The sequence below is a fragment of the Oratosquilla oratoria genome, chromosome 3 (genome assembly GCF_046742065.1).
Source record: "Oratosquilla oratoria isolate Oo_2021 chromosome 3, ASM4674206v1, whole genome shotgun sequence".
NCBI classification, from domain to species: Eukaryota; Metazoa; Arthropoda; class Malacostraca; order Stomatopoda; family Squillidae; genus Oratosquilla; species Oratosquilla oratoria.
In genome coordinates this window covers 39,850,044-39,919,675 of record NC_134779.1, presented here as the reverse complement: position 1 = coordinate 39,919,675, position 69,632 = coordinate 39,850,044, and the positions used below count along the sequence as shown (strand labels likewise).

General features: G+C 38.9%; 3 protein-coding genes across 27 annotated transcripts in view; 1 reads left to right on the top strand and 2 right to left on the bottom strand.

Annotated features, from left to right (window-relative positions):
* The first annotated feature begins 9,788 nt into the window (after positions 1-9,788).
* Positions 9,789-37,913, top strand: LOC143021959 (uncharacterized). Of its 12 annotated transcripts, XR_012966021.1 has the most exons (9): positions 9,806-9,964; positions 10,183-10,382; positions 18,892-19,040; positions 19,814-19,897; positions 23,490-23,595; positions 27,170-27,379; positions 27,491-27,579; positions 32,479-32,644; positions 35,419-35,554. XR_012966021.1 is itself a non-coding variant. In XM_076179885.1 (8 exons), the coding sequence occupies exons 3-8, from the start codon at positions 18,894-18,896 to the stop codon at positions 35,644-35,646; spliced, it is 864 nt and encodes a 287-aa protein (XP_076036000.1). In that variant the 5' UTR covers positions 9,789-9,964; positions 10,250-10,382; positions 18,892-18,893; the 3' UTR covers positions 35,647-37,913. The 12 variants fall into 12 exon arrangements, 11 of the variants coding, with proteins under 11 accessions (XP_076036000.1, XP_076036039.1, XP_076036044.1 ...); XM_076179885.1 differs by lacking the exon at positions 32,479-32,644 and having other exon boundaries at positions 9,789-9,964; positions 10,250-10,382; positions 35,419-37,913; XM_076179924.1 differs by lacking the exon at positions 32,479-32,644 and having other exon boundaries at positions 27,299-27,379; positions 35,419-37,913.
* A 661-nt stretch (positions 37,914-38,574) lies between these two features.
* On the bottom strand, positions 38,575-57,862 carry LOC143021927 (zinc transporter ZIP1-like). Of its 10 annotated transcripts, none has more exons than XM_076179801.1 (8): positions 57,822-57,862; positions 48,869-49,018; positions 48,119-48,349; positions 47,270-47,383; positions 43,718-43,868; positions 42,921-43,061; positions 42,083-42,241; positions 38,575-40,658 (listed from the first exon to the last, which is right to left on the bottom strand). In XM_076179801.1, the coding sequence occupies exons 1-8, from the start codon at positions 57,845-57,847 to the stop codon at positions 40,506-40,508; spliced, it is 1,125 nt and encodes a 374-aa protein (XP_076035916.1). In that variant the 5' UTR covers positions 57,848-57,862; the 3' UTR covers positions 38,575-40,505. The 10 variants fall into 10 exon arrangements, with proteins under 10 accessions (XP_076035916.1, XP_076035934.1, XP_076035958.1 ...); XM_076179819.1 differs by lacking the exon at positions 57,822-57,862 and adding an exon at positions 56,564-56,820; XM_076179843.1 differs by lacking the exon at positions 57,822-57,862 and adding an exon at positions 51,874-52,024.
* Positions 57,863-62,852: 4,990 nt separating this feature from the next.
* Tim10 (translocase of inner membrane 10) overlaps positions 62,853-69,632 on the bottom strand; it is a 12,411-nt gene continuing 5,631 nt past the window's right edge. For 3 of the 5 annotated variants that reach the window (XM_076179760.1, XM_076179770.1, XM_076179749.1), the window contains exons 2-3: positions 67,541-67,901; positions 62,853-63,062 (exon numbers count right to left, since the gene is read on the bottom strand). In XM_076179760.1, coding sequence (XP_076035875.1) covers positions 62,945-63,062; positions 67,541-67,713 — 291 coding nt within the window. In that variant the 5' untranslated portion in view covers positions 67,714-67,901 and the 3' untranslated portion in view covers positions 62,853-62,944. Of the gene's footprint in view, positions 63,063-63,709; positions 63,729-66,151; positions 66,297-67,540; positions 67,902-69,632 lie in introns of those variants that run through there. The other 2 variants (XM_076179780.1, XM_076179787.1) reach the window with 2 other exon arrangements.

The following is a 69,632-nucleotide window of genomic DNA, read 5'->3' as shown; positions in this document are numbered from 1 at the left end:
CTTCAAGGTATGAAATAAAATAGACTAAAACTTCTTACATATTACAGGATGAAATTGCATAGGAAGAAAGTATGTCAGATGCGAAAATTTGCAAAGAAAATTAGTTTTCTATTATAGATAAATGTACAGATGTATTACAAGTTCAGTGATGCTACGGTTTTATGATGAACAAAAGTGTAAAATTGCTAAAGCACTTTTAAATGCTGTAGAAGTTGATGATGTGAGTGCTGAAGGATTGTTTAAATCAGTAAAGGAGTTACAGAAAAGTATGGGTATACCCCTATAAAACATAATAGGGTTTGCTAGTGACAACTACTCCACAATGTTAGGAACACTTTAAGGATTTCAGGCTTACCTTAAACATGAAATTGCATCCGTTTTTATTTATAGAATGTGTGTGTCATTCATTTACCTTGTGTGCTAGTCAAGCCAGCAATACCCTGCGTTCATGGCTTGAATCTTTTCTGAAAGATGCTTGCGGTTATTTTGCTCGTAACAGAAAACGTCAACACCCTTTTCAGATGATCCAAGATATTGCCCAGACTCCTAAGCATAAAATGTTAAAGTTGTCAGACTCGATGGCTGTCTAGAGGTTCCGTTGTCTTTAGAATATTAGAACAATGGGATGCCCTGCAACTGTGGGTTTTTTTTCAGGAAGAATCCAGCATAGATGGAGCAGCCTAGATACACAAAACGATGAAAACTCCATGTTGCTTTTCCTCAACTAAATTCTTCGGAAAGTACACAAAATGAACACTAAATTCCAGCCACAGTACTTTCGACTTTTAACTCTGCATTCTACAATATTTGATTAATATAGAAACATTTTAGCAATATTCAGTCACAAGGGCTCAGCAGCATTGACCCCCGTGACCATGCAATACATAAGAAAGTTGATGATATTGAACTTGGTGGCGGATGCGAGTCCATGCTAATTAATGGACCTCTAGACTACTATTTAACAATATTTCAATATCGACATATTGCATTTTTCCTCTGGGTGAGGAGAACAACTATGGAACCGACCTGTATTGAGGGGAGTGTCTTAGAATGGCTACCGCCTCTTCGACCGGCTCAATCCCGGCCAAACTGCCGTTTTATTACTCGCCCTGATTACGACTTCGCCCATCTAATCCCTCGTACGTCATCAGCTATTCCAGTCGAGTTACATCGGCCGTTCCCAACCTTCTCCACATTCCCCGCGTTACGGAACTATCCCGTTTCTCCCAGTTACTCACTCAAACATGCAAAATTGTTGTCAATAAACAATGTATTGTTCCGTCTTCACGGATTCGAACTATCCATCCCCCAGCTTGAGTATGTACCTTCTCTCGCTAAATTGGGAGGGCGCAGTCATCTTGGGCGTAGTAGGGTTGGTATGTCTACTTAGATTCATTATGTGTTCTTAACCCTATGAATATACTTATTCAATTAATAAAAGCCGGATTTCTGGCATCACACACACACACACACACACACACACACTTCAACGAATGGACGGCTTAGAAGACGTTCTGAAGAAAATTGAAGTTTTGTGGATCCCAACGCAAAGAGAAGTGCCTATTGTATTTACAGGGTGGGGGGAAATTGCTCGTGGGGTAGTAGGAAAGTAGGGAAAGAGGAAAAGGGGAGGGATTACTGAGGGAAATGGAAGGAAATGAGGAAGTAGACTTGGCCCAGGTAGACAGGCGAAAGGTAAACAAACGACCCCCCGACGACGATGAAATGTCTAATAAAAATGTAAAGATTAGAAGTATAGATAAGAGCAATACAGTAGAAAGTGATGAGAATATTTTCCAGGGATTTAAAGAGGGTGGGGGGACACAACCCCCCCCCCCCGACTGACAAGACTAGAAGAGAAGGTCGATAAGATGATCGAGGACTTGGAGCGTAGGTTCGGTCATGTTAACAATATTATACGGAGAGTTGAAAAATTGGAAGAACTAGAGAAGGCGAACAAAAACTTAACTAAGGAAATTGAAGAATTAAAAAAACAGTTAAAAGAAGTAAAAGATGAGAATAAAGTCTTAAAGGAGAATAATAAGGAGAACAAGGAGGGTTGGAAAAAAAATCAAGAAAATAGCAAAGTTGCATTCACTGACATAATCAAACAGCAAATGAATGAACAAACTGAAAACTCAGTTATTAAAGTGATGAGACAGAAGGAGAATATAGTAAGAGACTTAGCAGACAAAAAGAAATGTATAATTATATTAGGAATGGAAGAGAAACATAACCCAGATAGAACCACAAGAATCAAAGAGGAAAATGAAAAAGTAAGAAATTTACTAGAATTAGTTCAGGATGAACCAGAAATAATGAAACAAATCGAAGAGAAATTCAGGCTAGGGAAATATAGTACAGACAAGACCAGACCAATTAAGATTAAATTCAGGTCACAAACTACGGCTGAGAATATCTTATCCAAAACAGGGAAACTAGCAGCAAGTGAACAATATAAAAAGGTATGGATAAAAAGGGAAATGAATAAAGAGGAAAGAGAGGAAGAAAAACAGAAAAGACTTGAAGCAAAGGAAAAAAAACGAGATAAGAACGGAGTCAGAAAAAGAGAGATTCTATTGGAGAGTAGTGAATATGAAACTAAAGAAAGTCGACATACAAGAGAAAAACAAAAGGGAAACAGAGAACACAATGGAAGTGGCAGAAAACTAAGAGTGTCTTACACAAATATAGATGGATTAATAACAGGATTGAATGAGCTGAATGATTATTTGAAAGAAAAAGAACCAGACATAATGGGAATTGTAGAAACAAAATTAAAAGGCCCACTACCACCCAACAGTGTAGGACATGATGCATATAATTATTGGATTAGAAACAGAGTGAAAAAGGAAGGGGGTGGAGTTATGTTCCTGACTAAGAAGGATATAAACGTGAAGTGTGTCACATATGGAAAGAATACAGTAGAGATGATAATGATGGAAGTAGAAGACAGAGATAAGAAGAACAGAAAGTTTGTGATAAATTATGTGCCGCCGAAAACAGCCTCATGGGAAGAGAGTGAACATAAAAGTATGTTAGAGGACACAAAGATAACATTAAACAAGATAATGGAAGAGGGAGGAAGAATAGTTATGATGGGCGACTTTAATTGCAAAGAAATCTGCTGGGAAGAAATGACAGTAAAGGGTGGTGATGACTCATGGGGAAACGCTCTACTTGAGATGGTTACTGACCATACAATGACACAATGGATACAGGAGAACACCAGGTATAGAAATGAAGAAGAGCCATCGAGACTAGACCTAGTAATTACATCCGAACCTAGAATAGTGGACAAAATTGAATATAAAACACCAATAAGTAAAAGTGACCACATATTGATTGAACTGGAACTTAATGAAGAAAAATATATGAAAAGAAATGAACAATATAGAAAAGGAAGAATGATGTATGAAAAAACAAACTTTGATAAAATAAGAGAATTCTTTCAAAAGGAAAAATGGGAAGAAATATACAAAGAAGAAACAACAGTAGAAGAGAAATGGAATATTTTGACAAAAATTTACAAAAAAGGAGTGGAAAAGTATGTCCCAAGACAAAAACAAGAAAAAGAATATGTAAAATGCTGGTACAACAAAAGCTGTAGGGAGTTAAAAGACAAAAGAGACAAAGCCTGGACCAGATGGAAAAAAGACAGAAGACCTGAAAAATGGAAAATATATACCTGTTATAGAAATGAATATGTACAAATGTGCAGAGAGGAAAAGAGAAAATATGAAAAAGATATCATAGAAAAGTGTAAAGAGCAACCAAAACTATTCTACAGATTTGTAAACAATAAACTGAAAAACAAACAAGACTTGGAGAAATTAAGACAGGAGGGAGTTGAATACACTGAGGAAATGGAAATGGCGGAAATTATGAACAAACATTTTAAATCAGTGTTTACAAGGGAGAACATACAACCTGAAGAGAACGAATGGAAAGAGAAAGTCCCCCCTATGGAAGAAATAGAAGTAACAAAAAATGAAATATTAACACACTTGAGTAATCTTGATGTCAGAAAATCGCATGGACCAGATGAAATAGCAAACTGGATACTGAAAGAATGCAGGAATGAACTGGCAGACAAAATACATAGCATACTAAATAGTTCCTTGAAAGAAGGAAAAGTTCCAGAAGATTGGAAAAAAGCAAATATAGTACCTATATATAAAGGAGGAAATAAAGAAGAACCTACCAACTATAGACCAGTCTCTCTAACAAGTACAATAGCAAAAAAAAATTAAAGAATTATCAAAAGTAGATGGGTAAAATATTTAGGAAAAAACAAAGTGTTAAATCCAAGGCAATTTGGATTCAGACAAGGACGATCATACGTCACCAATTTAATATGTTTCTATTCAAGGCTAATAGATATAATACAAGAAAGAGATGGATGGGCGGACTGTGCATTTTTAGATCTAAAGAAAGCTTTTGACAAAGTACCACACAAGAAGTTGCTTAAGAAATTAGAAACTGAAGGAGGAATACAGGGCAAACTACTAAATTGGATGGAGGACTTTTTGTAAGAAAGAAAAATGAGAGTAGTGATAAGAAACCAGCACTCAAATTGGGATGAAGTAATAAGCGGTGTTCCGCAGGGAACAGTTCCGGCCCCAATAATGTTTGCTATATATATTAATGATATGGATGAAGGAATAGAAAGCTATATGAGCTTCTTTGCAGATGATGCAAAACTACTGAAAAGAGTGAAAACTGAAGAAGATTGTGAATCACTACAGAGAGATCTAAATAAAGTACAGGAATGGAGTAGGAAGTGGGAGATGGAGTTCAATACAAAAAAGTGTAGTATAATGGAATTTGGAAAAAGCAAAAACAGAATAACAATATATAAATTGGGAGAAGAAGGAATAAAAAAAGTAGAAAATGAGAAGGACCTGGGAGTCATTGTTATGAATAATATGTCACCTGAGAAACATATAAATAAGATTTTTGGAGAAACTTGTAATCTAATAAGAACAATCAAAGTTGCATTTACATACCTGGATGAAGAAATGGTGAAGAAATCCTAATCACCCTGATAAGACCAAGATTGGAATATGCAGCATCGATATGGTCACCACGTACAAAAAATGTATAAAAAAACTTGAAAGAATACAAAGAGCAATTACAAAATTGGCACCAACACTCTCAAAACTATCATATGAAGAGAGACTAGAAAAAATTGAACTACAGACACTAGAGCAAAGAAGAGAGAGAGGAGATTTTATAGCTATTTACAGAATCATGAAAGGCATAGAAATTACTGACAGAGAGAATCTGATAAAATGGGATGACAGAAATACTAGAGGACACGGAAAGAAAATAAAAAAAGACAGCTATAGAAGAGATTTGAAAAAGAACAGCTTTCCTCACAGAGTAATAGACAGTTGGAACAAGTTAGATGAGAAAGTGGTGTGTGCAAAAACAATACATGAATTTAAAAATAGTTTAGATAAAATGAGATATGAAGACGGTACCCCACGAGCATAGCTCCCCTTCCCGTAAAATACAACTAGGTACAACTAGGTAAATACACACACACATTGTCACGCCCTTAACGTGAGTCGTGCTGTGTCATTCCATTGTGTGAATAAAGGCTCCTGTCTGTAATTTTAAGGCACGCCTTGCGTGAAAATATGTTATAATTTTGTATTATGTTCCCCAATGTATATACATATATTTCTTAAAATGTTTAAGCATTGCGCAATACAAGTGTGTTGGAGCGCGCCCATTACGTATTATCACATGTAACGCCAAGCGAGAAACTCTCCCATTGGCTGAAGATCTTCAATCTTCCGCTTTACGGACGTTTTGCCATGTTTTGAAACGTCGGCTCCCATTCACGGAGTATATAAAGGGCGATGCAGAGAATAACCGAGACATAGAGTTAATAAAGAAGACAAGCAGAGACTACTGATAGACAGCTCCAGAGCATAGCAGAAAGAGAAGACTAGAAAAAAAGCTGAACCCCAGGGCCTATCTAAATCCACGCTAAACAAGTCCTTTGGTCCATCTTCAGATGAAGGGTCAAGCCTTCGTTTTCCGAATTGTATCGGACACTCTCCAGATTGCTGCTTGACTACGAGCGATGCGACTCTCTCTGTTATTTTCTCTATTTAAGAAAGCATCATCAATTGTCTACTTGTTTCTGACTACCAGAAGCTTCTCATGCCAGAAAAGACTACCAGAAGTTGCCCCTGCCAGAAGTTATCGTTCACCTCCAACCACCACTACCAGAAGCTGCCCCTACCAGAAGTTACCGTTCAACTCAAACCACCTATTTGTTCCCTGAGATTGCTGGTGCGAGATCAACAACCGGTATCTAGACTTGTCCACACCATAAGGGTTGATTCACACTATCGGTCCGGTCGCGCTCCGCTCTCGGTTCTGAGGTATTCACACTATCGGTCCGCTCTCGTTCCCGTCATCCCCCCTCCCTCGACACCAGTAGAAGTCTTACCATCAGTTACGAAGGATGTGTGACTTTTCTGACGCCGAGCTGGCAATAATCGCTATTGCACTTGATGAAGAAGAAGGAAAAAAAATAGAAAAAGAAAAAGATTGTGGGTTCATCCTATGTTGCAAGATAGGAAGACTGAAGGAGAATTTCATACTCTGTATCCTCGTCTTATTGATGATGAGAGTAAATTCCACAGCTATTTCAGAATGAACAAAGGAACATTTGAGAAAATACTATCCAAAATTGAGGATGACTTGAAATGTACAAGAAGATGCTGCACTTCCTGGCACTGATGTGCTTGCACCATACGTTATAGTGGGAGATGAGGCTTTCCCGCTGAAGAGAAATTTGATGAGGCCCTACCCAGGTTCACAGACTGAACATAAGGTAGAGAAGAGGATTTTTAATTATAGATTATCTAGAGCCAGGAGGATAGTTGAGTGCACATTTGGTATTCTAGTGCAAACCTTCAGAATATATTTAAGGAAACTTAAAGCTATGCCTTCTAACGCTAATGCAATCATTACAACAACATGCATACTTCACATTCTGATACACCCAAATGCTGTTGCATTACCTGATACTGTTGTCATGCCTCCATCAAACACAGTACGTCCAATGAGAGGAAGAGGGGGAGGAGGCTTTTGGCGCGAGAAAAACACTGAAAGATTATTTCAGCTCCCCAGCTGGTTCAATGCCTTGGCAAAATGATAAAATATAAGTAGACAAACAAACTTGTGTAGGAATATTTGTTGAGTGAGCTAAGGAGATGCATTTCCGCAGTGGATAATAGGTTGTTATTATACATATGGAATTTCTTTCTTCGGTTAATAATGTGTATTTTTTTCTCTCAGTACCTTGGCAATATGATAAGTATGCAAACATTATCACTGTAGTGCAGCGAAGTCAGGTCATACAGCTCTGGTTTACCTTTTGACTAATTCTATTAGCATTTCATCTAAATCCACAAAATTAAAATAAGTTTTGTATGTTATATTTTATTCAGTTGGTGCTTATGAATATCCTCGCTGTACGCATTGTCATTGTATCAGTGATAAATAAAAAGAAAATGTATTTTTATCATTTTTCTAACTTTCTCATGATCCCATTGTGGTGTTTCCTTTGGATTATCCATGGTTTGGTAGGACAGAAGGTAACACTACTTGCTTATATGAAGGCTGAATCTCGACTGGAGTGGAGCAGGAGGAGCAGGACCGTGGCAACTGAGTTCACACTGGCGCTCACGGTCCAGTCACACTCCGGTCTCGCTCCAGTAAAAATATCTTTTGACGGAACCGTGACCGGAGCGAAACCGATGCGAGACTGGAGCGAGAGCGCCAGTGTGAATGCTTCCATTGAAATTAATGAGACAATATTGGACCGGACCGAGAGCGGAGCGGGAGTGGAGCGCGACCGGACCGATAGTGTGAATCAACCCTAAAACTTCGTTTCGCCCATCTGGCCATACAACACGTATGGCCAGATGGGCGAAACGAAGTTTTAGGGTTGATTCACAAACAAAAGCACCCTCAACAATTACTTTGTAAATAATCCGAATCCTTTTCCTGTCACATGCTTTGTTATATTATCATTATGCTATTTAAACTTATGTTTACGTGTTATTTTTGTTAGTGTAATAATATTTAATTTTAACTATGTCATTCGTCCGAACTGCGCACAGCCTTACTCTTTTTTCGCGTCGAAACCAGCCGGACCCATAAGTGAGTCTGGTGCTTACACTTTTCCGACACACACACACACACACACACGCTTCGAGTCGTTACTTCAACTCTCGTGAGCGGGGAGTTGGGTGTGTGTGTGCGTGTAAGATCAGAGCATTACCCATAGATCGGTCATACGAGCTCTAAGCACTCTTCCGGGAGGGGGGGGGGAATAGCTGTCGTTCACGAGTCCAGCACGTGATCCAAAGACCAATGTGAATACACACACACACGTACCTCTCAACACCCATAGATCGGTCATACGAGCTCTGAGCTCTCTTCCGGGAGGGAAATAGCTGTCGATCACGAGTCCAACACGTGATCCAAATACCAAGGTGAATACACATGCACGCACACACACACACACACACATGCACGCACACACACACACAAGGGAGGTAGCCAAAAAAATGAAGGCACGAAATCCACTCCCACCCATTTCATCCCCAACATACTCCACTCCCGTTCACCCCCACCCTCTCTCTTGTCTTGGGTCATCCCTGCATCTCGCCCACTGCCCTGGTTAAGAAACAGTGTCGCAAGACACAGCACATCCACAGAAACGCCGCTTCATTAAATCGGCGACCCCCTCTTCGTTCCCTCATGTAGAAAAAAAGAAGACGAGGAGAAATCCCTTCGGGCTGCGTCAATTTATTTTTCACACATACTCCCTCAGCCCCATCCCCCACGCACTCCCTTTCATGCACCACAGCATCATCCATACGCAACCCTTCTCCATTCACCCCTATCTTCTGTCTTCTCCCGTCCCTCCCCAATAGACATTCCCCTCTTTCCAAATGCCCATTTTACCCCATCCATCCATCTCACCCTTGGTCGCCCCCTCATGTTCATACCTTTCACCTCAGCCTTCTACATCCCTTTTACTATTTTTTCTTCACTCATTATTTCCATGTGTCCAAACTATCGCAATATTCTTTCATCAACACTATCTCTCAACTCCCTTTCCACCCCCGTTCTCCTCCTTACCTCCTCGTTTCTCACTATATCCAGCCTAGTAACCCCTATCATACTTCTCAGGCATCTCATCCCAAACACGTTTAAACTCCTCCTCTCTTATGTTCCATGTTTCTGTCCCATACAATGCTGTCGGCACAATCCTTCATATAATCTCCTCTTAGCACTTATTCCCAAATGTCTATTTCTCATCGCACTTTTTAATCCCCCAAGGCATTTACTTGCTTCTGTCAGTCTAAATTCTCCCTCCACCTCCATTTCTCCCTTTTCCACCACATTCGCACCCAAGTATCCAAAAATTACCCACTTCCTCCAGTCTCTCTTCCTTATATTCACCTTCAGTCTGGAGTGGGGAAAATGTTGTTTGACTTTTCTTTGTCTTGTATTTTATTTTCCATTGTTATTATTACTGGTTGATCTATTTTTTTGTTTATTTTCTTTTTTTAATGTCTAAATGTGCGCTTATCATCTTATGTGAAGTCTTGGTTACTTCATATTGTGTTCCATCATAAAAAGTAAAAACGAAAAAAATATTGTACGGGTTTAATTGTGTCTTGTTTGCTATTAATGACTGGTAAGTAAAAAGTAACAAAAAAGAGGAACATCTGTGACAAGTAAATATATTTTACTAGTTGATTGTCTATAACTCATCGTAGGAAAACGAATCACCGTCTCAATTAAAACTCAAAACAATACTAAAGTTGGAGAAAGACTGGAGAACTGCCCTACTTTAGTCACATACAAGACAGGAAATAACCATGTATTAATATTGCTTTGCCCGTACTTGTCACATGTTTAGGTGAGACTGTCAGATTTGTTCAAATTAAAGTAGCGTGCATGTAAATATATTAGAAAGTTCAAATTTCAGTGATGTATCACATATTCGATGCGTTCTCATAACCAAATTAATTACGAGAAACAACCCGTAAGTCTATAGGCTACATTAGATATTTTGATGAAGTAACGTGTCATTTTTCTGTTGATTATCGTATTTGTTTCAACCCTTCACCATTCCAGATGTGTTACTATTGCCCTGGTTGTTCAACAGAGACATTCAAGCATCAGTTATATGTATTTCTGGCAGAATTAGGTGATCATGATATCCTTAGAAGACCAGATGGGCAGAACGCTCTGGTAATTTACAGTGGATTCGTGGCTGGAGACATTACGTGTTGGCCCTGTGGAGTGAGGCACTAAATCCACCCAAGGAAACCCAAGTAAGTTTAAGAGTAGTAGAATAATAAAAATTAGAGCCATAGCTTATGTCCATGGCTCTACAAGACTACAGGAATACCTATGGCATAGGTAGCTAGGTCAACATGAAAATGGAATTCCTGATATTTGAGCTGAAGTAGTTCTCATGGGATGCAAAACGTTGCTATGAGTACAATGCAATTTGAATTATCCATCTAGCTGTCCTAGTTCTCGAGATCATATTGCATTTTGAATGGAATTAAATCTGAAATATTTTGTCCTAGGAAATCGGGCTGAAACGTGCGGTCTGACTAATCGCCGATCAAATGTAAACAATGATGGTTTTTACTGACAGGCACAATTTTATATAAAAATTTAGCATATGGTTGCATTATTTTACCTATTCTCTTTTAAGATGTGTGATTTCCATGTAATTTGATCAAAGAATTACGTTTTTATCCTCTGCAAAATTACCCAACACGGCTACGAATACAGTCAAATTACATGAAAATCACACATTTTAAAGAAAATAGTTTGAATAATTCAACTATATGCAATCTATTACACTAATAACACAATAGTAACAAACTTAATAGTGTAGTTTGATCTATAATATTAGAGGATAAAAACGTAACTTCTCTTTGATCAAATTACATGAAAATCACACATTTTAAAGAAAATAGTTCAAATAATTCAACTTTTAGTTTATTACACTGATAACATAATAGTAAGAAACTTAATAGAGTGAAGTTTGATCCATACCACCAGTGATAAATAAGATGGCGGGATGGACATTGATGTTGTTATCCGATAATCCGACCCGATAGCAAAAAAAATAGTACCACCGTTTTCTCAGCTCTACCGTAACATGCTGCCTTTATTTTGGTATTAGAATAATCCGCGAGACTAGTAGTTTCCATTCATTTTGGTCAGTTCCCAATACACTGAATTTATTTAGCACATTTTTTACGCTGAAACATAAACCAATTTTCGATTTACTGCTGAATGCAAGCCGCCATGTTTATCTTATGTTTTTATGTACTGACATGTAGCTGATGATGTAATTGTTTGAAATTTACTACGATCGCAGTAAATACTCTCGCATAACATTTGTATGAATGAAATTTCCCGCGGTATGTAAATTTGGCCGTTTGCATGGCGTGCGCATAAAATGACGCACTATTGTGCTCGTCATCGACAGTGGGGCCTTTGGTGGTGTTTGACCTACCTAGCATAGGTATTCTTATACACACATGACCTTCAGAAACTGGAAAATATAATTGTCGGGTGAAAATCAGCATGCCTTTTCTCGGTAAATGTTGGGTGAAAATCAGCATGTCTTTTCTCGGTAAATGTTGGGTGAAAATGAGCATGTCTTTTCTAGGTACTTTTCTAAAAGTGCACACCTATGTGGTATAGCATTGGAAAATTAAATATTAATTTTTTAATTATAATACATCAATCTAATGAATATTTTTCGGACAGTTTATAGTTTCACCCAACCATAGAATTTGACATTTGAGTTGTGTGTTTCTGGTGAGAAATGTGATATGAACGATGGTGTACATCATTTCCGTCGTAAATGCGTACTTTTGAAGTAATTAAGTATTGAAGTTATGCACTTGTGCCTACATCTCCCAAACGATCTGGGGGGAGGTGTGGGAAATCAGGTTTTTGGGTGGGGAAGACTAATGAATGGAGTAATGTGCATTGCAAAATAGGTATTAAATAAACAAAAACACTTATGAAAAAAAAATTAAAAATCATATTTAGGGGCAGAGTCCAGCCGTAGCCATTTTTGTTTTTACCAATAATTTGAAAAATGTTTTTCTAGATCTGTTACATTTAGCGAAGTCCACTCCATCCTCGCAAGACTTCCTAACCGTAAAGTAATGTCACCTCCATTAGGTTAGGTTAGTTTAGTTTAGTTTACGGTTACAAAGTCTTGCATGAGCGGCTGCCCTAAATCTAGCACTTCTACTCACAAATACTTACAATCGTTAGTAAACAAACATGGTGCCGTGTGTAGTACCCGCCTATAAGGGATATTTTTGTTTATTATGGGTTTCTTTAGTCTTCTTCATTTTGCACCTGTTTGGCAATGCGCAGTACTCCATTTATTAGTCTCCCCCACCCAAAAACCCCGATTTCCCACATGTCCCCCTAGATCATTCAGGAGATGTAGGCATAAGTGCATAACTTCAATACTTAATTACTTCAAAAGTACGCACTTACGACAGAAATGATGTGCACCATCATTCATATCACAACATTTCTCACCAGAAACACATAAGCCACATATCAAATTCTATGGTTGAGTGAAACTATAAATTGACCTATTTTTCTTGGTGGAAACCAATATCAGTAAACTTTGCTAAAAGCTATGCAGAAACGAATAAAGTTGCGTCGGCTCCTTTAGATGCCATCTTTGTTATGATAGATTTGGTGGTTGGAGATGAAGTACCTCTAGAATTACAGGTACTGCTTTACTAAATGCAAATTATATTTAAGTAAGTAGTTAGGTTAGGTTAGGGTAAAACAGACAGATTTATCATATTTTAATTTCTTTGACCTCCACCTCTACCAAAATAAAGATAGCATCTCAAGTAGTCAAAGCATCAAGGTATGTTTGTTTATAGCTTTTAGCAACCTTTTCTATTATTGATTTCTGCCAAGAATAACAAATGTTACATTGATGTATTATAATTTAACAAATTAGTATTTAATTTTATGTTGCTATATTGTGTAGGTGTACATACATATATCAAAGGATTTTTCCCCTTACACGGGGGGATAGTCAAAAAGAAAAAGGCATAGGAACTACTCCCACCCATTCCATCCCCTACATTCTCCACTCCCCTCCTCCCTCCCTCTCATCTTGGCACCTCCTGGATGACTGGTCATCCCTGCATCCTGTCCACTGTCCTGGGTCAGAAGCAGTGTCACAAGACACAGCACATCCACAGCCAGGGCGCTTCATTAATTCGGTGACCCCCCCTCTCTTTCCCCTCATGCAGAAAAGAAGATGGGGAGAAATCCCTTCGGGCTGCATCAAATTATTTCTCATACATACTTCCTCACCCCCTTATGCATCACATCATCATCCATACACAACCTTTCTCCATTTGCCCCTATCTTCTGTCCTTCCCACATCCTTCCTCAACAGACATTCCTCTCTTTTGTAAACCCCTTTTACACCATCCATCCATCTCATCCTAGGACTCCCCCTCATATTCACTCCTTCCACCTCTGCCTTCCACACCTCTTTTACTAATTTTTCTTCACTCATCCTTTCCATATGTCCAAACCATCCTAATACTCTTTCATCAACCCTATCTCCCAACTCACTTTCCACCCCTGTTCTCTTCATCACCTCTTCATTTCTCATTATATCGAGCCTAGTAACCCATATCATACTTCTCAGGCATTTCATCTCAAATACATTCAAACTCCTTCACTCTTTCTACCTTATGTTCCATGTTTCTGCCCCGTACAGTGCTGTTAGCACCATGAGCATATCTCCCTTTCCCGCAAAATACAACTAGGTAAATATAACCTCCTCTTAGCATCCATTCCCAGATGTCTATTTCTCATTACACTTTTTAATTTATTTGCATAGGTGTGCAATTCTAAAAATTTACCCTTTTCTCTGTTTTTTTTTTTGTTTTGTTTTTTTAACATATATTTTTTCGCAAAGAAATTATTTGGAATGATAATTGGCAAAATTAATTTTGATAAGGTTAATCCATTTCAAACTACAGTGAAAGCCCTCATATCCTGCATTCAGGTATCCGGCAACTTCAAGTATCTGGCATATTTTTCCGATTATTAAAATGTATAAAAATCTATATGAAATCAATACAAATCAATAAAATTTCCAGCACGAGGCTTTGATTGTTCCCGCCGTCACCAGAGCACACCACTGCCTGGGTCAGTTTCGTGCCACCCACCACAGCCCACTGCCCACGCTGTTCAGTCTCACATGTGCCACATTTGTGTTGTCTCTGCTCAGTTCAGCTTCATTCTTCTTCAAGTGTTCCCCTGTAAACTTTCATCATGCCCAAAGTTGATAAACGGAAACGTGTTGTGTTTACACTTAGGCAGAATGTGGACATTTGCAAACATTTAGAGAAAGGGCAAAACAGAAAAATACCCGAGTTTATGAAGGGGATATAGTGTTTATGTAACCCTTCACTTATTTTAGTAACCCCTTCAGAAAAGTACAGAGGTCAGTGTTTAGTGATGAACTGTATGTTGGCGAGGGAGGTGGTGACTCCGCAATCATGTGATGCTTTGTTTATGTTAGAGTATGTGATACTATATGTTAACTGACATTAATAGTGAGTAAAGGGGGTGATTGCAGACATAGCTCTGTACCCCTTTACTTACTTTAGCAACCTCTTCAAGTATCCGGAATTTTCGAGTATCCGGCATGCCTTTGGTCCCAGTGATGCTGGATAAGAGAGCTTTTACTGTAATGAAATTGAGTGCTCAGGTCAACACAGATCATTATTTTCTTAATGAAATTTGTTTTTTCAAATTTGTTAGGAAGTAGTTGGGGAGTAAAGTGAAGAGCCTGTGTTAAGAGAGACGTAGTTGCAGCTGAAGCCAGCACTGCCCTGTGTATTTGGACTGTTGGGGCAGGTTAAGAATCACTACTGGGAGTAGGAAAGGAGTGTAGGATTCAAACTCACAATTGTTTAGATATGAGAGCAGCATGCATCTGATTATGCCAGCAGCGGAGGGGGTATGTCTAAAAATGTTTTAATGGAGAAAGAATTTTTTTTTTTTTTTTTTTTGCAATATATTGCACAGGAGGGGTGAGGAAGGAATTGTGTTTGTATACAGGACCTCCAAGATTCCTATGTCCATAATCTGGCGTAGGTCCTCTTACCTCAACAAAATCCTCAACCACATTTCTCACCACCTGTACAGCAGAACACAAATACATGAATTTGAGTCTAGGTATGTTAGAAAATTAGAGAATAGGAGAGAGGACCCAACAATTGTTGCTCCTTTCCAGTAAACTACAATTAGGTAAATACATAATTGAAGGTCTTGTAGGTAAGTTCCAATGTCAACACCATGGTCTGTCTGAGGACACACCACTCCTACATCTCTTCCCAAGCCTCACATATTGGAGTTGATCTGCAATCAAGTTTGTTGCTGCTCCTTGTGAAGTTGGACCATGTGGAATTGGAGGCTCATCTGGGATATTGGCCAGGAATTGTCTAGCCTCCTCTTGAAAGCCTCTGTGCTGACACCCATTAGGTTCCTTATCTCTCTTGGGAGATGGTTGAGGAGTCTTGGGCCAGCACAGTTGGAGGTTTCCACTTGGATTGTCTTCAGTTGCTGGGAGCAGCTGCTTATGAACCTTCTTTCACAGGTCCTACCAAACCTGGCGTGGTGTTTCCCTTTGACACCACCTTCTTTTTGTGATGGGTTTGGCACTGTGCCCTCCAGGACTTTCCAGATGTAAATCACCATATAGTGCTCTCTGCATCTCTGCAGTGAAAAGAGCTTGAGGAGATTTAGCCTCTCCCAGTAATTCAGGGAGTCCTTGACCAACCTCCCCGGGCATACCCTTTTGGACCTGCTCGAGTTCTTGCATCTCCTGGACTTTGTGTGGAAACCATAGCTGGCATACATACTCTGGCTGTGACGCTACTAGGGTCTTCCACATAGGTAGATAGTGCTTAGGATTCCTTGTCTTATAGGTCCAGCGAATCCACCCACTCAGTTTATGAGCAGCACTAGAGTTGTGGGTTATATGTACTTTGGAGCCACAGTCATCACTCATCCACACTCTCAGGTTTCTCAGTGTTTACTTTGTATTTCCTCTGCACCCGCTGTGTACTGGTGCTCTTTCAGATTTTCATTTGTCCCATATCTTATCAGTTCAGATTTCTTGTTGAACACCATGTTATCACTTCATCACTCCCTCCAGATCTTTTTGTAGTTTTTCGGAATCCTGGTATCCCCTATGAATGAGGACACTTTGGATGATGTAACCCCCTTGTTTATGTCACTTATCATGATTAGGAAGAGTAGTGGCACTTCATTGATTACCTTTGAGCTTTTTGACTGGACTCCATTAACTATTACTTTCTGCATCTTATCACTTAGGAATTCATGGAGCTATATTCCCAGTTTTCCAGTGACATCCATGTTTTTCATTTTGTGTGGTATCACTCCATTGTCCTACCTTATCAAATGCTTTGGCAAAGTCCAGATAGACCACATCAACATTTATTCCTCTGCTCATATTGTTTATAATATTGTGATTGTGTAGGAGTTGGTATAGGCATGACCATCCTTTCCAAAACCCATCTTGTCCTGGATTAAACTGCACTGTCCTCTCTATAAAGTTCACTAGATTGTTCCTAATTACTCTCTCAAATGCCTTTGTGAGGTGTGAGGTGAGACAAGTAGTTAGAAGGACTCATTATCCACCTTTGTAGCTGGGGTGATTAATCCTTCTTTCAGTATTGTTGGTATGACTCCCTTATCCAGTAATTTTCTTCAAAGTAGGTAGATTGGAGTAGCTAATGCATGTTTACACTTAAAAGAAAACCTGCTGGCATGTCATCTGGTCCGTGCCTCTTTATTGATAACACCCTCATACAACACACTCGCCCAAGATTTTTGGGTGAGTCATATGATGCATCCATGTCATTCAAACAACACATTACAAACATAAAGACTGTGTGTTGAGTCATTTGCATGTACAACATTTGGACACAACAAAAGCTACTGTTACAGTAAACAAAAAATATATATGCTCAGTGTTGAATTATGCGATCACCACATGGGCCTCTAACCTCACTGAGACACACCATAACACTGTAGACTATACAGAACAAAGCCCTAAAGATAATTACAGGTTGCAGAAATACAACACCTATAGACCATCTACAACATGAAATGAAAGTCCTCAAATTCATTGATCACTTTGACATGAGAGACACATAAACACTTGCTGCAGCCTCCAGAAACACAGCCCACCACTACACCACATGGCAGAACACCTATACACACAGAGAAACATCAAAACAACACCCAAATACCTATATGACAAGTAGTCTCTTCTTTTTCTCCACAATCATTGGATACCTGCCTCCAGAAGCATATCCATAATCATATTACTTACTGCTCCATCAACAGACTGAAAGACAACACACTATCACAGGTCAGACCCCCTGACATTCATCCCTGGGATTCTTCTCTCACTCAAGAGGACAGAGTCCACCTGGCCAGACTGTGGAGTAGCCACCATCCAACCCTTCTAAATTACCAGAGGCAGATGAATGAAAGCATTGCAAACATCCGTCCAGGATATAACGCTTCACCCTAAACTATTCATCGCATTATGAAAGACTGCATTGTACACAATTATGCATGTCAATAACACAACATATATTCTATAAGGGATTTATAGGAAAACCCAGTTCTAGCCATGGCATTCCTTAGGGAGACAGGATTGCTCTGGCAGACAGTCTATGGAATGTCATCATCATCCTTATAAAGAAGGTAGCCAGCCAAGGCATGCATCCACCCCCACCCATTCCACTTTCATCCATCACCCATTTGTTTCCCTCTCCTCTTTGCTACTCATAGATGAAGTGACAGCCATAGCCGGGCAAGCCACTTCATTTACATAGGAACCCACCCTCCCTCATCCCCTTGTACAAACAAATACCTAAAATTAATAATTATATGACTGAGGGTGTGTGCCATTGTTGTCCTCCTTTGTGAGATTAAAGATTATAATTAAGCTATCAATCTAACCTAACCTAGGACATACCTAACTGTTTGGATGGATAATTGATGTCATCTCTGGATATCCATTTCCATGAGGGATCGATACTAATGAGAGCACTTGTGGAGTATAAAAGTTCTGTCCAGTAATGCAACTTGCTTCCCTCACCCTTCTAATGCTGAACATGACAAAATAAGTTACAAAAAAAAAAAAAACTGGTTATTGTCCTTAATCCTATAAATGTCCCAAAAAACTGACTTTTCCATCAAATAGACAGCACAATTTTAGTTACTGAATATTCATTTGGTGTTTAAACAGATTGGGCAATATATACAATATGAGGTAGTAAGGGAAAACACACATGATGGTGTTTGTTTTACTAAAATGTGGGCAGGTGGCAAAGATGTTTATATAATACAGTGGTACCTTGTAATTCAACCCCCTCCCCCTCCTCCTCTTTTTTTTTTTACAGAAGTGAAACTTTCCTTAGAACTTGAACATGTACTACACAGCCTTATCATATGGTACTGCATTCTGTACATGTGCTTTGATTAAGAAAAAAAAATAGCACCCAAGAATAATTTTAACTGTTTTCTTAGAATTGAAATTTAAAAAGTATACACGCGTGGATGTCTCTGTCCAGAAAACCAGAAAATTTGAAATCTGGGTCACCTCCAGTTAGGATTGGAGGTGTCAGGGACCTGTAGTTATAAAAAAGAGGAATAGATTGTATATTTATTTATGATTTAATGCTTTAACTTGAATGATTTCAGCAATGTCCAAAAAAGTAAGTGACAGTGAGCTTCAGACACTGACACTTTCACCCACCAACACAAATGAAGATGAAACCGTTATTTTTATGCCACCTGTCAACAGGGAAACTTCATTTCCCAATTCTTCTACACCTGGAAAGCAAGCACAGGTATGATTTTTTTTTCATATATATTTATACTTTAGTGTCATATATATATATATATATTTATATATATATATATATATATATATATATATATATATATATATATATATTAAGAAATTAAGTAGTATTAGGCTGATCAATTAATTTCTCTTGTGAGCATCCACCTTAGGTTTATAAAAGGACATTTATGAGGTATGAAAGGGGTTAGATTTTTACCTTTGTCTTTTCTTCTACAAGTGCATGAGTGGTCTAAAGGAATGTTACTAAAGTCCTAAATGTATTGACTACATAAGATTTGTGCAGTCAATACCCTCATACAAATATTTCTATCAGAAGGTAATGTTTTAGGGTGTATTACTTTTTTATTGGTTTTGCTAAGATTAGATATTAAACTTTGTTATGTTCAAGTCACTTGAAAGTTATTATCAGATGGTTACCATAACCATTATAGATTTGTGTGAAGATGATACAAAACAGCCTTTTCTATTATATTTGTGGCTGTGCAGTGCAGGAATGGTGTTAGTATATGGCAGAAGATGTATGAGATTGTTACCAGGATTAGAAATCATATTGAACCGCCTCACATTTGAAATAACTGTGATCTTTAAATTTATACAAAAATTTGTTGTTGTTGTTATTGTGTATGATAGTCTGATCTTATTATTTTTATTAAGTGTTATAAAGTACAGCTAAGGAGAGGACAGGGGTGAGCATAGGTGATGTTGGAATGCATTAATTCAGTTATTAGAATATACGTTGCTTATTCATTTGCAAAGCCTGGAAGTGGAGGAGGAAGTGAGAAGAAGAAAGCATCAAATCCACCTGCAAGACCTCCAAAGCCCATCAATATCCCTTCCAAGGTGATTGGGGAGCTAGTTTCTTCAGTGTTCGTGTGTTGTATTGTGTTGCAGCTTTTTTCTCTCTCTCTGCCTTCCTCATCCTCATCCTCCTCACGGGGGATGTTTTCAGTATTCTTTTCGTAATGTTCTGTCCTGTTTATATAAAAAAAAAAATTCTCTAAGTTTTGATTAACGCCTTCAGTATGGTGATGAGTTGTATAGATTTTTTGTGTGTCCAATGATTTTATTTAGTTAATAGGTGGGCCCTTGCCTAAACTGGGTTTCAGTAGATTAAACCTCATTCAGGTCAGGCCCTAACTCTCAAGTGAATGAAAAAAAACCTGTACCGCATTATTATGTTCCAGGGGTTAAGCCAAGATAGATTAGCCATTTGCCAGTTTTTAAGCATGTTCTGGCCAACATTTGATGCACGCCTTATCCAACCTTGCCTTTGCATGTTAAACTGATTCCAGAAAATGTAATTGTATTCTTTTTTCTCTTTGAAAAAAATAATTGTTGTGGAGAATATTTTTAACTTGGTGTTAAAAGTTTGGACACATGGAAAGAATGAGTGAAGAAAGACTAGTAAAGGAGGTATGGAAGGCAGATGTGGAGGGAGTGAACATGAGGGGACGTCCTAGGATGAGATGGATGGATGGGGTGAAGGGGGCTTTGGGGAAGAGGGGAATGTCTGTTGAGGAAGGATGGGAGAGGACAGAAGACAGGGGTGAATGGAGAATGGTTGTATATGGAAGATGTTGTGATGCATGAGGTGGAATGGTGGGTGAGGTAGTGTGTGTGAGCAAAATTTTGATGCAGCCTGAAGGGATTTCTCCCCGTCTTCTCCTTTATATGGGGGGATGGAGAGGGGTGGTCGCCGATTTAATAAAGCGGCCTTGCTGTGGATGTGCTGTGTCTTGCGACACTGCTTCTGACCCAGGGCAGTGGACAAGGTGCAGGGATGACCCGTCATCTAGGAGGTGCTCAGAAGGGAGGGAGGGTGGAGGGGTGTGAAGTGTTTTAAGGGATGGAATGGGTGGGAATGATTTTATGCCTTTTCCTTTTTGGCTACCTCCCTAGTAAGGGGGAAAAAGCCTTGGTATATGTATGTATGTTAAAATTTGCATCTGTTGTGTTAAACTTGTATTAATGTTTTAATTTCTGTGCAATCTTTTACTACCTTAATTTTAAAATATGTGTATATAAATTGATATTTTTGTAGTATATTACATAGACTTCATGCAAATTAAAAACTTGTTTAATGCCCTTATTATATCAACACCTTGTGGATGAACAATCACCCTTTTCCATACCACATTACTCAGGTTAAAGGCAATGCAGTGAGGCTCAGTGCTTCCACAGAAGGGCCCAACCGCTTGAGGTGGTTAATCACCACCACTTCATTATATAGTAATTCCCCTTCTCATCCATTAAAAATAATTTTACAGTGCAGATGAGAAGAACAACTCTCTGGGTTACATCCTTACACAATCTCCATTCGCTCCCATATATTGCATTCCACATGCATCCAAGACCCATTATCCCATTCATCCAATCAATTTCTGGTTTTTCTCTCGAGTTCTTTCCATTTGATTCTAGTTCCCACACTTTTTGCCTGTTGGTCTTTACACGTTCTTGCCACAAACCCAAACCATCTTGATCTACCCAAATCCAACTGCTCTCTTTCTTTCCTTCTCCATTTTGTGTTTTACCCCCACACTTCTCACTGTCCAATCTTGTAACACCTCCCATAGTTCTCAAACACTTCACTTCAAAAACAGACTTTTCCCTCTTTGCTTATCTTATATTTCAGGTCTTTGTTCCATACAGCACCATGGGCACAATCATAATACAACCATTTCTTTGCACTCATCCCCAAATATCAGTTTCTTGGGACATTCTTCATTCCATCCAGATGTTTACTCGCATCCTTTGATCCATAACTCACTGGCATATCCACTCCTCTATTCACTGCCAGATGTAACTTCAAGTGAATGGAGGAGTGGATGTTCCAGGGGTGTAAATCAAATAATCAATCTGTTGCCCCTGGTCTGTCTTGCAGAAGACCTGCAGCCTCCAGGAAATCAGAACCAGCCCATAGGTGGAACCATAAGTAACTTACGGAAGGGATATTGTGTTGTTGTGTGGGACATTATAGTATGAGGTAGTCTGTGTCTTCTGTGTGGCTGTTATGTTATCAAGTAAATGCACAGTATAGTAGAATTAAAAACCATGTATCTGATATATCAGGTGTGAGTGGAGAGTGGTTGGGAATAGATAAATGGATACTGTGTGGAGGGATTTCTTCTTGCGTGCTCCGAAAGTTCTGGAGTAGATTAGTTAGGAGGATTGCCATGGTGGGGGTAAACCAGCTCTAGCTGACAGGCCCTGCTGTGTCTTGCTGCATTGCTTCTGACCAGAGCAGTGTGCAGGAGACAGGGATAGCCATCCACAAGGACATAAGATAGAAAGAGAAAATATATGGGTGTGGGATGGGTGGCGGATGCACGCCTTGACTGGCTTACTCCTCCCTATAAGGAGGAAAGTGCCTTTTGGTTTATGTTACGTGTATGTTGTGTAAAATCAATTGGAAGCTCAGACATTCAATAGCAGAAAGGAACTCTAATCATAGTCTACAAACAGTTCTTGAGAACTATACTCAACTACACCTCCACAGCATGGTTTCCAAAAATTAGGAAAACAAACATAGACAACTTCACACCGTACAAAATAAAACATTGAGAATAATAACAAGATTCACTAAGATAACCCTAAAAGAACACTTGCACTCGGAAGTCAAAACCATCCCATAGTACATTACATGAACATATACACAAATTTATGCAGGAATCCTCAACACTGGTCACCCATCTCGTTACATCACAGGCTCAACTAACTGAATACAACAAAAAGACTACACCAGCAGCTTACTACTTGAATATCTACAACTTTCCATCTGTACCACACACTCACATCACAAAATAAGTACTCAAAATCTGACCACCAAACAACTTTCTCCATCATTATCCCTCCAGGAATTAGCCCAAGAGAAAAAGCCGTCCCAAGAGAAGCAAGAATCAGCACTAAGTACCAACACATAATAGGCCTAGCCACAAAAACAAGCTGCTCCAAATGCATTCAAAACACACAGAAGATATCTAACACCTCATTGTACACTGCCCCACCCTAACCTTACCCAGAGAATAACACAATAGTCTATACATGCATATACCAAAGGCTTTCCCCCTTGCAAGGGAGATAGCCAAAAAACAAAGACATAAAATCCACTCCCACCCATTCCATCCCCACATACTCCACTACCATTCACCCCCTCCCTCTTAATTTGGCTCCTTCTGAATGACAGGTCATCCCTGCATCTCGCCTACTGCCATGGGTCAGAAGCAGTGTCGCAAGACACAGCAAGGCCACTTGTGCTGTCTTGCGACACTGCTTCTGACCCAGTCTATACACAGTGTAAACTATGTATATAAGTAAATACTACTCCAGCAAACCATTTAGTTCACAGGCATCTGTAGAGCAGTGTTGAAATAAATTCTATTTTGTTAAACTCGTTTGTCATTATTTTTATTTCTTAAACCCGTTTATTTTGCAGTTGTCAACTCCATCAGCCACATCTCATAGTAAGGGGTCTCAATATGAACGCAAGATAGATTTGACTCGTATCAGTAGAGATAGACCATCACTTGGTCAAAAGAAAGGTATTGTGGATCCTTTTTATCTCCTTTGAACTGACTGATGTGTGAAATATAACAAAAATACTAATCTAATAGTTATATTTGCAATATCACTGTAGAAGTATAATTTGCAAATATCTTAATAAAAGATAAGGTTTTAGTTTTGTCTTGCAAAGGAATTTAAGGTGAGAACTATTATATCTGGTATTACCTTTTCTGAGTGGCAATAATCTTTTTGTTGATGTATGCACAACACTTCTTATTGATGTGGCATCCCTGTTTGTAATTCCTTCTAAGTAGAACAGTGCTCTGTACAAAGTCTCACTTTCCACCACCACTGCAGTAGAATATTCTTTTGTACATACACATTCCAAGGGTTTTTTCCCCACTCATTTCATCCCCACACACTCCACTCCCATTCACCACCCTTCCCTGTCTGATATGATGGCATTTATTTCGTTGTGCTTATATAGTTGCAGTATATAGGAAAGGACCTATGCATGTGGGATTTTTTTTTTTTTTTTTTTTTTTTCTCCTTCCCTCCTTCTCTCTCTCTCAATTGACTAATTTGGCTTTAAATTTTATTATAGTTTTATATTGGATTATGTCTGCATTTAAGCGTTTCTAGGGATCAATGGCAGGTACCTACTTACGGTGGTCTTGCAAGATGGATAGCAGTGATGCCCATTTTCATTTTCAAAACCTGTCTACCCCTATACCTCCATCAGGAGGTGGAGCCCTGAGGGGCTGGCACTTGATCTCTGGATTAGTCTCAAGGTCTTAATTAACTTCAACTGTATTTCTTACATCCTTTCACACATGGAGGCTGACTGCTGGTGACTGATCTACCACTTTCAGCCAATGACACAGAAACTGTCCTGCTGTAATATAACATAAGACAGAAATCCAAATTTTCTTCCTTTAGAGATATGTGGGAGGGTCCAAGGACTGTTGCCAGTTGGTTTTGGGTTTTCCCCTTAGTGGAAGTTGAGGCAACAAATATTACACTAGTCTAGGAGATGGTACAGAAAACTTTTTTTATATATTCAAGTGTATTTTTTTTCAAATTTGCTACCATGATTTCATAATGCTCTCCCTTCCCAAATGAAGAGATCATCAGTCTTCGCAAAAATTAGTAACAAGACGTATATTCAGAGACAAGATTATTTTTTTATGTTTTTCGTATGTGAGGTATCAAAGACCTGCGCAACTTATATGTATATTTTAAAGTCCCTTTTCTGCTTATTTTGATGAAGATGATGAGTAAATGTCAGAAGATGTGTAGCTGTGAGCTCACCATTGCCCTATGAACTTGGAATATTGGAGCAGGTAACAGTCAATGTGAGGAATCGGAAAAACATGTGGGACTCAATACTATGACTAGGAGGATCTAAGAGAATAACCCAATCAAAACACACATGCATATGAATAAATCACATTCAACCACCCCCTCCACCTGAGCGCCATGGGGAGGAAGGGTTGTCCTATCTCCTACCAAACTGCTTAGGGTCAAATGCAGTGCAGTGAGACACAGCTCTTTTATGTCAGGGCACAATAGCCAAAACTGGTTTACCCCCCCACTGCTTTGCCATAGGGCAACCCCCCCCCCACCCCCCCTTCCTCATCCTACTCATAATGAATGAGTAGTAATTGAACTGAGCCTCTGTCTTTGCCTATTAGCTATAGCTGTAGTGGTTAGTAGTACACTGCTCTTCTTATTTGAGTCATGGTTGTGGAAGCACATTCACTGATGCATGTATTTATCTAATATTTTTTTCTCTCTCTTTTAACTGGTGTCTATTCCACTAGGTTTTACCAAATTTTCAGCTGTATATAAGCTCTTATATGCATGATGTATGTATATATGATATATATATATATATTTATATATATATTTATATTTATTTAGTGGATCCCCAGTCTTCAAGGGGTTAGGGTATTGAGACCTTTGCATAATTGCAAAATCTGCAGTGAATAGATGCATCTGCCACCTCTGCTAATCCTACTGCAATTATTACCTTCAATAAATGTTGTTGCGGTCATTGCTTACTCTTCAGATTTAATATTAACTGTTTCCTGTACTTTAGATAAGCATAAATTTTGGATACATATTCTATACAGACACATGCAGTGGTAGAGTTCCTGGCTGCCACTACGGCATTCCAGGTTCGAATCCCACCCAAGGCTGAAATAATTTCTGTATTGTTGTGCTGCGAGTTGTTACTCCAACTCCTGTGGGCAGGGAGTTGGGTGTGTGTGTGTGTGTAAGGTCAGCATTACCCATAGATCAGTCATATATGAGCTCTTGAACTCATTTTGCTGACAGAAATAGCTGTCGATCACAAGTCCAACACATGAGCCAAGACCATGGTGAATCACACACGGACTTCTTCCCTCTCATAAGGGTGTATTGGATGTATCCAGTAAAAATTAACAAGTTGAGGCACAGGGTACACTTGAACTTCAGTATTGCAGATGTTCAAATATAACAGACTCGTTAGATGGATGGATACATATTTCATTGTAATGTCCCTTGTCCATTGAATAATAAAACTTGTCTGGGCACTGAAAAGATGATGTTATCTTATAAGTCATAACAGACCTTGTCTGTTTGTATAACAAATTTCATCCGGAAGGCTTAACAAATATATGGGCATCTTTCATCTGTAAAGGACCTTGATCATCCTTTGTATCTCCCACATCACTGAGAAATTTATGTGCCATAACAGATGATCAGCAGTAATGGACAGGTGCAACTTCCAATTAGTTTGTTATGACAAAGTTCAAAGGTAATATCTATCTGTACACCAAGGGCCTCTTCCTCCTATTTTCATGGATGAAGGCTCATCCCTGTCTCCTGTCCACTGCCCAGGTCAGAGGCAGTGTAGCAAGACACAGCACATCCACAGCAGTGCTGCATCATTTACACAGCAGCCCCTCCATCCTCCTCCCCTCACATGAAAAATAGAGAAGAACAGAGAATTTGGGTATATCAGTATAACAAATACCTGAAAATATCATACAATACCTATACAGGAAAAGTGCAGGTGGAAACATTCAGTCAGTTTAACACTGTCAAAGCCCTGGAAAAAAGTCATGTTAAATTGAGCCATAGCTAAGAGGTTTTTGTAGTATACACCTAGGACTCTTAATCCAACACTGGTGTTTTATGTCTTAATCCAACATTGGTGTTTTATGTCTTAATCCAACATTGGTGTTTTATGTCTTAATCCAACATTGGTGTTTTATTTCTTAATCCAACATTGGTGTTTTATGTCTTGGGCCAGCTCTCAAAGTGGGTTTTAAGTCTTGGGCCAAATGTCTGCACAAGTGGCAGTTGGCGAGCGATGGATTAAGAAACCTACATGTATCCTGCAATATTGTGAAGATTGAACCCATGAAGACTGAGGGTAGACTATATACCATACTTTAAGAAGATGAATTATTTTCATGATAATTGTGCTTTTCTTTCATCTATATCTTTGTGCTGTTACCACAGTGTAGTATTATTTAGTTTTATTTGCCCTGTAGACTGACTTATTTTGTATTATTTGTACATCCTTGACATCTTCATGATGGCATGCTCTGCACCGTGTAGAAGGCTTTCATCATTTAAGCAAGCACCGTGTAGTTCCAAGCCGCCACTCAAAGCAGGTCAAGACCCAGACCAGATTTGGTTCCAAACGAGTTGTAGAGAGACCCACCCCACACCACACCTTCCTCACAGATGTTGCAGACGTGCGGCAGATTGAACAAGGATTGTTGCAGCTCTTGGAGGACTTCCAGGCTGGCAACCTGAGAGCTTTTGGTAAGTGTCACAGTGATGGAAATGTGATTTAGAAATTGAAGAGAATATACAAGCTCAGCATCTTTCATTGTATCTATGTATATTGTATAGCCTTCAATGATGTTATTGCAGGAAAGGATTGCAGACTTAGGCAGATGGAAGCCATAAGGGAGCAGCAAGAAAATTTGGCTAAACTACATTTTGATGTTGGAGCTGAGCAGGTTTGTGATGTAATTGCTTATTATAATATATATATATATATACACACACATGCACACATATATATATGCAAGTTTTGTTGAATGTGATGGATTGTTTAGTATTATCAATTTCTTTAAGGTATTTTCTCTATGCCTTAGAAAGGTCTTAATCTCTTTTGGAAGAGTAGAGATGACTCAACCGTAGTCGGTCATCGTTGCCAGATCCGGATTTTGGCTCCCTCGAGCCTTCTTCAGTGGCGATGGTGATCGTCTTCTCATTGGTGTGTTCTTGCTCTTTTGTGGTAGGAGAAAGAATGGCTCTGTGCAGAGTTGTCCTGGCTAATATACCGGTTCAGTGGGGATCCTGGCAAAATATTAAATTTTATTATTTATTATAAGTAAGAAAACTAGCCATCTCCTCCTTAAGAATAGTCCGCAACAACACACTGAGACACTTCAAAAATCACATGTCATTTACAGGTTTAATTGCAATAGAGGGGACTGTGAAACCCTCCCATCTTCCTACATTGGCATGACTTCCATGAAGTTATCTCGAAGACTTTCATACCACCTTTCTTCTGGAGCACCGAAAAACCACCTGTAACAAATCCACAATGTCACCCTTACACGGGAAATCCTAGAAAATGGCACAGAGATCTTGGACACGTGTAATGATGTAAGACGCCTCCCTTTATTAGAGGCATTGTACATCAAAGAGTTGTCCCCTAATCTCAAAATTCAAGCCAATGACCTGCGCGTCTTACCTAGCGTAAGGCGCACGGCAGCAGACAATTCAGAAGCCAGAAATCTGTGGGTCGTAGTTGGCATGAGGCACACGACCGACGACCAATCAGAAGCCGCGAGTACCGGTCTCAGCCAATCAGGAGTGAGGACGAACGCCAGGATCCCCACTGAACCAGTATATTAGCCAGGACAACTCTGCACAGAGCCATTCTTTCTCCTACCACAATAGAGCAAGAACACACCAATGAGAAGACGATCACCATCGCCACTGAAGAAGGCTCGAGGGAGCCGAAATCTGGATCTGGCAACAATGACCGACTACGGTAGAGTCATCTCTACTCTTCCAAAAGAAATTAAGACCTTTCTAAGGTATAGAGAAAATACCTTAAAGAAATTGATTAATACTAAACAATCCATCACATTAAACAAAACTTGCATAAGAGAGAACCTCCTGTCCATGTACAGTATACTCTAAACACACATATATATATATATATATATATATATATATATAAGAGAAGATTTGGAATCTAGGATCCATATTGGAAAACTGTAAACACCAGATTCATTTGAAGGGTTTATTTGCCCGACGTTTCGATTCCCGTCCAGGAATCGTCTTCAGGGGGTATATGGATACAAGATTGTGAACTCCTTATAAATCACTGAAATGGTAAACCTGGAAAAGATTCACCCTCTCGATAATATGTACAAAGCATACCTCATTACAATAAAAAATAAAAATAAATACAATACAATAGAAATGAAATATTGGTACCAATTAGAATAAAATAAAATACAAATAAAAAGTTACATAGCTGTGAACATAAAACAAGCAAAACAAAAGTAACTAAAAGTGACACTACCGTAAAAAAAAAAACAGACCATAGGACAGAGATGTAAAAAGAAGTGGACCAAATGTCCGCAATGAAGTGTCAAGAACAAACGACTAAATTACAATCAAACAAAATATATCACAGTAAAATAATGTCGTACCACATTATTAAAATAAACTTTTATACCACCGTTGGAAAAGAAGACACTAATGTCAAAAGTTCTGTATGTTTTGATAGCTAACTGTGATCCTCTTGAGCAGTATGAGTACATAGTAGAAGACATATACTTATATACAAAAATGTGAGGTGAGGAAAAGGAAGGGACATTTCATTTATGGAGTTACTAAAAGGTAATTTTATACATTTGTTATCCCATTTGTGCTTGTTAGTAGAATGGAGAGTAGATTTATGAAAATTTATTTTAGCCTTGCTAAAATAAGTTTTCATAAATCTACTCTCCATTCTACTAACAAGCACAAATGGGATAACAAATGTATGAAATTACCTTTTAGTAACTCCATAAATGAAATGTCCCAATTATTACAAAAAAAATATATATCAACGTCATCTTCAATTATGCCAATACCTTGTTCAGAAAAATAGTTAATGTACACCGTAGACCATCAAGTGACATCAACCCAGATGTTTATAAGTTGCCATATCTAGATTGTGATAATGTTTATTGGGGACAAACTGGAAGAGATTTGGCAACCAGAATCAAAGAACATAAGAATTCAGTAAAATATGGTCAAGAAAGCTCTGCAGTATTTCAGCACATTGCAAATAAAGATCATCGCATACATTGGGATGATGCTGAAATAATTTACAAGTCAAAATGTAGTTTCAGAAGGAAAATAATCAAGTCTTCCCTGATTAAATATTTCCCTAATTTTAATATTTCAAATGGTCAGTGGTCACCTGACTGCAATACCACCTCAGCTGTCAATCGACTACTACCTCATTTACTCCAAGTGTACAAAAACTCACAAGACCCGCTGAGCATCAGTCACGTAACCTGAGCTCTCCCCTTGTTCCTTTTTCTCACCTCACATTTTTGTGTATCAGTATGTCTTCTACTATGTACTCATTCTGCTGAAGAGGATCACAGTTGATCAAAATATACAGAACTTTCGACATTAGTGTCTTCTTTTCCGAAGGTGAAATAAAAGTTTAAACATATATATATATATATATATATATATAATATATATATGTATATATATATAATATATGTATATATATATATAATATGTATATATATATATATATGTATATATATATATATATGTGTGTGTATGTATATATATATATATATATATTTTTTTTTTTTTTTTTTTTTTTTTTTTTTTGTCCTAAGTGGTTTCTCAACACCTGTGATAATTAGAATTGTATGATTAGAGACTAGTCTCCACTAAGGAATATATATATATATTGAAGAATGGAAGACAAATGAGTGGAAGGGTGGTGAGTTAAACACACAGAACAGTTGGAGTTTTATTCACTGACGTTTCGTCCTTACCAGGACATTCTCAAAGTACATACAGTTTCAGAAAATTAACAGCTTATATAACCCATCCTTGCCGAGTTCCCCTCCCTCTATCATCCGTCCTCTACCCTTTTTTTTTTTTTTATGTGACTCCGACTATGTCACTTCTCCCTCCGTTCTCAATTGTCCTTTTTACCTCCTTGATAATCAGAGTACTTACCGCTCCTGCTAATTTTATAAACCCTTCCCTATGGTTGATGCAGGGGTGGGAAGTAATGTAGGCTGCCTCCACTATTTTTCTTTTCTTTTTCTCTAGACCTTTGTGGAGCACCTCTATCTTGTTCCAATCTGGAAGATGACCACATTGGTCTAAATGAACTACTAGCGAGTTGGAGGTTCTGTGAGCTCTGACGTCATTTTTGTGCTCATATGTCCGTAGCTCCACTGATCTTCCCGTCTCTCCATAATATCCTAACGGACAACCACCACATGGTATATTGTAAATTGCGCCCTTCTCTACATCCTTTTCTGATTTATTTCTATTCTTGACAACTTCTCCTAATTTTATACCCGTGGAGAAAGCAACGCTCACACCCGCTTTTGTGAGAATATGTCCCAACTCCTCCACGTACTTCGAGTTGGGGACGGACAAAAACCCCGCCCTGCCTTCTCCGGACCAGTCGTCCTTCTTCCTTTTCATTATTACCGTTGCTTTCTTCCTCAATCTGTGCAGTAGTCCTTCCGGGTATCTGAGTTTAGTGAATACTTTGAAAATATATTTGATTTCATCCTCTAAAAATTCTTCGCTACAAATACGGTACGCCCTTAAGAAAAATCCTATAACCACTCCGTTTTTAATTTTGTTGCTATGCGCTGAGTAGAAATGAATCACATCGTCTTTATTGGTGCTTTTTCTGTAGACAGAGAATGATATCTTACTACCTCTCCTCCAAATCACCGTATCCAAGAAAGCTAGTCTGTTACCCGTCTCGTGTTCGATAGTAAACTGGATGTTTGGTTCGACATGATTCAATCTACTCAACTTGTCATCTAAGAAGAAAAAAAAAAGAAGAAAAAAAAAAAGGGTAGAGGACGGATGATAGAGGGGGGGAACTCGGCAAGGATGGGTTATACAAGCTGTTAATTTTCTGAAACTGTATGTACTTTGAGAATGTCCTGGTAAGGACGAAACGTCAGTGAATAAAACTCCAAATGTTCTCTGTGTTTAACTCACCACCCTTCCACTCATATATATATATATATATATGTATATATAATGAACTATATAGTTGTAACCAGAAGAATAGGAAGTTTTGGATATACAGGTAGTTCTCGTTATATGCGGGGGTTCCGTTCTGCGGACCCCCCACATATAACGAATTCGCATATATCGAACTATTGAACCTATGGGAAAAAGGGGGATACGTTCTCAACTCGGATTGATTTTTTTTTTTTTTTTTTTTTTTTTTACATATTTTATTTTGGCAAAGGGCTTACATACTGCATCTCATATATGTTTACATACATTTTAGCATGTAAGTATTAACCTCGGGAAAAGACGCTACCGTAAACATCACTTATTTCGCCAAGCGTATTTTCTTCAGCTGTTTGAAAAATCAGTCTGTTTACAATTCACATTTCAGACTGCTTGCTACGCTTAAACTGACTGTTGATGTGCTCTGGAGATACACAGGCAGGCTTACTGCTTAGAGTTTATCCAGTGCGGAGAATAAACGATAATTCTTGCAGAGAGTGAAAATTGACGAAATTAATTGGGGCAGTAATAAGTATCAAAAATTAATTTGTTTGTGAAAAAAATAATTAATTTGTGTATCAAAAAAGCTTAATTACCTGCAGAAAGACAATGGTTTGGCCTATGAAACAGGAAGGATGCCTAAGACAATGCCGTCTGTACAGCTGCCGGTGTTGTTGTGATAACGCCGCAGTGATGCCAGCTCTACCTAGCTGATGCAGCCAGTGTTACCACACGGCTTTATGCGCACCAACTTCAAATATATAATAGGTATTTTGAACAAAATAATCGGCCGCGACTTTTTTTTTTTTTTAGGTCAAATCGCATATCTTCGAATATATCCCCGCACATATCGAAAAGTGGTGCAAATTCTTGAATCGCATATACGCGAATTCGCATATATCGAAGTCGCATATATCGAGAACTACCTGTACATGTTTTTAGGGAAGAGAGTGGGGGAATATCAGATCCATTTTTGGTGGAAGGTAAGTCGAGAGTGGAGGATAGATGGAGAAAGAGGAAAAGGATAGAAAGTAGGGAGGTGCTTAGAGTAAACTGTTTAAATAAGAAAGAAAAGGAGGAGTACAAAAAAAAATGAGAGAAGAGTGTGAGGGAGTGAAGGATACAGTAGAACTAGGAATGGGGATGTTTCAAGGAGGGAGTCACAAGGTGTGCAAAGATGGTGTGTGGAGCAAGGAGGATAGGAGACCAAAACTGTCCTAGCAACAAATCCTAATGCCCTGTTATCCCCTTTTCCTGGCATACTTTCCTAGATTTAAGGTCCAGACTTCCTAACACTCCTAAGTCCTTTTTACTTTATGTTTTTTTTTATATGACATTATCTAAGCTATAACTGTTAGCTGGGTTGCATACATACGTACATACACCAAAGGCTCTTTTCCCCCTTACAAGGGAGGTAGCCAAAAAACAAAGGCATAAAAACCACTCCTACCCATTCCATCCCTATCACACTCCACTCCCCTCCACCCTCCTCCCTCCCTCCCATCTTGGCACCTCCTGGATGATAGGTCATCCCAGCATCTTGTCCACTGCCCTGGGTCAGAAGCAGTGTCACAAGACACAGTTGGGTTGCAAGACAGATTATTTCTTCAGCAAGGTTCAACAGCCTGAGCTGGTTTACCCCAGTGCCTCATTTACATAGCAACCCTCCATTCCCATCCCCTCGTGCAAAGAAGTGAGGAAAGATCCTTTTGTGCCCCAGTAATTTAGCATCCATTCACAACCATTCTCCACTCACTTCTTTCCTTCTCCCTTCCCTGCTCAACAGACATTCACCTTTTACCCAAGGCTCTTTTCACCCCCATTCATCTATGTCATTCTCAGTCTTCCTCTCAAGTTCATTCCATCCACCTCTGCCTTCCACACTTTTTTGGCTAGTATGCCTTCAATCATTCTTTCCAAATGCTCAAACTATCCCAGTTTTTCATCAGCCCTATCTACCAGCTCCCTTTCCATCTCTGCTCTCTTCCTTATGTCCTTGTTTCTCTCTCCAGCTGCTTTTGTAACCCTCACCAGACATCTCAATAACTACAAATGAAAAATTATAAGTACATATACATTTTCCATTCACCCCAATCTCCTGCCTACTTCCTTCCTTCCTCAATGTCCTTCACCCCATCCATCCATCTCATCCTCAGTTGTCCCCTCAAGTTCACTCCCCCCACCACTGGCTTCCACACCTCTTTTACTAATCATTCTTAACTCATTCTTTACATGTGTCCAAACCACCCCAATAATCTTTCATCAGCCCTATATACAATCTCTTCCTCCCCAGCTTTCCTCACCTCCCCATTTCTCATTCAATCCAGTCTAACCCATACCATACTTTTCAGGCATTTCATCTCAAACATTTTTAATTTTTTCCTCTCTGCCTCTTAAATTCCATGTCTGCCACATGCAGTGTTGTTGACACAATCACACCTTCATATAGTTTCCTCTTTGCATCCATTCGCAAATGCATATTTCTCATGACACATTTTAATCCTCCAAGGCATATACTTGCTTCTCTGTCTACAATATACTTCCTCTGCCACTCCTCACTTTCCTGCCACATTGACCCCAAATACCTAAAGCTATCCACTTCCTCCAGCCTCTCTCATTTAAGACATATTTCCAGTTCACTGCCATCTCCTCCCCTCGTAAAACTTATCACCTTAGTTTTACTCACATTTACCTTCACTTTTCTCCTATTATATACCCTCCCAAACTGTCACTAATTCCCTAAATCCCTCCTCTGACCCTGCCAGAAGCACAGTGTCATCAGCAAACAACAACTGGCTCACCTTCCACTTTTCTTTAACTGTCTCCAGTTCCCTGCCCATCACCCTCACCTTTACCTCTTGCACCATCCTATCCATGTACACATTGAACAGCCATGGCAACATGACACATCCCAGTTGCAGTCCCACATTTACTTCAAACCATTTGCTCCCTCCATTTCTAACACAGGCTCTACTACTATCATAAAAACTCGTGGCTGCCCAAACAGCTTTCCCCCATCCCATATATCTCCAAAACCTCCCACAGTGCTTTCCTATCTACCCTTTAATAAGCCTTTTCCAAATCCATAAAGGCCCAAAAACATCCTTACCTTTTCTTAAAGCTTTGCCTTACCACAAAAATCTGATCCACACAACTCCTACCTTTTCTAAAATCACACTGTTCCTCACCAATTACTCCCTCTGTGCCACTCCTAATCCTCTTAGTTAAAATCCTCTCATATGCCTTGCCAACTTCATTCAGCAAAGTGATCCCTCTGAAACTAACTACACGCACACTTGTCCCTTTTTCCCTTCTGTCTTATTTTCATGTCTTCATGTTTATGTTTCTTGTATATTAAGCATACCTACAATGGGTGAAATTTGTTCAGTGTTGAACTATTGAATTTTTGTTTACTTTAACTTTTTCTTTTATTTTCTGTTGTTCAGTAGTGTTAATAAGAATGTATGTAATAAGGATAGTGTTAAGAATACTATTTTGACTCTGAAATGTATACTTTACAAACATTAAATTTGGCCCTACAGGATCTCTTTCAGCCTTTGTCAGAAGATGGCCTTCGTACATCCCAGGACAACATGCACATGCTGATGGAAAAGCTGGCCCAGCTCTCTGAATCAATTGAGAGGCTGCACACCAACACAAGCAGTGACAGGAAAATAAGCAATGGAGAGAGAAGATGTGTAACCAATCATACCGCAATACCTCCAACAGCAACACATCATGCAAACAACCGAGGATCAGAATCGTCATGACAAGAGTGCAAACGCCAGTTTACAGCTTTGATAGAAATGCCGAAGTATGTGCATTTATAGATTGATGAACATGTGTTTGACTGTATATGTGCATGCATGCATGCATGTGTGTGTGTATATATATATATATATATATATATATATATATATATGGATGGATGGATGTATAATATGTGCATGCAGGGATCAATGATAGGTACTTACACATGGTTGGCGTGCTTAGTTGACATTAGAGAAAATCATCGCCCTACTATCCATTTTTAAGGCCTATCAACACCCTTGCTTCTATCAGGAGATGCAGCCCTAAGATTTCTGGACCTGTCCTGTGTGTGTGTCTCTATCTCTCTCAACTTCAAACATTCTTCCCTTACTTTTTAACATAAGGAGTGGTGACAAGTGGTAACTGCTCCCCTCCTTCTCACTCATCTTATCATCCTCCTGCTACCTGGTGACATAGAAGTAGGGCTACACTAATACAACACAGACAACAACCCAAAGTTCCTTCCCACAAATATCTATGAGAGAACCCAAGGATTGTGACTTACTTCTGTGGGGCTTTGGATTTCCACTCGGAGAAACCGAGAGGGGAATGAAGGGCACTCTTCATCTATGAAGTGTTGAGATAGGAGAGGTAGATGAACAAGTTCTTTGGTGTAGGTATATGTGTAATTTTATTTAGTGCCCCATCTTACAAAGGGGATTGGATATGTGTGTGTGTGCAACCATGTATGCATGTGCACTTTACATCTATTTCCCCTGAAAAATTGTAGACTCAGCAGTGACTTAATACAGGTCTTGAAATTTTTAAAGGGAATTGATATCAAAAGTAATGAAATTTTCACACTGAATAATAATCAGACAAGAATTGCGATCTTAAGTTGTCAGGACTTATATTTAATTTGGAAGTGGATAGAAGCAACTTTGCCAACTGTGTAGTCAATGAATGGAATAAACTTCCTGCAGAGGCAGTGCAATGTTGTATGGTTCGAAGTTCTTAGATTCATTTAGAAAAACATCTAAGCAATATGCTGCAATTCTTGGTTCACTTGTTTATCATTTCTTAGTTTCACTATTCTTAGCATCCAACCTAGTTATGGGCCAGAAGGTCTTCTGTCAGTATGATCTTAATTTGTAATCCTTTGTTATTACTAGACATGTGTGATGAGTGGTGCTGTCCATAGATATTACTTATATAAGTGTTGGAGTGATGTTATTGAAAGCCAACCAGATATGAAAATAAAATATTCACATAAAAAATATGGAGTTTCACTTATTGCCTTGCATTCCATTCGAGACTTGTTCAGTGAGACCACTCCCATTATTATTTACCAAGTCCACATAGTTAAAACAGCATTAATAAGTGTATCAAAAGTATATACATTTATATGTATATATACCAAAGGCTTTTCGCACCTCATAAAGGATGTAGCCAAAAAGAACAAAGGCATAAAATCCACTCCCACTCATTCCATCCCCACATACTTCACTCCTATCCACCCCTGTCCCTCCCTCTTATCTTGGCCCCTGGATGACGGGCCATCCCGGCATTTCACACACTGCCCTGGTTCAGAAAGTGTCGCATGACACAGCAAGGAGGCTGCTTTATTAAGTCAGCACTCCCCCTCATACAGAAATGGAGAAGATGGGGACAAATCCCTTCGGGCTGTGTCAATTTATTTTTCACACATACTCCCTCATCCCCCACCCACGCCTTCATGCATCACAGCATCATATACACAGCCATTCTCCATTCACCCCAATCTTCTGTCTTCTGTCCTTCATCAACAGACATTCCCCTCTTTCCCAATGCCCTTTTTACCCCATCCATCCATCTCATCCTTGGTCACCCCCTCTTGTTCACTCCTTCTACCTCTGCCTTCCACATCTCTTCTCTCATTCTTTCCATGTGTCCAAACCATCCCAATATTCTTTCATCAACCTATCTCCTTACTCCCTTTCCATCCCCGTTCTCCTCCTCACCTCATTTCTCACTATCCAGCTTAGTAGGTTAGGGTTATTGTCCAGTGGGAGAGGTAGGCCATTTGACCTGATTTATAAATGTTTCTTTGATTCATTGGGAAAACAGGTTTACTATAACAAAGTCATTGACAAACATAGGTCTTTATTGCTACTATTGTACATAACAAAAATTGTGGAATTTCTTGAGTGACAGAAACTCCCTCAGCAAATGCAAACTATGCTGCTGTGCTCCGAGGAAGACAGTACATCTCTATTGTGGTTTAGAATAACACTTTTTTTTTTTTTTTTATAATTATATTGATACATATAAAATATATTTGTGAAAAAAAATACCATATTTCTATCTTCCATCTCATTTTTACAATATGATATAAAACATACATTCAAACACACATTCACTCACACAAATAGAACTTAAGCATGAAAATACTGGTGAAATACTAAGATGCATAATAAGCAATTTTTATGACATGAACATTAAAAGTAATATATAATAGTGTAAGCATATATAATGATATATATACGAGTTCAAGTCACTAATCTTCCAACTAAAGATATTAGTGACACATGCCGACAAAGATCTGGGCACTTTCTGAATTGTACAGATGAGCCTTTATCTCTCACAAAAATCAGAATTTGGGATTACATAATAAGAGTCGAGTGTTTGTCCTTGGATATAAACGTATGACAAAAACCCTGTGTTGAGAGAAGATATATGCACCATACAGACTGTGCAAATATGCCTCATGACTCCATATAATGAGATATCTGGACTCTGGGCCTCGATAATGAAAACTATGTACATGACTGAGTGAAATTAATGGAGGGGCGTATTTTTGCATAAACCAAGATGGGGGGGGGGGGATCCTCATGGACATAAACATATAAAACTGCCTTCAAGATTTTTTTTAATACTAAAATCTACATTTAATAAATGTCAAGAGGCCCAACCCTCTTATAAGTAGGTGGTAAAGTCAAAACGCACCCACAGTATAAACAAATAAACTTCATTACTCCTGCCCTGTCCCCAACCACACTACCTTGGTCAAATGCAATGCAGCTTAGCAGCTGGAGCTGGTACACCCCCACTTCTTCACCATATAGCAATAACTCACTCCTCATCCATTCACAATCCCACTCTATTCACTCCTATCTTTTAAACTCTCTTCCCTAACCTGACAGACATTCCATGCATATCCAAACCCCTCACTTTCATTCATCCACCTCATTCTTGGCACTCCTCAAATGTTCACTTCATCCACTCATTGGTTTCTACACTGCTAATCTTTCCTCATTCATTCATATTTTCCCTATGCCTAAACAACCTCAGCTTATTTTGCATTCCAATCTCCATATTTTGTCACAAATATTCAGTCTAATTCTTTCCACTTTTGCTACATTCCTAAAACCTGAATATTAGAAAAAAGTCCCCCATGCTTTAACAAGACATGGTGATAGGCACACAGTATTCTACAGGGAAAGTGCCTGCCAACTATTTCTTCAGGAATTTGTATATACCAAGAGAAGTGGTTTTTTTTTCCTATGTTCTTTAGATTTGTAAGAGCAACACCTGGTACCCAGTGGTGAGCCTGTCTGAGTGAATCACCTCCCTCCTGCGTATCTTCAAAATACATTGACATTTTCTCCATCTACAGGCGCAGCCTTACGGAGCTCTATCAACTTCATTTTCCTACACCTTTTCGTGAAAGGAGAACTGACAACAAGCATCTGCTCCTCTACTACTATAACCCACTGACTGAGAAATAATCCCACACCAATACAACATAAACAAGTCCATTACTAGTTTCCAGCCAGATATATTCAAGTGCTCAAGGTCTGTTGCAAACTACCATGAAGCTACAGTGAGACTCAAGGCAACAATTATCATTGTTACTAAATATGGATATTCATTAAACTAAGTTTTGGGGTGTTTCCATCATAATGTAGTGGGTATCCTGCAAGAGTGATCAGGGATAATGGGCAGACTGACCAACTTCCACCATAATTGTTAGAATTTGTATATTGCATTGCAGTAAGTGCTACAATGGAGTTTAACGTGCACTGTATGCAACACATCACCTAACCATTTTTATAGCTGTTCTATTCTTAAAGCCACATGTATAAACACTGTAGAACATTGAGAATTTTTTCACCTTTCCTTATTTCTCAGACATTTCCTATCCTGCTGCACAGTGGACTTCCTTAACCAACCTGAGCTATTTCTGGGCAATAGCAATACATCACACCTTTGAAGAAATATAAAGAGCTTTCCGTATCACATATACATTTTTGCTGCATGGCCAGTGAACATAACCAAAATATGGACTTTTCTTATAACCACAGAACCAAGTAACCAAGTGCCCTTTTTATACATGTATATTTTTTCTTGGAATGAGAACTTAAGTCTTTGGTGTAAACATACTTGATGGAAGTTCACAATTTGATACAAACATCTTGTAGACAACCATATGACATGTTTTCTTATAACACAAAAAAGGGTGAGATGTCCTTTTATGTATGGCTATAAATTCTTCCAATTAAATTAACACACAACCACCATATCCATTTGTTCTATGTTCATTTGAGGTCCACTATAGATAGCTACCTCAATGTAATGTAAATACTGTGCTAGAAATGAAGAGGAAAGAGACAAGAAAAGAAAAAACAAAACAAAAAGTATAAAACATAAAAACAATTATCAGCACCTGAGACCAGGTCCATAAAATCCTTAATCTATCCAGGGAGGTTTTCTTGATAGGTGAAAGACAACCCCATGTAAAGATCCTCAAATCTTCCCAGCATATCTATCTGAAGTAGGAATGCATCAGTCATTGGCACTCTTAGTAAAAAGTTCATCCCAAATCGTGACTGATTTAAGTTTATGGTGGCACGGGTTGTGGAGGCTGGTAGCAGTGTGGCCGCTGAGTGTCTGGATCCAGGAAGAGTACACCACAAACTGTTGTGAAGCCAAGTACGACGAACATAAGTTTTGGTATTCTTTGCAAACCATTGTTCATCTCGTGTGGTAAAACCTGATTGGACAATAAAGAATCAATTAAATATTTCATCAATGAGATGAGATGGATGGATCAGGTAAAAGGGACATTGAGCAGGAGGGGGTTGTCTGTTGAGCAAGAAAGGGAGAGGCAGAAAATAGGGGCAAGAGGAGAATTGCTGTGTATGATGACACTGTGATGCATGGAAGGGAATGGGAGGGGGATGGAGATAGGGAGTGGTTATGTGTGAATGATATTTTGACACAGCCTGAAGGGATTTCTCCCCATCTTCAATGTTAATGCATGAGGGGGCAGAGAATGGGGGTCGCCAATTGAATGAATTGGCCTTGCTGTGGATGTGATGTGTCTTGCTGCATTGCTTCTGACCCAGGGTGATGAATGAGATGCAGGGATGACCTGTCATCCAGGAGGAGCCAAGATGAGTCAGAGGAAGGGAGGGGTGGTGAATGGGTGGGAATGAAATGGATGGGAGTGGAATCTTGCCTTTCTGATTCTGGCTGGTTTGGACACATGGAAAGAATGAGTGAAGAAAGACTAGTAAAAGAGGTATGGAAGGCAGATGTGGAAGAAGTGAACATGAGGGGGTACCCTAGGATGAGATGGATGGATGGGGTGAAGGGGGCTTTGGGGAAGAGGGGAATGTCTGTTGAGGAAGGACAGAAGACAGGGTGAATGGAGAATGGTTGTATATGGATGATGCTGTGATACATGAGGTGGAATGGGTGGGGGGATGGGAGGGTGAGGTAGTATGTGTGAGAAAAATTTGACACAGCCCAAAGGGATTTCTAACCGTCTTATCTTTTTCTGCATGGGGGGACGGAGAGGGGAGTCGCCAATTTAATGAAGTGGCCTTGCTATGGATGTGCTGTCTCTTGTGACACTGCCTCTGACCCAGGGCAGTGGACAAGGTGCAGGGATGACCCGTCATCCAGGAGGTGCTAAGATAAGATGGAGGGTGGAGTGTTTTTAGGGATAGAATGGGTGGGAATGGTTTTATGCCTTTTTCTTTTTGGCTACCTCCCTTGTAAGGGGGAAAAAGCCTTGGTATATGTATGTATGTAAAATTCTGGCTACCTCCCATGTAAGGGGGAAAGAGCCCTTGGTATATCTATGTATGAATGATATTTTGATGCAGCCCGAAGGGATTTCTCCCCATCCACTAATTAAATGAAGTGGCCTTCCTGTGGATGTGTTATGTCTTGCTGCATTGCTTCAGACCCAGGGTGAGGGATGAGATACAGAGATGACCCGTCATCCAGGAGGAACCAAGATGAGAGGAAGGGAGGGGTGAATGGGGGTGGAATGGGTGGGAGTCGAATAATGCCTTCTGACTCTGACTACCTCCCTTGTAAGGGGGAATAGGCCCTTGGTATATGTTTGATTTAATCAGTTTATTTGTGCCAAGATGCATACTGTAAAATAATAATGATAATATATACCTCAAAGAATGTAACATAGAGGAATGTGCCACAAGCTATTCCTTGCAGAGTTCCTGAGATGAGGGCAGTGGTCAAGGTGGTCTGCATCTCTGTGATTCCCATTCCTATTCCAACTCCCACAGGTGACGTCACACAGAAGAACAAGTTGGCTGATATCATCTGCAAACAATATACAGGAACACTTACAATAAAAACTTTTTTCTCATCCAATTAGCTGTTCCCACAAAACAAGGTGGCTAGATGTGGGACAGGAGCTTCCTCGCTTCTTTCATTCTCACCAGTCATGACCCTTTCACTCCGTGCTTAAACCGTGTGAGACACTCTTCACTCTGAGGTCTGTTCTTTAGCTGAACAAAATTGTCTTGGATTAACCAAACCAAAATCTACTGAAGCATAGCATGGTGTGGCAAAGAGTATCTCATCTTGGGTGTAAAAGAATTAGTAAATAAATAAAACACAAATAAAAATAAATAGAATAAAATAAAGAAAGAAAATAGTAATACTAATAATAATAAAAATAAAATAAAATAAAATAAAATTATTGCTCAATGAACTCATGACAACTCAGTAACCAAATCGTTAGCAATCACCTGGAAGAGGGTAAGACATGACTGTACCATGTTGAACCCCAAGGACATGGCAAAGAGAATCTCATCTTGGACATAAAAAATAAATGAATAAATAATGAAAATTCATAAATAAAATAAAATATATAAAGAAAATAGTAACAATAACACCAATAACATAAAATAGATAAATAAATAAAAATATTAAAATTAAATAAAATTATTGCTCACTGAACCCATAATGACTCGGTAACCAAATCATTAGCAATTACCTGGAAGAGAGTAAGACGTGACTGTACCATGTTGAGCCCCAAGGACATGGCAATAATGCCTTTGTGGAGGATGACCACAGCAAACAGGGCCACAACATTATCAATGGTGTCTTGCAGCCCGACAGCAAGCCCTTCAAATACCTGGAAGATGAACCATAGTGATCTACTGTTGCAGCTCCCTATTCAGATTTGATACATGACTAACTAGAAAAATAGTATCTTTTTTTATTGAAATCCAGGACTTTCCTTCTATGAAGTCTATCACTTCAATGCTGAGCATAATATCGATTTTGCTGTGCCTAACCTCAGCCAATTCTATTCACCTACGTAGTCTGACCACTGATGAGACTTTCAGCTTATATGAGGTCTTGCAAGCTTCAGATCATGATCAGGCTAGGTCTATCTACCCTTTGGCAATATAAATTTGTCTAGCATTTTACAAAGCAAATTATCCCATAAGTTATACTACTGCAGGTTTAAACATGAGCCATGATGAATCAAATGTTTGCCCCTGGTCTCTTGCAAAAGACCTGCGGCCTTCAGGAAACCACCAATAGCCTCCAGGAGGGACCAAAGTCACTTAGGGAAGATATATATTGTGGGGCAAAGAATTCTGCTAACTTGCAAGATCATAATTCATGACATATACCTGCATTTCAAAATCAATTCAGCCTATAATGGTCAGAAATCCACAGGGATACTGGATGTCTAACTATATATTATGTTCTCAAGACAATCTCATTCCACCTGAACTAATGAGAATCCTTCCTTATGTAATCTAGCACAGTGACACTTACGGAATGTAGAGACAATGCAAAAAGGAGAAGGACTGATCTCAGGGAAGAATGTGATGCTGCTTCCTCAAAGATGGCATGTTCATGGGTATGTTCATGTGTTTCTATAGTTCCATAACCTTCATCTCCATTGTTGATGGACCCAGCCTCACTCCTGGAAATATGATTCAATGCATAATTCAGTCAGCCTCTAAAGTCATGAAACTCCCCCTCATATGGAAAATAATACATGTATACATATTCTAAAAGGTATGCAATCCCACACCTGCCTAACATTCATTTGTTTTCCATTTTATTTTAGCTCCTTGTGGATGATGGGACATTCCTGTTCCCCAATGCCTGGGTCAGAAGTTATGCAGCAAGACACAGCAGAGCCCAGCCAAAGCTGCCTATCCTTACCACTTCTTCACATGGTGACCCTCCCTCCATCACCCACTCAAGATTTTTTTTTTTCACTTAATCAGGGCATAAAACTAAGAACAATGATCCACAAATAAATGAAGGTAAATAGTTCCCATGCATATGGTACAAGGTGACTACATGAGGCAGAATGTGGGTATTGAGGACCCCCCCCACCTTTATGTATTTTTCTCCCACTTAAGTTTATCCATTCCACTCTCATCAACTATCCTTCTTTTTCTCTTATCTCCTCATGGATGCAGGGTCATCCCTTTCTCCTGCCCAAAGCCTGGGTCAGAAGCAATGCAGCAACACAGCACATCCACGTCAGGGCTGCTTCACTCACACAACAACACCCCTCCTCTCCATTCCCACATGCAGAAAATAGAGAAGACAGAAAGAAATCCCTTCAGGCTGCGTCAAAATATCCATACACAGCGATTCTCCACTCACCCCTGTCCCCTGCTTTTTCCCTTCCTTGCTGAAGCCCCTTTCACCCCATCCATCCATCTCATCCTCAGTCATTCCTTCAAGTTCACTCCATCCACCTCTGCCTTCCACACCTCTTATTCATTCATTCTTTCCATGTATCCAAAACATCACAATACTCTTTCATCAATCATATCTGCCAACTCCCTGTCCATCCCTGCTCTCCTCCTAACCTCATTGCTCACTTTATCCAACATTGTTATCCCTACCATACTTCTTAGATACATACATATACCAAAGGCTTTTTCCCCCTTATAAGGGAGGTAGCCAAAAAACAAAGGCATAAAAACCATCCCCACCCATTCCATCCCTAATACACTCCACTCCCCTCCACCCTCCCTCTTATCTTGGCACCTCCTGGATGATGGGTCATCACTGCATCTTGTCCACTACCCTGGGTCAGAAGCAGTGTCACAAGACAGCACATCCACAGCAAGGCCACTTCATTAAATTGGCGACCCCCCCTCTCCATCCCTTCATGCAGAATAGGAGAAGACGGGGAGAAATCCCTTCGGGGCGGTGTCAAACTTTTCTCACACATCATGCATCACATCATCCATATACTACCATTTTCCATTCACCCCTGTCTTCTGTCTTCTCCCATCCTTCCTCAACAGACATTCTCCTCTTCCCCAAAGCCCCTTTCACCCCATCCATCCATCTCATCCTAGGTCGCCCCCTCATGTTCACTCCCTCCACATCTGCCTTCCATACCTCTTTCAGCCACCATATCTCCCAACTCCCTTACCACCCCTATTCTCCTCCTCACCTCCTCATTTCTCACTCTATCCAGCCTAGTGACCCCCATCATACATCTCAAACACATTCTAACTCCTTCTCTCTTCCTCTCTTATGTTCCATGTTTCTGCCCCATACAGTGCTGTTGGCACAATCACTCCTTCATACAATCTCCTCTTAGCATCCATTCCCAAATGTCTATTTCTCATTACACTTTTTAATCCACCAAGGCATTTACTCATTTTTCTCAATCTACATTCTACCTCCACCTCCACTCCTCCCTTTCCCACCACATTCGCATCCAAGTATCTAAAACTATCCACTTCCTCCAGTTGTTCTCCCTTAATGCTCACTTCCAGTTTGCTGCCACTTTCACCCCTTGTACATCTCATCACCTTACTTTTACCCACATTTATCTTCAACTTTATTCTTTCACACTCTCCTAAACTCTGTCACCAACTTCCTCAATCCCTCCTCTGATCCTGCTACAAGTGCAGTGTCATCTGCAAACAACAGCTGGCTCACCTCCCACATTTTCCATTTTCTTTAACCATCTCCAATCCCTGACCCACCACCCTTGCATTTACCTCTTGCACCACCCCATCCATGTACAAGTTGAACAGCCAGGGCAACATAACACATCCCTGACAAAGTCCCACCTTTACCTCAAACCACTCATTCTCTCCATTTCTAATCCTGACACATGCTCTACTACTCTTGTAAAAGCTCTTGACAGCTTCTAAGAGCTTTCCTCCTTTCCTCCTTCTTAGATACTTCATCTTAAACACATTTAAACTTCTTCATATAATCTTCTCTTTGCATCCATTCCCACTTCTTTGAGTATATTTTTTTCACCTCTGTCCCCAGTGATAAGGGGAGGAAAGAATTCTGTCACCACATTTCCCATGCGGGTCATAAAAGGTAGCTAAGAAGGATGGAATGATGGGATTAGGTATCCTGCTCTGTGAGATTATCCTACAAGAAGTCAAGGCATAAGAGGGTCTAGAGGGTGATTTCTAACCAGAACCATAAGATTTGGGTCACTAAATGTGCATGGCTGAGCGGGTTAGGGCGTCATTACTTGCGGCGAAGGTCGAGGTGAGGGCGGTTCGAATCCTGCCACCAGCAAAGTTGAGCCAAGGGCATGGTTCATTAAATTCCATGCTACAAAGCCCTCTGTGAGGGGCACCATCCTAGCCTCCCGATAGGGGGGAGTGTGTGATCTTAAATGAAAGAGATAAGCAATATGTTTGTGAGAAGGAGAGTCTTAAGAGAAAACATCATAATGGAGGGATAACTGCAGTACAAGAGTAGCATCATTCCTCTAGAAACAGAGTTTACTCTCACATCAACAAAATGATTTGTGGGTCTAGTCTATAGGGGTGCTCCAAAACAGTCCCTAAAGAGGTGGCTGCATGGTACTGTGCAATCAATACGCCATAACATGCTTTCAATACCCCTGTATGGAGTATTAAGTCTTTGGGGGAAAAAATATGCTATAACTTGGCCACCTCCTTTATAAGGGGAATTAAGGCTACTGCATATGTGTGAAGAGTGCAAAATAACAATGATTATTCCTAACTTTCTATGCCCCAACATGTCTGGGTGGATATGCAAGTTTTCACATATGGGTACAATGTGCTTGTGGTATGAAGGTGTTGGAATGGCTTTGAATGTGCATGTGTATTGACAGTTCAAGGCATCACATAAACCAGACAAGATGCAAACATATCTACTACTTACATATGAACCCTTACTATTTGTAGCCATTTTGGCTTCAAGCCCAATAGACTTAACCTCAGTTCCCTTGCATATGGAGTAAATGTGCTACCCAAGAGCTACTTAGAATTCCAGAAAATACAACCCTATACACGAAGAACCCAATACAGCTGGAAGAGGAAATAAAAATAATATTAAAAGAAAACTTACCTAATTGATGCTGTTAAATCTGGTCTGCCTGTGATTCCACTCAAGCTATGTTCCCGTTGTAAATTTTGTCTTCGGTCCTCTGGAGTGTCGAAAAGGGACTGACTTTCAGCAGGACTGCAATGATGAACATAATACATATCACTGCAACAAATAAATAAATTTTAAATTTCAAAAGAATTCAGACATTTGTTTGAATATACTGAAGGATGGAGGTAGAGGTAAGGTTTACTACAGACCACCCCGGTTCAATAATTACCTAGTAGCCAACAGAAATATAAAAAAAGATCACCACTATGATCAATCAAGGGTTAATTAGATACCTTTAAACCCTAAATAAAAGGTGATGAGGGTTGAATAAAACCTGAAATTTATATTCTGTCACTGATAACCAGAGCAGGGCACATTCCTTGGTACATTCCATTTTAGTTTGGCTGCAGTTAGCACTCCCAAACTATTAAAGCAATAAAGTGCCAGTATAGTATGTGGCCTACAAAATTTTTCTTTAGTATGTGGCCTACCAGACTTTTATTTCAGTATGAACTTGTCTCTTGAGCTTTAATAGTTTGGGAGCACAAACTACAGCCAAACTAAAGCGGAATGCACCAAAGAATATGCTCAACTCTGCTCATAATCAGTGCTTTCATCCTTGGAGACACTATCATGCTGATGAGATGGAATCATATAGGCAGTAAAGAAGAGACTTAAGGATGGCAGTGTTCAAAAGTAATCAGCATTCTTCTTTGAGTAGAGATTAGAATCCAATAAGGAAGAATACTTAATCAAAATTGCCTATGAGGAGCCAGAAATATATATAAAGACAATATCCATCATCTACAAGTTAAAAAATACCTGTTCAGCAGAGAGGTTTCTTTGTAGTCTAAAACAAGCTGTTCAACTGTCAGAACTAGAAGGAACCCAAAGAGGACAACAAACTCGGCTACTGGGAATGAGTTTTGGACCATATATTCATCTATTAGAATGTCAATCTGTTCTTGGACATCAGGGAAGAGGTCCATAATGCATGTCCCCATAAAGACTCCACCCGCAAAACATGACATTAAACTGAGCCATGATTGGTATCTGTAAAAGAATGGAGAAATGTTATAATAATCTTTTAAAAAAAAAAAATTGTGTCATTCATTACAATAAACAATGAAAAAATGTAGATCAGAAAGGAGAGAGAGATATATCACATGGTCAATTCTATTGACAACTACTATTAGAGAAAAAAAAAACTATCACCTAAAGTTTGCCATTTCTGTTATCCTGTGGTTACATGATTCTAAGTAGCTATACTTCTACCCTCTAGGAGCACTTGGTGAAATCATTATATCAACAAAATTACAAAAGTATTATCACATAAGTTTTGAGTTAGAATGACAGTAAGTTTGTAATCCCCTCCTAAAGTCAGACCTGAGGAGCATACTTGGTAAAAATTCATCCTTTACATCTTGATCATGACACAAACACATAAGAAAAGATATACTGCTTGCATAATTTTCCAAGGGATGCTTTTACAGTCCATATCTTCATTTCAATGTATCTAAATATAAATAATAACAAGAACAGTGCATCACGTGACACCACATATGAACTCACTTTAATCTTCTGGATGTCTCATGTGTATGTCGAATGTGTCTCACAAAACACAAGGGAAACATGGAGCATATGAAAGTGATGACAAACATCACCACCAACACAACTCCTTTTATGGTTATTATGTCCAACATCTTGATGGCTACCTGATATCTGTAAAATAGATTAAATCGATATATAAATCTGTCTGTTACCCCAGGTCTCTCTTGCAAAAGACTCAAAGCTACCTGTAACTAGCAACAGCCCCCAGATTGGCCATTAATTCACTCAGGTAAGAAGTATTGTGTTGTTGTCTGGGTTGGGCTTGGATGGGACAGTGTAATATGAAGTGTTCTGAATCTTCTTTGAGATGATTGCATCTGGAGCAGTTTGTTTATGTGGCCAGAACTATTCTGTGTTGGCACTGTTTCAGTGCTGGATGTAGATCTAAATGCAGTAGTGCAAGTGTGACTCAAACTCTGCCTTAAATTCATTAACATTGTTGGCCTGAATTATATTTTCATCTATACACCTGTGTGGAAAGCTATGCTTATTCATATCTATTTCAAACAGTTGCTTTTCTTTTTACAAACTACTCTTTGTTTATCTTTCATCTCATACCAGCAGGTCCTCTATCCATTTTTTCTATATCTTTCTCTAATCTATCATTATCATGTGACCTCTCTCTTCACTCTTCCAATGTGGGAAGTTCCATTTTTTTCAGTCTTTCCTCAGATGCCTTATCATTTAAGTTTGGGATCATCTTTGTTGCTACCCTTCCCATCCCACTGTGCTGCATTTTCTCTTTCTCCACTTTGGTTGCTACAACTCCACTGAACCTCCATCCACCCTTTGTCCTTACATATAAGAACATAAGAATGAAGGAGACTGCAAGAGACCATAAGGCCTACTAGGCAGCTCCGTATCCATCACCACCTGCCATCCCCATCCATAAAGTTGTCTAATCGTTTCTTAAAACAACTGATAGTTTCAGCGCTTACTACATGATTACCCAATTTTTGTCCCTTTAGTCCTACCTCTTTGTGGTGCTAATATAAAACGGAATCAATACTCATATCAGAGTAATGACTGCATGTTAACATGCAACCAATACTTAGGGACAATTTTTGAGAGCCCCTATGGACTAGAGCCACACATCATTTGTCTATGTTAGAGCTTAAACTTCTACTCATAAAGTAATGATGATACGTTTCTGCTACTGTTGTCCTTCATTTATTCTGTTACCTTAAATCAATCCTTTACCACTTCTATGATTCTTCCCTTTCCTGATCCGTTTGTGGTGGACAGGTGAAAAAATTCTGATACCATGTACTCATGTGTGTCATAACAGGCGACTAAATGGAATGGTATGATGGGACTAGGTATCCTCCACTATCTATTTCTTCTACAAAAAGCCAAAATATAGTAATTGACCAATTATCTTAAAACTTACTAGTTCATGTTATCATGATTAATACAAACACAAATCATTGATCATCCATGGAAAATAGATACATAGGACAAGTGGGATCATAAAAAATGTTCACAAAATTATACAAATCACTAAAAACTATGAATAATCTGTATCTATAAAAGGTCAATTCACCCTTATCTTACTAGCATCACTACAAACATACACTACCTCACAATCTAATTCAGTCATATTACACTTGGTTAGGTTACGTTATAACAGGTCATTAGGTTTAGATGGGTACTGTAATTTGTAAATATACTATGCAAACTTCTGCAATTTTAACTTACTCCAATATAAAACTGAATGGTTATTACATTGGAAAGTATCAGATGAAGAGTTGGTGAATACTAGGCTGAATGGTAAAATTCCAGAATCACACACAAATATTTATCATAAACTTACAGTCCAATAGCTCTTAACCTAACGTGACCATTCTTTTAAAAACAAAAAAAGGAAAGTGAGAAATGTGTTGGCATAATACTAGAATAGAACCCAAAATGATACACCTACACAATATAGCAATAGAAAATTAAATATTCATTTTGAAAATTAAAATACAGCATAATAATATAAATTTTTCTTGGCAGAAATCAATAACAAAAAACTGCTATAAGCAATACACTAATGAATGGAGCACCTACAACTGCTTGAGATGCCATCTTTGTTTTGATAGAGGCAGAAGTCTAAGAAATTAAAGTATGATAAAGTCGTCTATTTCTAACCAAACCTACCTAACCTAACCTGCATTTAGTAATGTGGCACTTATAATTCTAGAGGTCATCAGGGCTGTTATCTTTAACCTCCACCTCCATCAAAACAAAGATGGTGTTTCAAGCAGTCGCCATGGCTTCACTCATTAGACATTACTGTGTTGCTTTTAGCATCTTTTTCTGTCATTGATTTCTGCCAAGAAAAATGTATGTTACATTGATGTATTATAATTTGCAAAATATTTAATTTTCCACTGCTATACCACCTAGGTGTGCACTTCTAAAAAAAATACCCCCCCAAAATTGATTAGATTACAACCTCATGACCTCATCCATACCAGGGTCAGTTCTTCAACTAAACAAAATTCATCTGACACTGCCTGTGACTGTGTTCACACTTAACACTACTCTTCTGCTACATTCAATATTGACCTCCTTATCATTCAAGGAAATTTACAACAAAATGTTGGGCACTAAACCTCTGTAACAACAACAGAGTTCTTTTAGGAGCTTACACTAACACTAATTCGGAAAACTCTGAGAGGGGTATTTATGGATCACTCGATTAGAAAAACAACAACATTGAGAGCTATGCCCATCATGAGCAACGGGCATGACTCACTATCACTCAACTACAATTATTTATGGTTTTCTTTCCATATTATTCATCTACCACATTCGTACTCACCAATTCAAAATCCAAACACCAGTCATTTCAATTTTCGCCTATGAGAATAATTCAATAGTATTTAATAACTTTTTGACTGCATTATGATTATATAATAATACGACAATTCAGACCGATGACATATCCTTACAAGTACCATAACAAACTTGTAACTCACTTTCTTTTCAGCTTAAAGGAAGTCTACATTTGATACAATGTGAAAAACTTTTTTCGATGATGTTTACATAATCTAGATTACGCTCTATAATGTCTACAAACATACTTTTGTTTACACTACAATGACCTTGTTCTTACAAGTACTACAGGTACTTCGTGAACGATCAAGAACGATCACAAATACAGTGAAAGTAATGCAACACGTTTGCAATATATTCCTCTCAGTGGTTGTATAGAATTAAAAAAGAGCATTACTACCTACTCTCTTTAATTTCGAAGTTCAGAATAACGGCAGGTATTGATTTCTCGACACCTTTGTGTCTTATATTTGGGAGAGACTGAAATAGCTGCATTTGCAGACTTAGTTTCTCCAGAGGCACGGGACAATATCAACAACCATTCTTTTTTTATTTATAAGGGACTAGATCCTATCACCACGATGACAAGGGAATGGTTTACCAAGACTTATTACTGCCACACAAACATCCCAGAACATACAACCCTTCGTAATATGAGGTGGAAGGAAATCTACGGACGCATTCAAGAAAATACCCGACCAGCCACCAACACCTGAGTACTCAAGCTCAACTCCAACAGTCTTCAAGACAGCAAGAAGGGAGCCGGAAGATCCACATTGTCACGTTGAAGCCCTGTCTCTTTTACATAATTAACAAATGGGATACTACTAAACGAAACTAAGTAAGTGAAAGATCACGTCCATGTGCGTGAAGATGTATTTACCTAATTGTAAATTGGGGGAAATAGCCAACTGTATATGTCTGTATGTATGTATGTAATATACGGAACTGTCTATGGTCATGGGATTCCGTCCCAATATCTCGATGCTTTAATTTATTTCTATTACCTGCCTGTAATGTTTCTTTTTTCACAAACGCTCCAAAACAAATTGAGAAGTACTACATGGTATCGTTTGTATCAAATACCATGTATAGGATGGCATAAATATATCAAATTCAAATGTTTAAAGTAGGATGAAGTTAATTTTACAATATACGATAATAATAAAAAAGATTCATTCAAGCGATGAAATCAGATTTCAAACGCTGTAATCAAATTGTTACATGCACCTTAGTGAATGCATACTTTAATGAAAGTAAAAGAAGCGAGAGAGCTTAGATAAGGGGTACCTTTTCCCGACCGCCTAACTGGTCATATCTGCTTTTCAATATATTTACGCTTGTGCTAGTAGTCACATTTTCAGCTAGTCTATTCCCCTTAGTCACTACCCTTGAATTAAAAAAAATATATTCCTCTTTACTGTTCGGTGGCGCGGTTTCTATAACCTCTTGTTTCTCCGTGGCAGTCTCTGGCAATCATCTATAAATATTCTTCACCCTCAACCTTTCAAGATTTTGAAAGTTTTTATCATATCTCCTCAGGTCCTTCGTTCTTCAAGTGTGGTGAGTCTTAGTCTAGCTAATCTCTCCTCATATGAACTTTTTTCCGGGACTAGTTTAGTAGCTATTCTTTGTACCCATTCCAGCATCTTTATGTCATCTATCATGTATGGATTAAAGGATTACAAAGGCGGAGCATGCCGACAGGAGACCATCCTTGTAAACAATACTCAAGGCGCGGCCTCATGATTGCCTTATGTAGAGATATCATTATATTCACATCAAGACTTTTTTTTTTTTTTTTCTAAGCCCCAGCGTTTAATAAGTCTTTACTGCAGCCTTAGCAAATTGTCTCAAGGGCTTAAAATCACAAGTAATTATGACTTCAAGATTTGTTTTCCTCTTGTATTTCCACAGCCTGGGTTCTTCCAATTTGCTGACATTACATTTATCTTCATTAAATTGGAGAGAACATTTCTGGTTCCATTTCTTCAATACATTCAAATTTTGTTGTAGGGTCATGCCATCTTCTGCAGTTCTTATCCCGATGATCATATTTTGCACCATTAGCGAAGTATGATATCTCACACACATATTAATCAATAAGTAAATAAATTAATAAGTAAATGAATAAATAGATAAAATATGAATATGTAAATAATTGAATAAGAATAGGCTTTTTGACGCCATGCCGGTGTCATACACATTCGATTTTCTCTTAAATTGAGACTCCCACTTAAAAAAATTATAAATAAAATAAATATATGAATACATAGAACAAAATAGAATAGAAATATATGACGATGACAATGTGCATTTCATAGGCAACAGCCAGCGTTTCTATCTTTGGGGACGAAAGCAGACAGAAAAGGTGATTCGTGTAGGCGATCGAGGAGAGAAGGCAAGAACAGAACTGAGGGATGGTAAAGGGTCTGGGCTTGGGCCTAGGCCTGGACTTCGGCCTGGGCCTGGGCTTTGGCATGGGCCTCGGCCTGGACGTAAGCCTGGCCTCACCTCGTCCTCGGCCTTAATGTGGGCATTGGCCTGGGCCTCAGCCTCGTCCTGGGCCCGGGCCTTGGTCTGTGGATGGGCCTGGGCCCCTTGCCATGGCCCCGGTCTGGGCCCTGGGCCCTGGCCTGGGTCTCTGCCTGGGCCTCGGTCTGGGTCTGGGCCCGGGCCCGGGTAGAGACCCAGGACGAGGCCCACGATTAGGCCAGGGCCCAGTCCGAGACCCGGGCAAAGGCACAGGCCCAGGTCCAGGCCGCTGCCCAGGCCGAGGGATGGTAGAAATCGAAGGTTATTTATAGTCGGTATTTTAGCGATTGTCAGAAAAAATTGGACAAGTTCTTTCTAGATTTGTGAACGAAATTATAAATGGGTCTAGATTGAACTTATGCAACTAGAATATTGTATATTCGCAATTTTATGTTTTCATTTGCAGTGGAATATTTGAGCTATAGTGCGGATGCACACACACACACACGACTCGATAACGCAGTGGTAGAGTTCCCGCCCGCCACCACGGTGGTCTGGGTTGGAATCACGTCCCGGGCTGAAATAATATTAGTATCACTGCGCTGCGAGTCGTTACTCCAATTGTCGTGGGCGGGGAGTTGGGTGTGTGTATACGTGTAAGGTCAGAGCATTACCCATAGATCGGTCATATATGAGCTGTGAGTCCACTTCTGGTAGGGAAATAACTGTCGATCACGAGTCCAACACGTGATCCAAGACCATGGTGAATCACACACCGGCTTCACGGTGTGGTGTTACCGAGCTCGACCGTTAATTCAGTGACCTGAGTTCGAGTCCAGCCCAGTATCGTTGCACTGCGAGCCGGCACTCTAACGCTGGTAGGCAAGGAGTAGTATGTGTGTAAGGTCACAACATTACTCATAGATCGGGCCATATATGAGATCAGAGGTCTCAACCAGGAGGGTAATAGCTGCTGATCACGAGTTCAGCACGTGATCCAAGGCCATGGCGAATCACACATGCACACAATAATCGTGTTCAAGTGAATAAGAGACCAAGGGCCAATGGCAGAAAATTTTAAACAGTCGAGAAGAATTTCTGAGCTGTTAAGCCTCACGCTTATTCGGAGAAAAATAAAAAATAAATAAATTGCCATGATTTGAGCTGGAAGGCAAATACGGATAGTGAAAATGGGATTTGTTTCAGAATTGAGGTTGGGCGCCAAGAGTAATATGGCTCGCTCTAAGTGCGAGAAACGGTGGGGTGACGACTGTGCGTTTCAAGTCGTATCCCAAGGCGGTCTACCAGCGAGGGAGGACGGAAGAGACTGACGGAGAAAGCGAGCTAGGCTCGTAGTGTGATGCTTCGAGGCGATCTGCATCTTCGGCGATTCCGTCCAGCTTATATACCCAAGTCAGGTCATGACCCGTGCTCTTAATTGACGCAAGAGCAAGGTGTCGATGACTGGGAAACAAGACGCAATACTTTCTCAGGCCGTTGATCTAACCAAGATGGAATGTATGGCTGGTTCTGCATGTGCGTTCTTCAAAGAACCTTTGTCCGTTCCGACGCAGCCGGCCAAAGTGTAGGTATTCTTGGTCATTGTGGGAGAGACAGGCTCCGTTCTTGGGCAGCTGACTTAACCAGGATGGAATGTATGGAAATAACACTGCACGTGCGTTTCCTCAAAAACCGCTTGTGTGACCCACATGGCCGAGTGATGCGGGCGATTCCCTTGGGACCTCGTGGGTCAAGGAGTCATGAGATACTGTGCGGAAAACTTCCCTAACAGAAATAAAAACAAATAGATAACTATGAATAGATAACAAAAAACAAATTAATAAGTAGAAATAGAAACAAATAAACTAATCAGCAGGAATGAAAAAAAAAACATATGAGTAAGTGAAAAAATCACTCCACCGAATGAGACTGAGTGAAATTATCCCTTTTTTCAGTATACAGGCTCACCGGAAACTCGTAACATAGAACATAAGAATGAAGGAGACTGCAAGAGACCATAAGGCCTGCACTAGGCAGTTCCATATCTATATTATCACCTATCATTCCCATTCATAAAGCAGTCCTAGTAATTGATCAGGGAAAGAAATCGCTAAACATCTTTAACTAGCGTCTGCAGAAATACTGTGGCTCCGCACAAGTCATAAAAAGAGTAGAAGCGCTGGTAAACTACAGCCCATTGCAACAAGAAGGCCACAAAATTATATACCTATCTGCGTTTGTAGAACTTCGTTTTCAATTTAACGTGACGGAAGTTTCAAATGACACAATGGGAAAGGTTTTCCTCAGTTCGGTCGGAATATGGTTGAGATATTTTTCTCTTTTAAGGGTTTGACTTACCCTATATTTGGTTCGATTGCTTCAAAGTTTCCGCAGTTTGTAGGGCAGAATAAGTCAAAATTGAATGTTGTAGGCAACCCGAATCTCAGCTTCCTTTGTAATGATCACCGGAAACACTTCCACTGACGTTTGAAATGGGACTGTCCTTCCTCTTGTGGAGCAGTTGAATTCAAACGCCTCCCGCCAAACGGTTTTAACGGTTATTGTCACTTTCTGTTGCACCAGCCTGGCCACCAGTGTCATTGATCCTGCTGGCACAGGCGGGTCGCCCACAAACGTCACAGTTGAAAGGGAAAGGTGGAAAGTTATCAATGTGATTGACCAAATAGAAAAAGAGCGGTTTTCTTTGTCTTTGTTCTGTTGATAAAGAATTGCATAATGATGATGGGGAACACCATGAATCAGCTTATCACTTTCAGCGCGATGACCTACAAGAATTCTGCACTCGTCAGGGACACCCATTGTCCGTCAGACCAGAAATAGAACTTGAGGCTCAATATCCCGATCCTAACAAAATTGTCGTTAGGGTCGTGGTGTCATAAATAAATAAATAAATAAATAGATAAATAAACAAATAAATAAATATAAATATCGAGACGCATAGGTCATTAAATTGTATCTAAGTTTGGTTCTGAAAAAGCTTAGGTTAATGCTTCCCCGAACTTCATGGATTGAGATGATAACTGGTAATGGAGATGGAACTGCCTAGAGATGGCCTTGTGATCTATTGCAGTATCCCCTAGTCTTATATTTATCTATTTATAATTATTATTATCATCATCATCATCATTGTTATTATTATTATTATTATTATTATTATTATTATTATTATTATTATTATTATCATTATTATTATTATTGCTGTTGTTATTATTATTATTATTATCATTATTATTTAGAACATGTCGAGGGATGGGTCGCTCTACGAATTATCACATTGGGCTATTTTTCCCTCAACTTCCGATCAGTTGGCGGTATCGCCCACCAGAATTTTTTCCGCCGTAAAATCACTAAAGGAAACTATTTCGTTTTCTCAACAATTCACATAGAATACCATTCGATGCACTGGAGGATTTTCCCCCCTCCAGCATGTCAGATTCCTTTCCGAAAGCTACGGGCTGCAAATCTCTTCCAACAGTCGGAGGAAATATAGCCCAGTATGATAACGCCATTACAGTTTACTGACCTCAGATACAGATTACAGAGGTACGGGACACCATCGTTAGTACGTAGAAAGACAAGTAGGACAACCAAGTACCGTGGGTCGTGGCGGCGACGGGGCATAGTCACCTCAAGTCCTTATTTGGTCTGAATGGAATCGTCAGGACTAGACTTTGTTGACATTCACCTGCCCCCAGGGTCCGTTGGGTCTCCTCTTTTTGCGCAGTATCTTGATTAACCCATAAACTGTTTGTTCTGGCTTTCCCCTCACGATTCATTTTAGATACTGACACAATACATTGACTCAATAACAGTATTGTCACCCTACGTAGGTCCATCAGTGTTGTCCCAACAACTTCAGTGATACTAATAATAAAAGAAGTAATAATAATTAATAATAATAATAGTAACAATAATAATAATAATAATAATAATAATAACAATAATAACAATAAATTAAATTAATAATAATATTAATAATAAAATAATAATCAATAACAACAACAACGCTAATAATAATAATGATAATAATAATAATAATAATAATAATAATAATAATAAATTGAATTGATAATAATAATATTAATAATAAAATAATAAATAGCAACATCACTAATAATAATAATAATAATAATAATAATAATAATAATAATAATAATAATAATAATAATAATAATAATAATAATAATAATAATAAATTGAATTGATAATAATAATATTAATAATAAAATAATAAATAGCAACATCACTAATAATAATAATAATAATAATAATAATAATAATAATAATAATAATAATAATAATTATAATAATAATAATAATAATTAATAATAATAATAAATAATTAATAATAACAATAAATAATAATAATAATAATAATAATAATAATAATAATAATAATAATAATAATAATAATAATAATAATAATAATAATAATAATGGTAACAATAATAATAGTAATAATAATAATATGCAAAAACAGTTGTTGCGCAGTTTCAGTGATGGGGCCGTTTGGATTTGCGAGCATCGTGCATCTGGCGCAGGAACTGATCACACTTACTCATATTTCAAAACGGGTACAAGCAAAACACTGACCAGCTGGGCTTACGGTAGCATAAAGAAACCAAACAAATTGTCAACATTACCACCGTGCCATCTGGTGGAAAACAAAGTTGATGAAACTAATAATGGAACGCTAAGCTTATCACAGAGCTCATGAAATTTAATTTTAAAATCTGTATCTGATATATTCTGCTTTGTTCTGATAACGATAGTTAATGAAAAACAATGTTTCAATTTCAAGTCATACATTGCCATTTCCACGAAAAATAATAATTCAGTTACTACACTCGACATAGTATCACAATGCAAACCATTCACCATACCTGAAAAACAACTACCTTTCCTTTGATGAAGTTCTACTTCTTGTTATGGTCATATTCATTTCATGTCTACGTGTCTCAGTTGAAGGTTAACGCGAATATTCTAGAACTAATTTTATTCTACAGTTTTTTTTACTTATCAAATGATATTTGAAACATATCCATGGTAAATTTCTATATTCACTATGGATTCTGACATGATAACAACCATTGGTGCTCAGCTGAATATAAACAACAATTTTTACTAAATGACAGTTGGATAAGAAAAGTTCCGCATCATCAACGACGACGACGACGATTTGTGCCGCCAACGTAAAAATAATAATAATAATAAAAATATAAAAAAAAAATCGGCGATGCACTCTCATTATGTATTAATTTTCATCTAATTCCGGACGTGCGGAATTCGCAACGTCACCTTTACCCGGCGTGTTGAAGCAGCCAGGGCAAGTGGCAATTACTGGCAGAATCCCCATCCATCCTCGGACAAATATTCCTCTGACGTAGATCCATAGTAATAATGCCAGACTGTGTGTATTGCAAATTTAACTCTCTATCAAAAGAAATGCCATGTGAGGAGGACGGAACCTGTATTAGCAAGACGATTCGATTGTTAGAGCTTCATCAGGTACTTATAAAGTTCTAACAAGCAAAACTTTTTATTGACAAAGAACCGTCCTCCTCACTATTTTTTTTTTTTTTGTAGACTCATAAAAAAATGGGTGGCATGCGTCTGGGAACGGCGCCAATCCCCACGTGGGTCTCTCCGAGCAGCAAGCTCCCATGCAGCCACCCTTGCCACTCCAAACAACCTTCGACAGGGTCGTTCAACTTTCCCCGGCAAACTGACAACTTTGTCAGTAGGAAACGTGCCACATGCCCATATTGCCGGAGTTCACGTTCACGAATTATGCTGAGGGTAACTGACCTGGACTGAATCTCATAGTACAGTCTGGCTTGATATTAAGTCATTCCAGTGATACATCATGATACTCCGAAGGTATCATAGACATCGAGACTCCTCTTCAAGTCAACATTCAATGCCCACGTCTCTCAGCCGTACAGTAAGACAGGGAGCACTAGTGACTTGAAGATTCGAATCTTAGTTTTCTTGCATAGATAACGACAACGCCATATACCTTGCTTAAGAGTCCATATCTTCATGGGCAATGCCAATTCTTCAAACTATTTCCAGACACTGGCCCATCACTGTTTTGCGGTACATTACCAAGGAATGTTAAGCTTTCCAAGTCCAAGACTTCAATGTCCTCGCCACACGCGTGGACAAACTGAACTGTGTCATCCAGTAAACTCCTAAGCTCCTGGGTCTATGGTCTTGGTCCAGGAAACCTGAAGACCAAACGGTCTCGCCTCCCTGCGCAGAGTCGAGGGCTTCAGCCAGGACCTCCAACGACTCTGGAAGAAGGATAACACCATTGGCAAAGACAAGGTCCGTGACCTTGGTGTTTCCAATAGATTATCCGCAACGACATTGTTCAGCAACCCTATCCAATACCCAGTTCATGAAGGCGTTGAAAAGTGTTGGGGCCAGGACACGCCCTTGCATCACTCCTGAATTAATAGGAAAGAAGCTAGACACGACTTATTCATACTTTACAGCACTCTGTCCCAGACTATAAGCCAGCTATCAAGTCAATAATCTGTGCAGGAATCCCCACGATGCACCGGGTCAAACGCCTTCTTGAGATCAACATAAGCTGCAAGAAACCCGTTGAAACTCATGTCGCTACTCCACAGGAATACGAAGCACAAGGATCCGATCGGTTGTTGACTTAGCTGGCGTGAACCCAGACTGTACAGGCATCTGAAACTAGCAGATGTGAACGAACCCGTGTCAGCAATAGATAGGCAAACACATTGCCTGGCAGAGAGCAGTAGTTGTTGCAGTCCTACTGGTCCCTTTTTACCTTTCAGATAGGGAACACCATCGGGGGGGGGGGGAGGAAGATGTCCGCTTGGAACAGTTCACAAACGTCAGTGCGATGGATGGAGTTGCATGCTTCGAAGCTAGTTGAGGAATTCTTGGCTTCTTGATTTTTCAGAATTGTTATTTTTGTCACCCCTCCATTACCCCCCGGAAATTTTTTAAATTATCCCAAGGGTTAATTTAACCCCAGATTGGTAACCACTGGCTAAGAGGGTCACCTATGAGCAACTGCACAAAGTACTCGACAAAGGGGTTAAGTACATTCCTCCCCACCTGACACTAGCCCGCCATCGACTATTCGGACTGTTCCTCTGGGTCACAGATTTTTATTCTATTTATTTATTTATTTTCTGGGGCTAGGTAAGCAAGCCTAAGGTAATTTTAAACAATTGCATTAAAATGGTTCTTCAAACGAGTGCCAACAAATATGTGATTGATCTTTACCACACCTCCACTAGACTCATCGACCGCTGCCAATTGCATACAAATTGACCTTTCTATTTATAATGGAGCTAAAAGGAATCGTAACGTAACCCCAGCTTACTGAAGAAACATGACTAATGACGGAATAATCTACTCACAGCCTTATTTGGGTATCGCTAAACCAAATGTTAGACAACACTTTTATATAAATATGAGTAATATCCTGTGGTAATCTTATTTTGTGTTTAAAAACAACATTATCATGGCCAAATATGTGGATGATAGTTCCTTTTGTTGTGGTTTGCTAGAATGATAGCTGCCGACAGAGCATTCGAGACCTATCAGACTTGCGCAATGCTCATTATCAATACGTACCAAGATTAGAACTATATTTCGTTGGTCCCCTACCTAATGTGTGATATGGTTGCAAAGTTCATTGATTTAATATTGTAAATCATATCAACTCGGAGAAAAAATTGTTGCGAAAAGATATTAACGTTAATCTCCGTATGCTTCAGAGTAGTGATATGTACACTGATTATGCACAGATGCCTCCAAAAAGTATTACAGCTATTATTGTTTCTACGATGCTATGGGTCGTGAAAAGTCGGCGTTAAACGCTATTACTACATAGAAAAAAAAATTGCTGTTTATTTTTAGAGGTGCACACCTCAGCGATTAATAAATAAAAATATTAATTTTGGAAATCATAACACATCAATGTAGTCAGTTTTTCTTGGTAGAAACTAATAACAATGATCGTTGAGAAAAGCAAATTCACTACCGGCTGTCAACATCCCTGATGACCTCTAGCATTACTAAATGCAGGTTAGAACAATTTATCATACTTAATTTTCTTCGACTTCCACATATATCAAAACGAGGGTGGCGTCTCGAGCACTCGTCGCGATCCCTTTCGGTAGTGTATCGCATTCAGCAACCTTTTCAGTCATTCATTTCCAAGAAAAATGTGTATTACGTTGTATTACAATTTACAAAAATATATAATTTAATACTGCTATATTGTTTAGGTGTGCACCGATAGTTTAGTACGGCAGCCATCGCAATGCATTTAGAAACTGAAAAATTATAAAATTCATCAATCTTCACTATACGAATTGAAACTGTCACCCATGGCTCCCAGGTATCTGGCTACGGCCATTGGATAAGTCCATTGGTCACTCAAAGAAGAAATAGTATTGTCTAGTGATTGTTAATTTGGGGCATTGTAGAAAAAGGTGTCCTAATGCCTTGTTTGTGATGGTTGCATCTTGGGCAGTTACTGGTCTCCAATCCCCTTGCTATACCACATTTAGTCACCTTTAATGACTCAGAAACTCACAGCTTAATTAAGGTTAAGTGAATAAACCTTGCATAAAATTCAAACTTTATTATACAACAGTAACTCAATATTTATCAAATATTTATCTACATGTCAGACCAGGTAAGTTACATGGGAAATAAGGGTTATTTTGCACCCATTTGTTCTGCCATCATTTTCTTCATAGCCTCCTCGTCTTGCTGAGATAAACTTTGCAGCTTACGTCCAACACGCTCATGAATTTCCCAATATTTAGCTACGCATCTGCAGGGAAGAGAAAAAATATATGTATACATATCCACATACTAAAGGGTCTTTTTGCCTTCATAAATGAAATGGCGGGGTCAAAGTATCACCCACCCCACAACTATCAATACCCCATTTGTTGCCCTCCCCATCATAGCACCTTGTAGATGGGGTCATCCTGATCTCCTGCCACACTCCTAAGGTCAAAGGCAATGCAGCAAAACACAGCACCTCCACAGGAGCGGGTACAGACAGTTGCTCACCGGACAGTTGCTCACCGAACAAGTGATAAATAGGACATTTGCTCACCAAAGGATTATTTTAGTTATATTGAAGTTTATTACAGCAATAATATACACACAATATACAAACCTAATAACATAATATACAGGATTTTTTAGTTATATTGAAGTTTATTACAGCAATAATACAGGATTTTTTTGTTATATTGAAATTTATTACAGCAATAATACACAAACAATATACAAACTTTCATGTTTTAGTTTTCAATTAATTATAAAATTCAATACCAATAACTTCCATCAACATATAGTGATTACAGTTTTATAACTGGTACAGCACTGAAGTGGGTTTATTGTCCTTTGTGGTTGACAAGTCCAGTCTAATGGTGTGGCCAACTGCACTTAGAAAGTCAGGAAGACACTGACTTCCTGCAGCATACCCCTGGCACAGATAAAGTAAATTTTTATCATAATTGTAAGAGGCCAAGAACTTATCAAACTCTACAATATAATCTAATGCATTGTTTTTAGTGGGTTTCATTGACATACTTACCCTAACACTTCTAGTTCATGAACTAGAAGTGTCAAGGTTAGGAGTCAATTCAGACTATGAAAGTAAAATTTTCGACTTATTAAATGACAGAGATACATACGAACAGTTAGCCACACCATTAGACTGGACCAGTAAATGATCATTACTATATATTGATGGAAGAAATTGGTATTTAATTTTATAATGAATTAAAAACAAAGTTTGGATATTGTTTCTGTATTATTGCTGTATATATAATACAATATAACTAAAAAAAAATCCTGTATATTGTTATCAAGTTCAAGAAAAGTAAAAAATAATCCTTTGGTGAGCAAATGTCCTATTTGTCACTTCTCCGGTGAGCAACTGTCCTACACCCCCACAGGAGGGCCCAACAGCTGGAGCCAGTTTATCCCCACTTGTTCATAACATGGTGACCCACCCCACTTCCCCCCACTCAGAATTTTACAAGACAGATCAAAACACCCCTTTGAGCCATGGCATTTCTTCATCTATTCACAATCTCTCTCCATTCACTCCTCAAATAGATATTTCTTGTGCATTCAAAGCCTCCTTTACCATGTCCATCCACTTCTTTCCATACTCTTTTTGGAAGACTTTCCCTCTTTCTTTCCACATATGCAAACCATCTTATCACTCTGAACCACCTTACCTGATAACTCTTCTACACCTCACTCTACATTTCTCACTGTCCCTCCTAGTAACACTTACCTTATGTCTCCATTTCATCTTTAATGTTTTGTTTTTTTCCTTTCTATCTCCCCTAAATTCCAAGTCTGCTCCATACAAAGCCACGGGTACAATCACACCTTCATCCAACCTTCTCATTTACTTGATCATAGACTACCAGAATGATTTGGGCATACAAAAATGAAAGATTGAGGAAAGACAAGCCAAAAAAGTGTAAGGTGGAGTTGGATGGAATAAATATATTGTGAAGCTCAATAATGTGGTGAATAGATGGAGTGAAAGGGGCACTAGATTCAAGAGGAATGTCTGTCATGAAGGCAGAGAAGTCATGAGATAGGTGTGAGTGGAGAATGGCTGCAAATGGATAAGGAAATGATGTGCTCCAAAGGAATTTCTTTTTGTCTGCTCTGTATTTTCTGAAGTGGATGAGGGTTAGGAATTGCTACATAATGAAGAAGTGAGGGTAACCCAGCTCCAGCTGTTGGGTCTTGCTGTAGAGGTAATGTTTTATTGGATTGCCTCTGACCTAAGCTGATGAAAGGGTACAAGAATGACCATCTACAAGGAGCTAAGATGGGAGGAACAACAAATGGATTTTTGGATGGGTGAATGATACATGTGTGATTTTGACATGTCTAGCTCCCCCTTATGAGGGGGAAATTGTCTTTTGGTGTATGTATGTTAAAGAACAGTGGATGAGAAGTCACTTTCAGTATATTAACTTTTCACTGTTGCATTACAGAAGGTGCCTGTGCTGAGGCATAGGTCAAAACAGCACATGGAGTTAATATTCTGAAGGTGGTGCAGTGTCCTCAATCAATTTCACTTTGTGAAGGTTTGTTAGATTTTCCAAAGTAACTGTCTGTTGTCTCCCCAGCTAGTGCAAGATCATAGCTTCAAAGGCTGAAGTTTTTAACCACTTCGGTACAATGACACCTACAAGGACACCAGTGTCAGCATCTTGCTTATATATTTTTGTAGTTGTACGTGAGTTACCCCTGGATTCTGTGAACTGGTTTGATCATGTTTTCTGTGTTTACTATTACTCAGAGTAAAAGAGAATTAGTAACACAGCAGTGACTATATTTTATAATATGAGTAGAGTGATGCATCATTCACATGGCAGTTGATGCTGCACACGAGAATTTGACTCGTATTAAAGTGGTTAAATATTTAAGGTGAAGGATCCAAGAAAGTGAGTTGAGGATCAGACTTTTTGCAAAGTGTCACTTACAGAAGCATCTGGTGAATGATTATGAAATAGAAAAATGGAATCCATAGTTTCTGGCCCATTTGGTTACAAGGAACACAACTCTTTTGAGAAGGAACTTAATATAGGAAAAACATGTTCCAACACAACAATTTTACTAGGAATATGTTTGGCTACGTTACCACCATGCTGCACTGCCTTTGGCCCAAACAGCGGGTGGAAGATAGGAATGAGCCTTCATCCACAAGGAGCTAACATAGAGAATACAACAAATGGATTCTGGATGGATGTGGGATGGATGAAGGGTGGGTATATGCTTCAACTTGATATATGCATGTATGAAACTAATCTTGTTTGAAAAGTTCAACGGGACAGGAACTAGGATATAAAAATAGGTAAGATTTCATAGAACCTTAGAAGGAGTTTAGATCAGATCCCCAATTCCTGGCTGTCACATGCTTTTGCTGGGTTGAAAAATTATGGGATAATCATGGTGCTTGTTACCAAATGCAGATTTTTTTTTTCTGTTTGCATCAGCATGTCTGTGGTGATGCAACCTGTACAAAAGCACATTTGGAGAGATGATACAAGTGAATGGTGTTCTGGCTGCCAATAAGATAACATTTTCTCAGAGCGCCAGGAATAAGATAACATTTACTTCTGAGTTTACAGAGGCAATTTGTGAAGATAATTAGGCTGTAATTGCTTGGAGGATTTTACCCTGGCTTGATGAAAGGATGAAAATATTTGGTATGAAAAATGTTGTAGCTGGGTGTAAGTACTGTGTCTTATTGTGTAGGTCACCTGGGCATGGGACAGTTGCTTTGCAGTTGGGGAAAGAAGTGAGGGCTCTTCTGTTAAGTTAATCATAATCTTCAAAGGCAGTCTCTTGTTATTTGAATTAAAAATGGATAACAGAATTTCTACTAGTGTTGTAGCTAATTGAAGAGGTGAGATGGGTTGATTTTTTATTTGGAGAAGGGGAGAAAGTATTTTTTCCTATACTTTTAAAAGGTGATTGTTGATATGTAGATTCGCCAAGTAGATCAATGTGTTTGGTGAATCACTCAGCAGATATGTATTCTTACTTTTTTAAAAGGAAGGGCATTCTCTAGGATGGAGCATCTCTGGAGTTGACAAAATTTTGTTTTCTTTGCTCTATGAGCTATGGCACAATCTGAATTCCACAAGAAAACTGAGCATTTTGAGATGTGGAAGGTGAAATTTTTGAGACTGAAAGAAGGAAGGAAGGTGAGGAGTCTATGCCAGGAGGCTAATAGCTGCAACCAAAGCTGTTCCCATTGCCCTGTGCACTTGGGACTGTTAGGGCAGGAAGTCACTGCTAGGAATTGCAAAGAAGTGTAGGATTTGAACCCACAACTAAGCCAAAGGCAGGCACATATAATGAAAGGAGAGCTACTGATATGTGGTCTGTGAGGTAAGTCAGTGTTGTAATGACTGTTGGGAAGTCTCCTTATTTTATAAACATGGAAAAGTTTCCCTGTTTGTGAGACAAGGACCATTTGGATTGGGGAAGAAAACTTGTCAGGGGTGCATGAGGTGGGAAGCAGTGACTATGGTATAGGTGTGGTAATAAAGATCATTCAAGGTTATGGTGTGCATATAAACAGGTCAATGAGGTCATAGGTGAGAGTTTGAAGGTGAAGAGCTGTAGATTGTTCTGAGTTAAGGAGAGGGAACAAGAAGTATTTAAGGTTATCAGTCCACCAACTGAAAATATATATTATACACACACACACACAATTATAAATCAAATAAATCAATAAAGACCATGCCTTACCTATCAATACATACAGCTTCTCCTTTACCCAACTCCGAATCCTTGTACTTGGCTGGAATGCACTTCTTGTGACATGAATTGGTCATGCGTGTGTACATATCGGTCATCATCTCAATCTCGAGGTCCTGCACCAGCTTCATCTGGTCCTCGTTCAAATTTGGAAGACCTGCCATTTTGTGTGATAATTCTGAGATTCCCTAGAAGATTTGTGTTCTATCCAGTGAATTTGCGCACTGTCTCGTATTCACCTGTATTTGCGTTTTTCATACGATCTCTCACTTTCATTACTTCCCTTCTTTGCCCATCAACAATTTTTCTTATGCCAATAAAGCTACCAATACCAAGGGATATAGCAACTGACCTGAAAGAAAGAAAAAAATGTTAGGTTTTATAATATTAAAAAAGACAGAGTAATATTGAATGAGGAGCTCAACATGGCAGACACATTGTGAAAAAAAATGTGTATGAAAAGTTGTAACAAGGGTTGGGATGGGGAGGAAAGACAAGATTAAGTTGGTAAATGAAGGAGCATCAATAGTTATTAGACTTTCACTATGATCTCCAGCCTCATCTGCAGAAAAAAGGGCATTTTACTGCAAATTAAATGACTGCAACAGAAACCCCCTCCACTTTTGTCTAAAGAAGTGAAGAATTAAATCCACTAGGTATACAGTCATGGGTAATATTTTTAAATACTTAAACATCAACAAACTCAAAAAGAAAAACATTCTGAAAAGCTGCTAGGTGTTCTTTAGTCTGTCTATATACCAAGGGCTTCCCCTTTACAAGGGAGGTAGTCATGTCAAAATGCATGCATAAACTCTTACCCATTCCACTTTGGTGGAATTATATATTTCATTTATCAAATTGACTATATTGCTTTTTAAGTGAAACGGCCTTGTTGTGGATGTCTTGCTATGTTGCTTCTGACCTGGGCAGTGGGCAGGAGACAGGAATGGAATGGATGGGAGTGGGTGTGTGCCTTTGACTTGGGTACTTCCCATATAAGGTGGGAGAAACTCTTGGTATATAGATACTGCTATAGTTTGGTCACTCCCAGAGGAACTCCCATGCTTGCAGGGCTACTGTAAAATCTATCACAAACTAGAAGTAGCACAAGATGATATTGCCAATTTCACAATAATTTTCTCTTTTTCTGAGGCCTTAGGTTAGGCTTGGATTGGTTAAGTATTGTCAAATATACTGACAGTAATATTGTTCTAATATGATGTATTGCTAACAAAGCAAGTGATGTAATTGTCTTAATTTACCAAAACTTTTATAGATGCAGCTGCTAAATAATACTTATTATACTACACCTCTAATATTCTTATAAATATAACAAATTATCAAAAATGCTTGAAAGATTTATATTACATATGAAATTGCACAACCTGCTTGCTGGTGTAATGGTGCTGACTTGAACTGCTAACTCATTGGTCCTGAGTTTTGTTCCCATTCTAGAGCTGAAAAGCACCACAGCACTGCATATTAGCACAAGCTCCCCTGAGCTAGTGTGTAGATATGGCCAGAGCATTACCCATAGATCAGGTTATATTTTATGGAGCTCTCATCAAGGGTAATAGTTGTTGATCACAAGTCCAACATGTGATCCATTTCCTTGTACACTTTTTATATATCAAATTCATCTAATTCATAAATGAATGGCAAAAGCAGAAGAATAGAAACACAAAAGGCTCCTTTCATATGTGTCAACTTTTTACCATGTGCCGTTCACAACACAACATTGAGTTCTTGAATAACTATGGGCGTATCTATGGAAGTACTGGGGGAATTTTTTCTTTCCAAATATTAAAAAAAATCAAACTGCAGAAGTAAAATCAAAGAATACCGTAAGTGTGATTTGTTAATTGCTCGATTGAATAAATATAAAATTCAGTGAAGTAATTTATACTAGCATGTTTTTGCCTTTATGTACAATTCTAGCTGTCACAAATTCACACAATTAAAAGACTAAATTTCTAACATCAGCAAAAACTATACAATAATTCTTAATTTTGCAATTTCAACAGAAATTTGTATTTATGGCAAATGTGCTGAACAGCAGATTTCACAAACTTCTAATATAATA

Bases quoted from the DNA above. Each gene is read 5' to 3' on its own strand.
- LOC143021959 (XM_076179885.1), top strand. From the start codon at position 18,894: ATGTCCAAAAAAGTAAGTGACAGTGAGCTTCAGACACTGACACTTTCA. The intron at 19,041-19,813 runs GTATGATTTTTT...TCATTTGCAAAG, and splicing joins CACCTGGAAAGCAAGCACAG to CCTGGAAGTGGAGGAGGAAG. The intron at 19,898-23,489 runs GTGATTGGGGAG...TTTATTTTGCAG, and splicing joins CCATCAATATCCCTTCCAAG to TTGTCAACTCCATCAGCCAC.
- LOC143021927 (XM_076179801.1), bottom strand. From the start codon at position 57,847: ATGCCCCGTCGCCGCCACGACCCACG. The intron at 43,062-43,717 runs GTAAGTGTCACT...TTCATCTTCCAG, and splicing joins TTGCATTGTCTCTACATTCC to GTATTTGAAGGGCTTGCTGT. The intron at 42,242-42,920 runs GTAATTGCTAAT...TATTGTTTGCAG, and splicing joins CACGTCTTACTCTCTTCCAG to ATGATATCAGCCAACTTGTT.